The sequence below is a fragment of the Heloderma suspectum genome, chromosome 1, assembly GCF_057233095.1.
Source record: "Heloderma suspectum isolate Gila_16-S chromosome 1, 16-S_ref, whole genome shotgun sequence".
NCBI lineage: Eukaryota > Metazoa > Chordata > Lepidosauria > Squamata > Helodermatidae > Heloderma > Heloderma suspectum.
Window position 1 is genome coordinate 314,272,345 of NC_139458.1, and position 72,089 is coordinate 314,344,433.

Consider the following 72,089-nt stretch of genomic DNA (forward strand, 5'->3'; position numbering starts at 1 on the left):
TGGACAGCTGGAAGTCTAAAATGACCTCCAGGCTGCGGACCTGGTTTTTCAAAGGTAGCCGTACCCCATTCAACACCAGGTCAACATCCCCCACCCTCCTCTTGTCTCCCACCAAAAGTACCTCGGTCTTGTCAGGGTTCAGCTTCAGCTTATTCCTCCCCATCCAGCCACTCACTGTCTCCAGACATTTGGACAGGGATTCTACGGCCAACCTTGGTGAAGATTTGAATGAGAGGTACATATCATCCGCATATTGATGACACTGCACCCCAAACCTCCTGATGATAGCCCCTAGCAGCTTCACATAGATGTTAAATTAAACATCTTCACATAGATGTTAAACCTTGTGGCACTCACCACAAGTGAGTGGCCATGGGTCTGAAACCTCCTCTCCCAGTGTAACCCTCTGGTAGGGTTCTCTGTTCCTCAGCTTAGAGGGAACAGGGAAACCTGAGGGGTCTGGCTAGGGATGCATTCGCCCCCCCGAACTCTGTGGCGGAATGGCCTGCCACCCCCTGCCCCCCCCCCACGGATTCCCCGCGGGACGAGACTCACCTGGGGCGGATCTTCCGGGCGGCGGCAGTTCCGGTGGCAGCTCCGGCGGCGACAGCGGTAGCTGGTCTTCTGACCAGCTGCCGCCGCTGCCATTTCCAGGCTTGTGTAAAAAAAAAAAAAAAAGACGTGATAGGCTACGTAAAGATTTACGTAGCCTATCATGGCTAGGTTTAAAAAAAACACGACGTGATAGGCTACATAAATCTTTACGTAGCCTATCGTGGTTGGGTGGGTTTAAAAACAAACAAACCGCGTACGCAAATGGCGCCGGCTACGGCCGCCGCCATTTGCGTTCCTTCTTTTTGGCCGTCTTAATCTACGTAAATATTTACGTAGACTATGACGGCGAAAATAAAGGGGAACGCAAATAGCGAGCGGGCACTATTTGCGTCCCCTTTTAATTTGCTGTTTTAGCCTACGTAAATATTTACGTAGGCTAAAACGGTGAATGAAAAAGGGATGCAAATAGTGCCCACTATGCTATTTGCATTCCCCTTTATTTTCACCGTCATAGTCTACGTAAATATTTACGTAGATTAAGACGGCCAAAAAGAAGGAACGCAAATGGCAGCGGCCGTAGCCACCGCCATTTGCGTACGCAGTTTGTTTTTTATTTTATTTTACCCAGAGCCCTCTGCAGCCGGAAATCCGGCTGCGGACAGCTCTGGCCTGGCTGGGCCTGGCCGGCTGCTCCGCGGAGCTGCTGCAGAGCACAGCCAGCCGTTTGAGGATTCCGGGGGGAGGAACGGAGCGCCTTCCCCCCCATCATCAACATAATCCGCGAACAGGTAAGTCACTTTCGTTCATCCCTAGGTCTGGCAGACGATGTCAGCATCCCTGCTATTCAGAAAGTCCCAGCTTTTTAATCCTGCAGGGTTTGGCTCCACTGCTCCACTGGAGGCAACCTCTTTTAAATGGAATGCTGCAAATAGAATACCATATGGATACGTTCTTCTTGCTCACCCAGTGTCACATTTAATCAGACCACAGTCTCCATTTTTCTGGAAGATCAACAAATGGGGAAATAGCTAGGCATGTTCACAGTACGGCTGTGCATTGTTTAGGTGAAAATCCAAATCCTAAAGCAAATCAGGGTGCTTCTGGGTGCCTCAGTCTGATCCGAAGCTTATCATACCAGCACCGAGTGGCTCCAAAGCGACGCGGGTCACCGATGAAGCACCTCAGTCCACCTCAGAGATTTGGAACTCTTCTGATGCCTTCTGAAGCCCAGACAGCCTGTCACTAAAATGTATCAACTTGAGAAAGATCAGGGAGAGGAAGAGGAGGAGGGAGGGAGGGAAAGAGGGAGGGAGGAAGCTTTGGTGAATGGCAACTCTAGTTGCCAAATTAGGGCTGAACATAACCCAGATCTGGTGGTGTTATTGGAAAGAGCTCTGACGTTATTTGGCTAGATCGGGGCGGGGGGTGTTTTGGAATCTTTCTCACTCTTTGTAGTTTTCTGGCTAGATCCTTTTAAAAAACACAAAAAATATTTTAAGAAGTACTTTCCTTTCTTTGTTCTTAGCTCCCCCCACCCAATTCCTGTGATCCTTCCCTTCCCAGTTTTGAACTCTATATCTTTTCCCTAAGTATTTACCCTTTTCTTTGCTTCTAGGTAGTTCTGTATTTGCTTTTCTTTTGCTCTTGTGTGTCTGTGTGTGTGTCTGTGTGTGTGTGCTTGTGTTGTTGTCAAGCAAAGCACTACACACATCCACATTTCAAAATACAGTGGGCAAAGCACTATACAAATTATTTAAATAATACTCCACTGTGTGGCAAATGAAGCAAGCCCAATATGAGGCATCTTTGGGGTCTTGAATCTATTGCAGGTTTCTCCAACATCCCTACTGTTACAATCAGACTACTTGGGACAGAGTGAGAAGAACATCATATGGATTTCGAAAAGATCAAGCTAGGCACATTAAGTTGACCAGACTTTAGAAATCCAGCAAATTTTTACCACAGGGCAGTTGCATGAATCAACCATCATTTAAGTCCAGGATGGCAAATTAGCAGTCCACAGCCTGGATGCCAACTTTGTCTGGCCCCAGATTACTAAATTTAGTAGTACTAGGGGGGAGGAGGTTATTTGCACTTCAAAGAAACCTACAGCAGAGGTTAGGGATAATGACTCCTCCTAATCACTGCTTAAACACCTAACTTCTCCGATTATCCCTTTATTACCCTTGGTTTGAGTTTCTGAGAACAGCACATTTTATCTGTGCCTAGTACAAAAACTACCGGGCCAAACTGTCCGAAATGTGGCAGGTGGAATCCCTTCTATGGGGGCTGAGAAGCCCCCAAATTTCATGCACTTCTGTGGAAACAGTGAAAAATTATAGCTCTTTGTTTTGAGAGTTTTTGTTGAAAACATCAAATTTTAACTCTGCCTAGCACAAAACTACCAGGCCAAACTGTCCAAAGTTTGGCAGGTGGAATCCCCTCAATAGGGGCTGACAGGTCCTCAAATTTCATATGTTTATCATGAAAACTGAAAATGTTGTGGCCATTTCTATTTTCCAATACAAGTCAATGAGAAAACATCATATCAGAATGATTCAGATATCCAAATCTCACTTCGGATCCAAATCCAAAGTGAAGTGGATGGGGTCTGAATTGGTCCAAAGTGAGGCAGGGCTGCTTGGGAAGGTCTGAAGCAGCATCTGAAGCAAAGCAGGGGGGGTGTCTGTGCACAGGCCTAGTTCACAGCACAATTTTGAAGCAGGATAAACATTTTCACCTGTTGTGTACTAGAGACTGAACTGATTTCTTCAAATTCTGGAGAGAGAGAACATCCTTTTAAAATTGTATATTGGTATTGTTTAGGGATGTCAGAGAATTCTGCCACAGATCTCAGTGAGGCCGAATGCCAATCCGTGGCGGAACAAAGCCCCCTGCCCCCCCACCCCGCAAAAGGCGCGTGAAACGGGACACTTACCTGGCGCCGTTCGTGCTGCTTTGCAAATGGCAGCCGCGTCTGTGGCCGCCATTCGCATCTTCATTACTGCCGTGATAGGCTATGTAAATACTTAACCTATTTAAGTATAAGGGATGCCATTTGCGTCCCTGCGGAGGCCGTGATAGGCTACGTATATATTTACGTAGCCTATCACAGCAAAAACCAGGAATGCAAATGGCGGCCGCCGTGGCCGCCGCCATTTGCGTTCCCTTTTTTTTTTTTTTGCCATGATAGGCTATGTAAATATATACGTAGTCTATCACAGGAAAATACAGGGACGCAAATGGCGACAGCTATGGCGGCCGCCATTTGCGTCCCTGTTAGGAATGTTAGAGAATTCCGCCACGGATCTCGGTGAGGCTGAATGCCAGTGCATTCGGCCCCCCAAACTCTGTGGCGGAACGGCCTGCCAGCCCCCCCCACCCCACGGATCCCCCCCAGGACGAGACTTACCTGGGGCGGATCTTCCGGGCGGCGGTGGCTCCGGCTCCAGTGGTGGCTCCGGCGAAGGCGGCCGGTCTTCTGACCGGCTGCCGCCGCCACCATTTCCAGGCTTGGGGGGGGGGAAGATGTGATAGGCTACGTAAAGATTTACATAGCCTATCATGGTTGGAGGTGGGTTTAAAAAAAAACCACGCGTATGCAAATGGTGGCGGCTATGGCCGCCGCCATTTGCGTTCCTTTTTTTGGCCGTCTTAATCTACGTAAATATTTATGTAGACTATGACAGCGAAAATCAAGGGGAACATAAATAACATAGCGGGCACTATTTGTGTCCCTTTTTCATTCACCGTTTTAGCCTATGTAAATATTTACGTAGGCTAAAATGGGGGATCAAAAGGGGACGCAAATGGCGCCCGCTACGCTATTTGCGTTCCCCTTTATTTTTGCCGTCATAGTCTATGTAAATATTTATGTAGATTAAGAAGGCCAAAAAGAAGGAACGCAAATGGCGGCGGCCGTAGCCACGGCCATTTGCGTACGCATTTTGTTTTTGTTTTACCCAGAGCCCTCCGCGGCCAGAAATCCGGCTGCGGACGGCTCTGGCCTGGCCGGGCCGGGCCTGGCTGGCTGCTCCGCGGAGCTGCCGCAGAGCACAGCCGGCCGTTCAAGGATTCCGGGGGGAGGAACGGAGCGCCTTCCCCCCCGATCAACATAATCCGCGAAAGGTAAGTCACTTTCGTACATCCCTAGTCCCTGTACAGCCCAGTGGCCGGATATCCGGCTGCGGGCGGCCCCAGCCGGTGGCTCCACGGAGTCGCTGCGGAGCGGAGCCGGCCAGAGAGAATTTTGGGGGGAGGGACAGAGCGCCTCCCCCCCACCATGAATGTCACCCTTCGAAAAGGTAAGTGACTTTCGTATATCCCTAATATTGGTTGTCATTGCAGAAGCAGAAGGAATATAATAACAGATAGAGATTTAACGTCAGCTTTGCTGCATGCTGGCTTGGGATGATGGGACTTGTAATCCAACACACCTGGAGGTCACCAGGTTGAAGAAGGTTTGTTTGGAGGTCCTGCCCCCTGCCCCCCGCCCCCATGATGCCCTGCTATGTCATGCCATTGTCAGGTTTCCGAGCTCACATTGTCGTATCACACTAGCTTTCATCTTCTTTCCACACCTCACAATAAAGAGGACTGTTCTCTGGACATATGTCTGCTGGTCTGTTGCCCTGTTCACAATTACGAAGTAATTAGAGACCCGCTGCTCAGTAATGCTAACGTCTGTAAGAGTGCTTGCTTTGCCTTCACCTTTCCCTCTTCCCTTCATTTTAATTCATTTCTGACACATCTTCCTGAAATAGTTGCTGTGCATGCCAATCACAATAGTGTGTGTGCGCGCGTGTGTGTGCATGTGTGTGTGTAAAGACAATTTGAGATCTACCCCAACCCCCAAATATTAATGGAATTGGTATTTTTAAAATTGATCTGTAAGAGAAAGAGCTGTGGAAGAGGTACTGTGGCTAATAAGCACCAGACAGGCCACTTAACAAGATCAGCCTCGGATGGCCTTCTCTCTGTCCCATCAGCCAGGACAGCTAGACTGGTGGGGATGAGGGAGAGGGCCTTTTCTGTGGTGGTCCCCACTCTGTGGAACTCCCTCCCTAGGGAACTCCGTCATGCCCCCTTTTTAATGAGCTTCCGTCATGCATTAAAAACGTGGTTGTTCAGGCAGGCATTTGGGGTGGGTTAGGGTATTTTAGAAAATGTTCTTATTGTAGAATTTTATTGTTTTAAACTGTTTTTATTGTATGTTGTACATCGCCCAGAGTGGCTGGGTGACCAGCCAGATGGGCGATTAATAAATTTAATAATAAATAAATAAAATAAATACAAGGTCAGTGGTGTGGTGCAACTAAGTAATTTTAGACCCTGGACTTAATGATTTTGCAGGGGAGAGGGCTTTAGATGACCATGTGTACTATTACTTCAGTTGTGAAGCACACAACTCATACTTCTCTTTTACCCACCCACCTCTATCCCATGCTTTACAAGTGCATCTACATTCCTGATACGTTAGAGCAAAGCAAAGAAACAAAAAGACTGTTTTGTCAACCCTGATTTTTTTTTTAAAAAAAGAAATACTCTGAGCATGTGCAGTTTCCCATTTTAAATTCACTTAAATCATGGCGCCTTCATAACTATGGGAATAAAAGGGAGTTTGCTTCTGCTGCCCTGGTGCTAGACACATTTACTTGGGAATAAGCACCATTTTGTTGTAGAAAAGGATACTATATTTTTAGAGTAAAAATTGTAACATGAGCATCTGTAACCACATATACCTGGCTGGCCACACCTTGATGATAAATGTTTTTTAAGAAGAGGAAGAGGAAGAGGAGGAAGAGGAAGAGGAAGGAAGGAAGCCACAGTCAGCAGTGTCATCTTCAGGAGCCCCCTGTCAGTCCAGTTACTGATGCTGGGCCTGCTGCCACTGCCCCATTGCCTGCTGCTCTCTCGTGGTCATTTGGAGTCCCCTGTGTTGCAAGGTCCTGGACTTTGGCCCCAAGGTCCAACCCAGGTGCACCACTACCTGCCAGTACTACCAGAATCCTCACAATAATTCAGAATACCTTTTGGATTGCAACTCCCATCATCCCAAATCAGCATGCAGAAAAGCCAACATTAAATAGCTTAACTATGCAGTGTGTGAAGAAGTACTTCCTTTTATCTGTTCTGACTCTCCCACCAGTCAGCTGCATGGGATGACCCCGGCTTTTCGTATTATGAGAGAAGGAGAAAAAAGTCTCCCTATCCACATTCTCCACAATAGCAATGTGCTACCTACCTCCAGTATCAGAGGCAGTATGCCTATGTTCACCAGTTGCTGTTGCACTCTTGTCCTGCTTATAGGTTCCCCGTGGGCAGCTGGTTGGCCACTGTGTGAACAGAATGCTGGACTAGATGGACCCTTGGTCTGATCCAACGTGGCTCTTCTTATGTTCCTATGTTGTAGCCATTTGCCACAGGTTCACATCAGAGCATGATGACCATCTGTGATACACTCATCACTATTGTGTAGTAGAAAGGGAGTATATTTGGCTACCATCAGAGCATCCCAAGGATTCTAAAAGTGAATGCCTGACAGCCCTCTCAATTTATAATCAGTTAGGAGCATTGTTGTTTGTAACTTATGCAGGGAGCTGCCCTGATCACAAAAACCACAACAGGGATGAATTAATGGATCATGATTCCCACATTACAATTTCCCACACAAACTCTATCCCCTGAGATGGCTGGGAGGGCTTACATGGAGCCTTCCCAATGAGCCATCATCTTCACCAGTTTATTTGTATGTCACTTTTCCATGGTAAAACCATGCTCAAAGTGGCTTACAGCAACACCAGAGAAATATATGTAATAGAACAGCAATATTGAACCAGTCCTCATTTTCCTAGAGAACCTTTACAAATCTTTTACCGACAGAGTCACAACAGGAACCAATTGAGTATCCACAGAATAGACTGGTGTTGTTGCTCTGTTACTTAAGGCTTAGTGCAACATTTTGTGTTTTATCCGTAATGCATGTTGAGCCTTTGTAAAGTCTGCCCAGCATGATCTCTAACTACATTTCTGCAAAGCCTTTGACAAATATATAAAGTTTAATTCAATATTGCCGGTTTTCTGTTTTAACACTGCAATAATTCCAGCTTTATAAATCTCTTTGTTTATCTGTGTGTGCAGAGACAAAGAACCATGATGGATACATCTTAATGTTATCTTCCTTGTTGAAAAGAGATTTTCATTTAATTTTGGGGTTGGGTGGCATTTATTTTATCCGTTATGATTAAACGAATTCTTCAAGGGACACCAGAAAGGTGATTGAAGGTGACCCATCTAATCTCCTAGGAAGAAGATTTACATAGATGCCCCTTACCCAGCTAAGATGTGAAATGCCGTTGAATAAGATTATAGGGAGAGCATGGGCAGCATTGATGCTACTTCTGTAAGGAGAGGAGATGTGTGTATGGGTGTGTTTGTTTTTTAAAGCAAATAAAGGAAGAAGCATAATATAATTTGGAGAAACGAGGATTAAAGGTTCCCCGGTTCGTGCTGTTTTCACTGTATGTATTGAGTTAACCACATGTGATTGCACCGAACGAAAAATAGAGCCCACACAGGAGGCTAGAGTGGCGCAGATAAATCCCCACAGCTCCTTGTAATGAATACAGTTCTCGTGTCATGGAAGTGTGTGGCCGTAAATAGTTTTAGGTTTCAAGTTGGTATAATGAGGAGAGATTGTTGCTTGGCTCACTGTGGTGCGCAGATCGTCTCAGTCACAGAACAAAAGAACCCCAGAGATAGAGGAGCACCAAACAATATCGCGCTGCTTATCAACTTCTAATATGCGAATTGTCAAACTTCAGTGTGTGAGCCGCTTACCTGTGGTGCTGCCGGTTTTATTCTTTCAAAGATTACTTGGGCTTCGTGTAATTGGTAAGCATCAACCTTGCTGGCGCCATCGTGCAAATAAAAGAAAGCTGATGAAGTTGGGAAGCCCAGTGGACGGTAAGGTATGTATATAGGTGGCCTGGTGCTTTACCAAATAGACATGAGCAGACGCCTCCGTTCGGTTACATTCAGCAGAATCAAATGGCAAAGTTTGTCTGTTTGAGTTCAGGCTGCAGCGATGTTGGGGAAGAGATTGAATTGTGAATGTTCCAGAAAGAGAGAGAGAGAGAGAGAGAGAGAGAGAGAGAGAAAGAAAGAAAGAAAGAAAGAAAGAAAGAAAGAAAGAAAGAAAGAAAGAATTCCCTGCAATTTGAAAATTAGAGTGTCAGGGAGTAGGTTCAACTGAGCATTCTCCAGCACATGCTACCATTCTATGTGCTGGGCTTCCTTCAAGGTGAAGTATTCAGCATGCAACTTTGATGGAATACAGCCTAAGAAAGCTTACCATTTGATTTTGCTGACTGTATAAGACAGGCCTCAGGCTGGGACCAGTTTTCTTCCTTTCCATGCCTCCCTGATAAGAGCAAGATTTAAAACACACACGCGCGCGCGCGCGCGCGCACACACACACACACAGTTTTGCCCAATCCCTGAGTGTAAGCCAAAACTATCCACACTGAAATTCTGTTCTAGTTCTGGCATTCCAGATGTCACTCCCATATCCACTCCAGAGTCTCAAGGCACTGACCTATCCACATGTTGTGCGAACGCTCTGACAGCCCAGCTGTCTGCTAGTGCTGCGTATAAAACTGATGGGGGCGTATGTGGAATGTTTGCCTGCTTTGAACATCTCTTGCATCACTTATGTTTTGGCCCTTAGGGCACTGTTTGCAGGCTAGCCCATCCCAGGTCATAGACAGGACTAGCCGCACAGAGGACACTTTGGGAATGAGAATCAGAGGAACTAGATGGTCTAGTGTTTCTGAGGGATTCGTAGGGTATAGACATAACATTCTGGATAATCACAGCAATGGGCAAGAGGGAGGGAAAGGGGGGAAAGAATTATCTATGTCATTCAAAAACTTTCCATAAGAACTAAAGGGATCAAAATGTCAGTCTTGTACCCATTCCACAGACAGACACACTGTATAGAATGCTGAAAGCTCTTCTGGAGCCAGAGCAAGGCTTTCCCTGGCTCCTGCTTGGACAAAACTAAACCTACAAACAACAATTGAAAATGACACTGAAGAAGATCAGCTTGTTTTGCCCCTACCTAAGGGGCTTCAGGGGATTCTAGTACATTTCAGCAGGGCGAACTCACCAAATTTCCAGGACCAACAAAAAGACATTCCCTATGAAATAACACAATTCTTGGAGCAGTCAAAAGCAACCTGGTGCCACCATCCAGATCCTCCAAGTCAACGGCTTTGTGGCTTCTTCACTCTGCTGTTCTTTGCTAGGAATAATCAAAGGCAGCAGGGCAAGGCAGTTGTGGATTCTGCTGTATTTACTGCAAATGCTGCAGAGCCTGTGAATATTTATACCGCAATGAGCTGCTTCAGCATCCTGAATCACTCTAGACAGTCACAGCAAAATAACTGAAAGTAGAGTTACACAGGCAAGTAAAATATTTAAGAGTCACTGGTGTGATGGTGTTCGATGGGAAGCTCTTCAGAACTCAGGAGCACTGCAAAGCAAAAACCGTCAGCTTCTTCTGCAAAAAAACAACAACTAATCAGGAGGGTTAACAACCCTTTGATCCTGCAAGGCAAGACCTGAAGGTACAGAACAAACCACTTGAAATCTATAACTCACTACAATTAAAAAGTATTAAAAGCCCAGAGACTTCTTCCCTCTCCATTGCCATTCTTTTGCTAACAATGTCCTCATGTTATACCTAGCGTTGACTAGGTATGACAAGCAAGACATTTCTGAACCAGCAGAGTAACTCTGAACTAGTTTGACTCATCTTCAGCTAAACCTAGTCCACAGTTTGTAATCTGTGCAGACAGTGGAGTGGCAGAACCAATGTGTGGTATGTCTTCATTATGGCTAACTTACCTTACTTACCTGTCACGCCTAGATGAATAATCAATGTCATATTCTTAGCAGTGCACACAAATACTTTTTCAGAATCCCTTATCTCTTGCGCAGACTACTGCCCAGAGAAAAGCAAAGATAGATAGCTATTTAATACATTATCGATGCACAAAGCAGGGGGAAAAAAGAAAGTGGGATGGTATAGTTTCCAGTTAGGCCAAACTGAATTAGCTCCATTGGAAAGAAGTAGAACTCTTTTGCTGGATTGTGCTCAGTGTGTAGAACTAGTGTTTTGGCCAGGTAAGGCTATCAATAGCTACTAGTCAAGATGGCTATATATTACCTCCAATATCAGAAGCCCTGTGCCTCTCAGTATCAGTTGCTGGGAAACATGAGCTGGAGGATTCTACTGGGCTCATGTCTTGCTTACAGACTTCCCATAGGCCACTGTGAGGACAGGATGCTGGACTTTATAAGTCTTTGGTCTGATCCAGCATGGCTCTTCCTGTGTTCTTATGGGAATTCTCAACATATAAACTTAAATGTGAAGTGGCCTATACACTTTTTTGAATTGGAAGAGACTTCCAATTTCAGACTTCAGTGACTGTTGTTTGTCAAGGAAACCAGTAAATGCTACACTCTTCTTCTTCTTCTTCTTCTTCTTCTTCTTCTTCTTCTTCTTCTTCCTTGTTGTTGTTGTTGTTGTTGTTGTTGACATTTCTACCCCATCCTTCAAGGACGTTCCTAGGGTGACACGTACTTTAGGCCACTATGGGAGCCACTGTATGGGAAGTGTTTTGGAAGATGTGCATCTTTGAAAGATGCCCCCCTGACAATGGTTACTACAGAAGGAGTGGTTGTGGTGATGGAGGAGTGGGCACTTGGCCCAACTAGCAGCATCTCCTGGTGCCTGAAAGTATCACAAGGAAATCTTTCAGCGGACGGTAATCCTGGCCGTTGTAAGATTCGAAAGCCGAAATCTTGCTAGACTCATGAGTCTCATGAGAATGAGATTGAAAGCAGGCCAATATAAAGCCTTGCCCATGTGGCCTGGCCTCACTCCAACTGGATGGGTAGATGACCCACCCATCCCCCCTTGGTGTGCAGGGTTATCCCAGGCACGTGCTGGTCATCCTATTGGAGGCTGGAAAGGATTTTTTTCATGCTAACCAGATTAGCAAAAGGGTTGTCATTTTTTTTGGCTTCCCTGGAGTATCACCTTAGAGATGTACATATAAGCGTACAAATAATGTTATTGCATATAGTAGTCATAGCTTTGGCAGATATAGAATGAAAGGGGGATTGAATTGAGGCCCGTAGTTAATCTTGGGCAGTTATTGGGGGAAGATAGAACCATGCCAAATGTCAGGGGCTCCTTGGAGGCCTCTCTCAGTCTAATCCAGTAGCCAAGTCCAGACACAGACAAATGGATTCTTTTCAAAGCTTTATTCCTCTTTTACAACTTAACAACTCTACTGTTAGCAACTAGATATGAGCAGCAGAGTACCTATGCCCTACGTTGGAACAGTTGGTCCCCATTTGAAAGGGAATTACTGGCAGACCCTTGAACTTAAGGACTAGGGAGAGTCCCTCCCCTTTTCCCTTGGATCCTCTGGGTGCAGCTGTTGTTTGCGCACCAACCGGGCACAACGCCTCCTTTCTACGCCCTCCATTTGGCGCTGCTCTCTGCGTTGGCGTCGCGCGTCCATCAAGTCTGCTTCCTGCGCTCTGTCACTCCCAGGACTGCTATCTAAGCTAGGAATGCAGGTGGGAGGAATCTCCGTCAGCTGTTGGCCCTGGGAAAGAGCAGTGCGCTCCTCTCCCAGGAACGACTCCTCTTCCTCAGAATCAGAACTACTCTGGGATTCTATGGGCTCAGTGTCCACCCTGACACCAAACCTACTGAGGCTGCACCTAATAGCATAAGAGGCTCAGACATGGGTAGAGTGTCCAGAAGGCTAGGCAATGTGGTGTGGACAGCCAGGCCAGCTCACTGGACAAAGATGAGTCATTGGTTTCAGGCACAATCCTATTGAGATAGATGGTCGCCTCTGACTTCCTCTGAAGTCAGGGGCAACCATCTATCCAATGCAGGGCATGGAAGAGAGGATTCCCTCCATGCTCCAGCTGCCCTGTAGTTTGCCTTAGATGCCCAATTTTGGGCGTCTATGAGTGGCTTCGGGGAGAGGGCGGGAATGGGGCTGGAGACCACTGTCTAAAACAGCTTTCTCAGTCTCCTCCCCTCCCCGCCGCCCGGAACACCCTTTTTTCAGCCTGTCCATGCTCCGCGTTATGAGCACCGACAGGCATGAAGGGTCAGCCACTGTGGTTCTCTCCGCCCCTGCTATGAGGGGGCAGGGGTGGGGAGCACAGTTCCCTGGCTACCAGCTCATAGTGCTGTTTACGAGCTTGGTACTGGAAAACTGAAAAATCCTGTCTCCCCCAGACGCTGTCTAGGAAACATAGGATTGCTCTCTTCATGGCCTTCAGATCAAATCCATGCAGTGTTTAGTATGCTGTAGTTTATTATGTTGTTTATTATGTTGTATCTCAAGACCAGTGTCTTGAATGCAAGAAGGGCACAATCCACTGGGAAGTTCTTCTATGTAATCCCCATCAAAATGCATGGGAGAAATTCAACACTACAGTGGCTCCCATTCATTCAAATGGGACTTGCACAAGCTGCCAGAGAACCTCCTAGTGGATTGTGCCCAAAGTGTTAGCCACTTACCTGCAGTGAGACTCCACATACACACACACATACCACACATATGCACATGAACACACAAACTGGCTTCAAAAATCATGCAGCTTAAAAAATAGAAATAAAAAACCCCAAATCTCCACAGGAAAAGTCTGCATAATGAGCATTGACTGGGTCTGGATATATTTTTGGTTTTGCACACCTTGTGACTTATTCAGCACAAAATCATTCTGTCACATAGCAAGCATATGCAGATGGCACGTTAACTGAACGAACACTCCAAATAGCCATTTCCAGGGCTTTAGTTCACACTCATATGTAAAATATTATTATCAGAAGCAAGGTTTCTCTATGAAGTCTTGCTGACATATGTATGGAGATAGTAGAAGCGACATTCATTCAAAGGAATATAAATGGTTTTCAGTGTTTCAGCACTACTCATCCTGGCAATAGAGACTTACAGTGTGCTTTAGTCCATGCTGGTCCCTGCAGGTGATCAGCAGAAGACAGAGTCAGTATAGTTGGCATTCTGTCTTCAGCAAAAATATTTGCCTTTACCTGGGAGCTTTCTAGATGTGTACTGATTAAGGGCATGTCTACACCAGCCTAAAATCCTGCATTCAAATGGGGCTTTCTGCTGTCATTTTAAATGCAGGATCACAATGACTCCCTTTTTCACATGCTTCCCTTTTCCCTCTCCTTCTCCCCGTATCTGAGTCTTCCATTATCTTTCATTGATCTCTTCTTGCTGCTTTTCCTCTTTTCATGGAGGGAACTCAATCGGAACACAATGGGGTAATTTGATAGCTCATTATCTGCGATCTATTTAAAAATGGAACAAAGGGCATTTAGTGCAGGAGATGCCTTGGAGGTTCACGGTGTCATGTAAAGAGCCTGGAAACTTCTGTGAAGGCGCAATCTCAATCACAGGATAAAAGCTCTGTGTGAAGAAAGCCTAATTCAGGAACATTGGCAATGAACCCTCCCAGCAAGTTTACGCTACATATTTAAACCACTTTCAAGCCAGTTTATGTATCCCGGGGGTCTCAAACATGATACACATGGGCTCCAATGTGCCCATGCACACATCTCTTTGTGCCCACCAGACTCCTGCCGCCGCCTCCTCCTCCTCCTCCTGATTTTTATTTTATTTCTTAACTTTTAAAAAAAATTAACTGGGAGGCTGGCATGCTGAAAAGTGAAGTACTACCCTCCAACAACATTTTTATTTGGATTCAAAAGAATAGTTTTGTGTTTTGGTGCTCAGACCCCAGCTTTGCCATGCACTTAGGTTCTTGGGCAAGTTACTTTTCCGATAATCTCACCAGTTTGCCTTCTGGGGAAGGAGTATTTTGTGCCTGGCCGTGCCTATCATGACAGCCATTTTATGAATGGGTAACCCCCCCATAGCAGACATTTTGTGAGAGTGCCCGCAACACTCTCTCAAAATTCCAAATGTAGCCACCAGTCCAAAAAGTTTGAGGATCCTGTAACAGGACTTACTTTTCGAAAAAGCATTATAGAAGGAATTTAGCCACGGGGAAGAGCATTGCTGGATAATATAGTGCTGTAGTAAGTCCTGTGTGGAACCACCATTTTCATGATATTTCCAGCTCATTCTGGCAAAGCAATACCCTAGCACTGTGGAAGCCACTCTGCTTTTGAAAAATGCCTCCACACAGTATGAGGATCCCCCCTCCATCCCTCCCACCCCCACCATGGAAGATACATGATTCTAGAAAGCTTACAATCACCCATTCCCTATAGAATTCATAGGAAGCAATTTGTGGTATACACAAGTGAATAACACTGCAAAACACACACAGAGATATTTTGACATCTGTGTGGATATTATTGACTTGTTTGGGCTCAGGTGGTGGGACATCAAGCTACCAATACCATTTTTCCTGTGGTTAGTAGGACACTGGTGCGGGTTTTTTCTCCCTACAAGAAATCCACTGATTGTAAGGAACAGATGACAAACCAAAAGAAAGAGAAATGTAAACGCCTGTTACCTTGTTGCTTTCTATTTCTAAAGCAGTTAATGCAGTAGGAAAATACTTTAAAACATACTGTAGGCCAGCTAAACAAAGAACTCTACAGTCTTTATTTAGGCACTATTTTATTTAAAAGGATGTCATGATGTAAAACATTTGAAGGGAAATAAATAAATAAATAAAGCAATGCTACTGTGTTGTATCCAATCCTGTCTGCCTCCTGCGGACAGGTGTTCAGCTTCTGAATGATATAGGACTCAATCCTATTCATGTTTTGACAGAAAAAAGTCCTACAACTCCCAGCATTCCCCAGTCAGCCATGTCTGGTTGGGGAATGCTGAGAGTTGTAGGACCTTTTTTCTGCCTAAACTTGCATAGGATTGCACCCATATGCATGTAGGTACAGTGTCCATTATATTTAGGGGGAGAGGTGGACAGTATTGCCCCCTGTCGTTTTATATTAACTGAAAACCACTCAGATAATATGCTGCGGGGTGGCATACAGATGTTATGAAGAAGAAGAAGAAGAAGAAGAAGAAGAAGAAGAAGAAGAAGAAGAAGAAGAAGACGACAACGACATTTGGAAGTGTATGTGGAGACCATCTCATTAAAGGTGCTTACATCACCTTGAGACTTAGGGTTGGATCTAGGATCTGCCTTTCATGAGAGGGAGGGACCTTCCACAAGAAGAAGGGCTCTGCCCTAGAAAAGTCTCTCTGCCCAGTTTTGGGGATCTCCCACTCCACAGCTCACCCCACTCAGCAGGGTCTCCTGACTCTCTGTGTAGTCTTTTCAGGGGGCTTGAAGGGCTGCTGTGGGAAGGACGGGACAGGGAAGTCCACTTCCACCTGCACAGTTCCACCAGCATAAATCTAGGTTTGTTGCCTGAGATTGCTACAACAAGGAAGGAGAATTACTGTAATTTCTTTGGAACATAACTAATAAATGCCAAATCTTTTTGAAAACCAAAAGTGTTTCCGTTCACACATCTAGATTTGGGGGCAAGGAGTGCTGGGGCAATTTCTGGTTGGTTGGTTTTTAATGTGCCAACCAGTCAGGTTTTCTTCACTAATTCCCTGGCTTGTGGCACACTGATGAAAAATGTATCCGTTGCTATAGTTCATCTGGAGTCCTCTAAATGTAGAGTTGGTTTATCAAGTGCTAGACTTGAAGCTGCTGGGGCAACCTTATTTATGTCAGTATCATAACATAGGATGTTTTAGAATCACAGCCAGAATGTTATGCCGTACTTTGTGGGTTTGGCGAGCATATACTCCTTTATTGGGCACCTTTCACTGAATGGCACTAATTGTTCATTAATTGTAACATTCTTATATGGTATGATGTACTGTGGGAGAGTTTCACAGTTGGGCCAAAATGATCCCAAAAGCCGTTTTAGTATATTTTATGTGAACTGATAGTGATTATGAAAAAGACGGTGTTGCTGAATCAGAAGGAAGGTTTTCACCAGAGAAAATGTGTTTGTTTTTAAATGGGTTTGTAAGAGGTTCTGTAATCCTGTCAGGTAGTATTGACTCCTGATACCCTTTGTGATGATGTTAAGAAAGTGTGCAATTTGTGTATTTGAGGGTGGGGAACCCTCTTTACACTCCTTTGTCACATAAAATTGACAGAACAGGTTTTGGACTAATCATTAGTAGAGATTTACAAGTAACTAGTAACTTTATGCAATATTTGGTGGGGTTACTTTGACCCTTATGCACATGGTTTTTCAGTTGTTGTAGTCATTCCAAACCATAGGAGCCAAAATATCAATTTTTCATTTAATTAAAGGAGAGGGCCTAAACCCCACATGGCAATTCACACCTCATCATAGTTGAGGACTGCCTGGAACTCGGAATGGTACGAGACTGACACAAAAGCTTCATATGGTTTTTTTCCAGCATTGTCAGCGTTCATTTGACCCTTCTGTCAAAAGAGGCTTACTTCAGCTCTAAGCCTTCCAAGCAGATTATGCAAGACTTGGTTGGTTTGGGTTTTGGTATATTGATTCTGCACCACATATTCCAGCTATTTGATCCATAATAATTAACCACTACAACATCTTCACATGATTTAGCTGGGTTTAATTTATGCTGATTTGATTACATCATTTTTATGGCTATGATAGAAGCCTCTTTGCTCCCTCTTCCTTAATCATCCTTTACTTTGCCCTTTTAAAATTAAAATGGTTGCATATTCTAAATAACTATAAGATTTCTTTTGCTGCCATATTCTATGCTCTATCTTTATGGAACATGTCCACATTAACAATATGTGGTAAACTGACCAGCTGCCTCCTTCCCTTTGATCCTTAATCCTCTTTAATCTGGAATGCTGGAATGTTCCACTTTGGTTCGTCATCAAAGCTTCTTCCCCGAATAATTTGGAGTAGTTCATTTTTTAAAAAGTAAATGAAAAGGGGCTAGAGCCTCTAACTTTTACTGCTATTACGTTTCTTTTCCCATAAAAGGATTATTTGTAATGACAAGGCATAATGGGTGAAATGTATTCTTATTAACACCAAAGTTACCAAATGTTTCTCTGCACTATGTTCACATCATACCAAACTAGTATTATGGGTTAATATGATATGCAAATAATGACACACAACCGGTGTGCTGTTCATAACTTAGAGCCAAACTGGTTGGGACATCATTCACACACTTTGCAATTGTGTGGATGACTTTTAGAAAGTAAATACTAGGTATGGGACCCTGGTGGAGGGATATTGAGGAGCTTTAATCCTTTGCTCCCCAGTGCAGTCCCAATCCAGATCAAGGCTGTTTTCACTAGAAGTAAAGTTCCCATTGGTGTGAAAGGAAGCTTTTCTTCCAAAGCAAATAGCTGGTGTGGGAGCAGCTGAACTGGATCAAGCCCACAGTGGCAGCAAAGGGTTAAAAACACCTACCTCCCCTACCTGTGAATTAATGTAACAGGTTGGAGTATATGCCTGTAGAGGATGTTACCAAAAAGGCAATGATTAAGCTTGGGTTTAGGATTCTACATATAATCCTGATTGTGTTTTCCTCTCCGTGTCAGAAGAGCTCAGAGTCAGGGCAGTTTATACATCACATAAAGAAGAGGCATACATTTTGTTTGTATCCATCTCCTAAACATTTGGCCCTGATCCAGAAAAGTAATGCTTAAATCCTACTAGAATCCACAGGACAAGGTAGTTGTGAGCTGTGACTCACTTAAGCCCCATTGACTTCAATGAGATTTAAATGTAACTAGCTTTCCCTGGATCATGGCTTTAGTTTATTTTAGAATAGCATGCAGTTTTATTGTGTCAAGAAACAATTTATCTTGTGTTATGAAGTAAACTGTTGCCTAATGACGTTTATGAGTTCTTTTTATGTTCCATGCTAAAGCTAGAAAGTGTGGGGGGTGGGGGAAGGAAGAGAATATAATGCAAAGTATTCATAATGCCTATATTTCATTGTGATTCAATGCTGCAACCAATACTCTACACCCTTAACTAGTGGTGTGGACAGTTCCCCCCCCAATGGTATTGTACTCAAGAACCAGCCCTTAGCTTCCCCACTAACCCTTCTCCAACCCCCAAACAATTACTCCAAAGGCAGCACTTCTAAAATACTCGATGATGCCAATGCTTCAACAAACCTACAAGCTAAGCAGATGAGGGAAAACAGAAGAAGAGCATTCAGTGAAACAGGGAAGAAATCATACCTGGAGTGAAACAAAGCACTAGACATGCACACTTCAAGGGTGTGCAGATGTTGTGTGCCCCTCCTTGCATACACTAGGGGGGAAACAGGACTGTCCACACCCAGTGGCCTCACAATTAGTGCTGATGAGAAAGGACCTACATGCATGCAGGTATACATGGGGCACATTTTCATTAACCCTGTGTGCTGGTGGAGGTGTGTGGTTAGTGGGTACATTGGCATCAGGGCAGGGCTAGCAGGTGTGGTCCTACAGCCTTCTGCTGTGTGAGTGCATAGGAGGAGGGGTTGTCAGAGCAACCATGTTGTCAGCATATTATGTTTACATATCCATGAGTCCCAGGAATCTCTAAGGGACTAGAAGCATGCAAAGATTCAGAAGGAGGCTGTAGGCCTTTTCCTTCTTCCCCGAACATGTGCACCCAATGTCCTCTAGATCTTTCATTACAGAGAACTCAGCCCACAAACCATAATTCAGTGTTAGCTGGTTAATTGTGATCCTGTCTCCCAACTAGCACTTCCATTACAACGGAGATTGTAGTGAACTGTAGCCATGTGACTCTTGCAGGCACCTTTTGGATGGTGTCTATGACATAACTGATGACAAGAGGAAAAGGGATCTCCTGCTGCCTATGCTCATGCAATTTGAGGGCATTTCTAGATGCTTATTTTGTATTAAATATCTCAACTCTACCTCATGAGTATTCATGTAGCCCTTAAAAATAGGAAAAATACAATGAACATGATCAAAACTACATCTGCCATTGCCTATGTGGTTCTACATATGCACTTTGTCTCATAGGTCTCATGCTTCCAAGGTGTTTTAGGAGTTGTGTATCTCTGAATTTTGGAACTGGAATGTAAACTGACCTTTTCCAGTCTTGCGGCCATTGTTGAGTGTTCCAAATTTGTTGGCATATTGAAGGCAGCGCTTTAACAGCATCATCTTTTAGGATTTTAAATAGCTCAGCTGGAATACTGTCATCTCCACTAGCTTTGTTGTTAGTAATGCTTCCTAAGGCCCACTTGACTTCACTTTCTAGGATGTCCGGCTCAAGTTCAGTGACCACAATTGCGCTCATTTCACATGCCAGCAAGGTTATGCTCAAAATCCTACAAGCTAGGCTTCAGCAGTATGCAAACCGAGAACTACCGGAAGTACAAGCTGAGTTTCGAAGAGGCAGAGGAACTAGAGATCAAATCGCCAACATTCGCTGCATCATGGAGAAAGCAAGAGAATTCCAGAAAAACGTCTATTTCTGCTTCATTGACTACGCTAAAGCCTTTGATTGTGTGGATCACAACAAACTGTGGCAAATTCTTAAAGTGATGGGAGTACCAGACCACCTTACCTGTCTCCTGAGAAACCTGTACAAGGGTCAAGAAGCAACAGTAAGAACCAGACATGGAACAACCGATTGGTTCAAAATTGGGAAAGGAGTACGACAAGGCTGCATATTGTCACCCTGCTTATTTAACTTATATGCAGAGTACATCATGAGAAATGCTGGGTTGGATGAATCAGAGGTTGGAATTAAGATTGCTGGGAGAATTATCAACAACCTCTGATATGCAGACGATACCACCCTAAGTGAAGAGGATCTCAAGAGCTTCTTGTTGAGGGTGAAAGAGGAGAGTGCAAAAGCTGGTTTGAAACTCAACATTAAAAAAACTAAGATCATGGCATCTGGCCCCATTACTTCCTGGCATATAGAAGGGGAAGAAATGGAAGCAGTGACAGATTTTACTTTCTTGGGCTCCAAGATCACCGCAGACGGTGACTGTAGCTATGAAATTAAAAGACGCTTGCTCCTTGGGAGGAAAGCTATGGCCAACCTAGACAGCATAGTAAGAAGCAGAGACATCACCTTGCCAACAAAGGTCCGTCTAATCAAAGCTATGGTTTTCCCAGTAGTAATGTATGGCTGTGAGAGCTGGACTATAAGGAAGGCTGAGCGCCGAAGAATTGATGCTTTCGAACTGTGGTGCTGGAGAAGACTCTTACGAGTCCCCTGGACTGCAAGGAGGTCAAATCAGTCCATACTAAAGGAAATCAACCCTGAGTGCTCATTGGAAGGACAGATACTGAAGTTGAAGCTCCAATATTTTGGCCACCTAATGTGAAGAGAATACTCTCTGGAAAAGACCCTGATGCTGGGAAAGACTGAAGGCAAAAGGAGAAGGGGACGGCAGAGGATGAGATGGCTAGATAGCATCACCGATGCAATGAATATGAACTTGAGCACACTCCGGGAGAGAGCGCAGGACAGGAAGGCCTGGCATGCTATGGTCCATGGGGTCACGAAGAGTCGGACACGACTGAACAACAACAATCTCTGAATTTATAGTGTCAAAGGAAAGATCCTTTGTTTGAGTGTTTCTATCTCAGTTTAACTCAACCTTGGCTTCTTTCCTGTTTCATTCAGTTCCACTCAAGCTGAGGAGTTTGGATAATGCCTCTCCTTGCCCTTTGGGGTGGGGGGCAAACTATACATTATGTTAAATGTACATTCACATACACTGCCACAAACAAATATACATGCATGTACGCGCACACATGCACACACATACACACACCATTAAATATACTATTGCATGCTCCAGAACAGCTCAGAATTTCTTTATCTCTTTAGTTTGCCTCTTGACCTGGGTGCATAGCATTGAATGATGGCCCATAAGGAACCACAATTTGATGTAATGTGGTGGGTTAAATTTCTGAATTGGCAGCTTTACAGAATACCCTGGTGATTAAGTGTTATGTTCAAAATCTCAGTCCGTGCTGAATTTATGGAATTCTGATGAAACAAACTGGGACCCATTATCTGAACACACAGTGTCTGGTAGCCCTTATCATGAAAAGTATGCTTGTATCTTACATATGACTATTCTGGCAGAGATATCTGATAAGACAACTTACAAAAATTTGAAAAGTAATCTACAGTGATCATGTCTGCCCAGCTAAGCAAATCCACACTTACTTTTGTCCAAGTTCTCTCTGGAATGTCACTCTGTAAAAGTGTTTATTTGGGGTGGTGGTCTTCCCAGCATCTGCACACATCACATTTCCCCATGAATATATTCAGCTGCTAATTCATTCCTGCCAGTAAACTGCTTTCCTGGCCCGTTATAGACATCCTTCAGTTCCCAGATGTGATGAATGCACTCTTGAATGATTTATGTCCTTTGGTGCACTGACTAAGCATCTGGAACCTTACGTTAACCTTTGGAAGTTTATGGTAAGACAGGACAGACACTGTGTGTGCATATGTGTGCTGGTGAAATTTCTCCATTTCCAAAAGTATTGCAAGTAGTTCTTTTTCAATTTGGGCATGGCCCTTTTCTATTCCTGATAAGGCACTGCTTGCAAATGCAACTGGCTGTCCTACTTGCAGTATGCAAGTCCCTAGACCCATTTTTGATGCATAACACTGAAGCGTTAATGGCTCTTCTGGGTTGTAATACTTCAAGATGGCGGCCGTTGCAATGATCTCCTTTACCTTTTGGAAAGCATCTTCATGTTGCTCCATCCACTCCCACAGTGTCTCTCCATGTGTCAACTGCCTCAGGATCTCAGATTGGGTGTTGCCCTGAACCTACAGATGTCAGAGAATTCCGCCACGGATCTTGGTGAGGCCAAATGCCAGTGCATTCGGCTCCCCGAAATCTGTGGTGGAAAGAAGCCCCCTGCCCCCCCACCCCGCAAAATGGGCCCAGAATGGAGCACCTACCTGCTGCCATCCACGCTGCATTGTGAATGGCGGCCACATCTGCGGCCACCTTTCGCTTCTTCCATATAGCCATGATAGGCTAGGTAAATACTTACATAGCCTATCATGGCTAACGCCAAGTACTTCCGTAGCCTATCATGGCAAAACTAAGGGAACGCAAATGGCAGCGGCTATGGTGGCTGCCATTTGCATTCCCTTTTTTTTGCCGTGTGATAGGCTACGTAAATATTTACGTAGCCTATTATGACAAAAGAGAGGGGCGCAAATGTCGTAGTGGCCGCCATTTACGTTCCCTTTTTTTTTTTTTGCCATAATAGGCAAAATACAGGGATGCAAATGGCAGCGGCTATGGCAGCTGCCATTTGCGTCTCTGTGCAGGCTGCCCAGCGGCCGGATGTCCGGCTGCGGGCAGCCTTGTCTGACGGCTCCGTGGAATCTCCATGGAGTGGAGCCAGCCGGAGAGAATTTGGGGGGGGAGGGACGGAGCGCCTCCCCCCCACCACGAATGTCACCCTTTGAAAAGGTAAGTGACTTTCGTACATCCCTACCTGAACCACTTCCTGGTTCCTCCCAGGAAGTACAACCCACTCAAGCTGAATCTAGTACTTCTTTCATATTGTTACAGTGAAGGGAAAGGGTTAGCCACCCCCTGGCGTTAGAATACCCCCTGTTCACCATGGTCCTGATCCTGTTTGTCCCCTCTGCAGTTGTTAATTTAATTTGCTTTTTATGATACATTAAACATTGACTGAGTTCAGTTAACACGATAGCCCATGATGGGTTAAATAAGCCACCATGGCTTATTTAAACATCATTGGTTATTGTGTCATCTGTTGGGATTTTTTTTTAACCTATGATGACTTATTTGGCCAAAATAAGCCAGTCTGATAACCCATGGTCTGCAGTAAGGGTTATTTAACCAACATCGGGCTATCATGTTGTCTAGCACTCAGTGTGGCTTATTCTGATCGCCTACAACGTTGCCTGTCAAGAGCAGTCAAACCATTGTGGCTGCTCTCCTCCAGCCTGCACAGCTTTTTTTTTGGGGGGGGGGGGAGTGAGATCTTATAAGAAGCCAAGGGACAACCACAGCCAAACAAGCACAGCCTTCCCTGATACCATGCTACAGTTACAAAATGACAGCTTTCCCCGAGTACAACAACAGCATTGTGCTGTCATGCTACCTCGCTACAGTGAAGTTACACAATGACAGGATTCCCTGATCGCTACTTTGAAACTGCGCAACTTGGAAAATAGGAAAAAACTGGGGAATTGGGAAAGAACTGCTCACTTTTCCCTGACGAAATGCAGTTCCACAATAATCCACTGCAACATCCGGAGGCTTTGCATGAAGGTACTCCACCTGTGCAATTTAGCCCCATTCCAGCAAATTGTCAGGGAGTTATAGCTCCCACCCATTTCCTTCTCTGCTCACATTTCTATGACGAAGCAAAATGGCTATGCGGGGGGCATGCGCAATTGCACTTTTGTGCAATTTTGCCTTTGTGCAATTTCACTTTAGTGCTAAAGCACTATAGCGAACAGAAGCGGCTTTGCCAGCGATGTCTGGGGGAGAGGGTGAAATGCACAAGTCCACTGTATTGCTATAGCACTTTTGAGACACTAAGGCCTTCATGCCAGCAGTGGGTATGGGAGGGCTTTTGCACAATTTCGCTTTAGAGCTAAAGCACTATAGCTTTAGCACTATAACAGAAGCAGCTCTGCCAGTAATGTCTAGAAGGGGGAGAGAAATGTGCAACTCCACTTTATTGTCGTCGATTTTGGACAATGAAGACATCTATGCCAGCAATGGCTATGGGGGGAAACGCGCAATTGAGAGTTTTGCCCTGTTCCTGCAAACCCTCAAGGGGTTATTTGTGCTACCCCCTTTTTGTTGCACCCAGGATTTCCCCTCCTCTGGGGTAAATGCACAGGGTTTTGATGGTGCATCAGGTGCCTCCCAACTAGGGGAGGCTGTGTGTGAGGTTTGGTCCTGATCCTGCAAACTTCCAGCGCTTTAGAGCTGCCACCACCACCCTTGCCAGGGTAATGCCAGAAGCACTGAATTAAGCCCCTGTATCTCTCCCATACCTCTCTCCTCTCTTTGGGATATTGTGGAAGGTTAAAACAGGCTGCTGCAATGTTGCCAATGGATAAAACAGCACCACTGCTCATCCGGGAGAACTGCAGTGGGGTGGGGGCAGGGGGATGACTCAGATTAAACACAGTAGCTTAATAAGCTATGCACAGTAGCTTATTAGCCTGGTCCTGTGGTGGGGCATCATGGACTATTTCAAAAAATAAGCTACTGTGAGTAGCTTATTAAGCCACCATAGCTTAAAGTGACATCCGAATGCAGCCATTATAATACATTTACAGTACTGTGTGAGTCTTAAGAGAGAAAGAGATATAACTGCCCAAGATCAGCGCTGAGCTTTAATCAAGAATTGATGGAAGGAAAGAGTGTGTGTTTATTTTTATGGCTGTGGTTATTTTTTCATGTCACAAGTTTTTAGATCACTCACAACTTTGAATGGCTGTTTAATATGTTAGGTTCTTCTTAATGTGTGATCTGATGCTATATTTATCCAGGCATGACATACAAAATGTGCTTCGTTTTCCTCTTCCTGAAATTAGACCTCAATTTCTATCTCTAAAGGCAATACAATATACTGGCTTAAACAAAGTACTGTGTGGCATAATTGCAGAATCCACAGCTATTGGATTGGATCCAATGGCTTGTATTCAATGTTAGTCTAACTTAAGTCCCATTTATTTCAGTGGGTATACTCTAAGTAGGACTAACATTGGCTAGAACCCATATATTACATAGATATCCACACAAATATGTACAAACACAATGCAAAACAATAAATTAACATTGTCCCATACATCCATATATCTCTATGTGGATATGTACGTAGATATATATGTATATGTATGGGTGTATGTATGGAAGAATCTTATTTTATTGTTTTGCATTGTGTTTCTACATATGTATGTAGAAAGACACACACAGACACGTGCGTACCTTTTGTACTGTTATAGATCAATGTGGCTTTTCATGTTGCTTTTATCCTTTCCTGGACGAAAATAAGCTTTCACTCTATGTGAATGAGTGTGTGCATGTGTCTGTGCATGCCTGCGCATGTGTGTTTAAATTTGATCTTATTTAAATGAACCCCTTAGCAGGTTGGCTGAGTTCTTGAAAGCCTAGGCCAGCCTGCAGATGTCTGCCTGTTCAACCACATGGCAGAACCAGGCTCTGGGAATCCCTAGAGCCTATCTGAAGACCAAGAACTTCTTCATGCTGGATCCAAAAAGCCCTATCCCTTTCCAGTTCATTAGGAGCGCCTATTGTTTGTCATATTTATCTGCCATCACTGCTGTTTGTTAGCAAATGGAAAAAGATGTGCCAGGATTCCGATTTCAAGCCTGCCCTCTGAATACTGGAAAGGGACCATAGCCATTGAATGACAGATGGTTTTTGAATGATATACAGAGCCTCTGCCCTTGGGCCTGCTTTGGGGGAGCTGTTTTGGATTGTTGCTCATAAGAGTGGGGGCCTGTCGTGTGATATGTGATTATTCCATAATAATTTTAATTATTTTGCCGTTTTCAGACAATAGCTGCAGTTTGGGGGAAAAAAAGGGTACACTCACTGACTTGTGACACAAGCATTCTGTTTTCATTTTGTTTTTTAAAGGCAGAGAGAGAATGTTGTTTTCCTTTTATGTGAGAAAGGATTAAAAACCAAATGCTGTATCCCTTCCCATTTTTACAAATAATCCTTGTTCAAATAAATGGCTGCTGTCTGGAAAAAGTGAGTTAAAGGCCTTTCTCCTGGCATGTACAATGGAGAGTCAAAAAATAAAACATAAAAAGGACCTGAGAGAGGTGGGGGTCATATACGTGCGCGCGCGCACACACACACACACACACACACCTACACACATGTGTTTTTGTGGAAGATTGTCACAGTTGCAAGTCTCCCGAAGAAGCTGCTCTTTAACTCCTCTTCCTCGCCGCTGGGAATGTGGCTCCAGGAGCCTCATTTACATGCATATGGGCGTCTGATTGGATCTGTTCAAAGGTACAGTAGGAGTCAGTCAGATTGCATATGATGTGCATATAAATGAAGTTCCCCAAAGTGGAGCATGATGCTTCAGGAGAGACAGGGAAAATATGTTTGCTCTGGTTCATCCAAAGGTCCAATAGAAACTTGTGCTTATTTTTATTTTTTTTTTGTGCTTAGAAATAAGCATAAAGGACACGCTTTTATATATTTTTTTAGAAAACGGCCTTCAGAATTTAAATTTTATATCACATATAAGTGATTGCTGAAAGCTCAGAACTTGAGTTAGTGCTGCGTTGTCATTCCAAGACGACCTGTTTTTCACATGCAGGTGTACTCTGCACACCCCACTGCACGCACCGAGGACACAAGATTTCATTCCTTGACAGCATGCATGGTGTGTGAGACATACCAATGCTGCCATTTTTTGGTCACACCCAGACTCTGACAAACTGCACCATCAGCATAGATTATTTTATTGGTGGGATGCGAGCTGCAATAAATCCTAGGCAGAAGCTGCCATAGAAATGCATCAGTATTCCAGCTCCTATCGATGAGGGTGTGGGGCTTTTTCTTTTGTTCATTTTTCATCCCTGAAGTCCAGGGAAGGCTAGCAACTGGCATCTGGAAGAGGGCAAGCAAGAATGACAACTCACACTTAGTTCAGCTGTATCTACGGAAGCAGATTTTTTAATTAAAAACCATATTTGATCATATTTGGGACAACCATAGCTCAGCAACAGGGCACATGCCTTGCCTGCAGAAGGTTCTATGTTCAGTCCTTGACATCTTCAGTTAAGAGGAAGAAAGGGATTATGGGAGTTGTAGTCCAAAACATCCAGGTACTTCTCCAAGCTGGAGAAGGATGCCCTGCTCTCTCTCAGTGTTCCTGCCTCCTACTCCCTTCCCAGCCAAGTCAGTTAAACATGATGGCTCACTTAACCCACACAAAACATTTCCACAGAGAGAAAACACTTGCCAGCCATTTCTAAAGACAGATAGCCAACTAAACAAAAATTGCCCTTTATATAAAGAGGAGCCTCTATATCAGATGTGTTATACCTCAGAACCATGGGCCAAATCCAGCCCACCTGGATTTCTAATCCAGCCTTCTGGTGTTCCTCATAGGGCCCCATCCCTTCCCCTGATGGCCAATCATTTGGTGGTTTCCTGGCCTTTATGTGGTTTTTCCCCATTTTAAAAGGTTGAAATGCCTCTCCTAAGGTTTAGTTACTGGCACAAAGAGCTTCAAGCTACAATATGCTGGTGTCTGGTATTTTTGTCCACCCCTTTTTGGCCCTGCTGACCACTGGTATGCAGACCCCAAGAGCTTCTCCAAAACTGTATTTGGCCCTAAGGCTGAAAGAGGTTCAACACACACACACCCCGCCCCGTGCTGTAAATGTTACATCCTCTAAGCAACACCATCATTCTCAGTTCAATGCCATGTAGGAATTAAAAGCATCCTAGGCAGATTTGACTTCCCTATCTTCTTGGCCCCAAAGTGCAAACCTCTGTTTCACTTTTCATCTCAAGAGATAGGGTCAGCATAAAGTTGTAAAAGGGGGCACATGACTAGGAGGGGGTTATTTGAAACAAGGAAAAAACCAACTGTCATGCAATGTAGCTTATAGACAGGGGAATCCAACATTTTGTCCAAGAAGACATATTCTGTAACATCTGCAGTTTCAGTTTAATCAAATCTTGGGCTCTTTCTCCAAGGAGAAGTGCCTAACAGACAGTAGATAATACCCAAATGAAATTCTGATTACTCCTACATATCAGTGAAAAGAAGTGGAGAAAGGCGTGGGAAATTTTCTTTGCTTGTCCTGGGCTGAAATCTAGCCCATAACTGCAGGGCACATCTGCACCACCAGCATCAAGGAAACTTTATACAGGAGCTGTATGCAGGAGGGTGGGAATTCCTATATTCCCCAGAACTTGTCACTGGCTAGACTCAAAGGACTGGCAGAGGCATTTATAAGGATGCCCTTGCAAACTGCAACAGCCTTTGGAAGCTGCTTGCAGTATTTTTATTTTTAAAAAATACCTCTGACTATGGTGCAATCCCCCTCAAAATAAGTACAACATTTAAAATTAAACTTCAATATTTTCTACCTGCCAAGGCCTGCATGTTCAGGTCTCTGGATCATTCAGGAACTCCGATATTAACATTTCATGTCATTATTTATTTAACGACATCAAAAAGAGTGTTCAGTGTGGCTGACAGCAGGGGGGAGTAATATATCTGGTTTTTCTCTTGCCGAAAAAAAGATCTGCTTAAATGGGGCAGATTCATATCTATCTATACCCTTAAGCTGGAATAAATGCAGTATTGCCTCTCTTTCCCTTGCTGTTGGTGAAGAAGTGACACGTTGGATGAAGGATACTCCACAGTGGGCTAGCTCCATCAGATGCGTGGACAACCAGCAAGTTCATCCCAGTAAAATGCTTCTACCCTAGCAGGCACACCAGAGTGGGGAGAAGTGCCAAGTGCTCCTGGTCCACAGGTAGGGGCCCAGAGCCCTCTACACTCTTCCTTCCAAGATCCCTTGGGACTTCAGCATATAAAGAAGTCTGCCTGGCATTTCTCCTCTTCCATTCTGTCACAAGGGTGGGGAGCTTGTGTCCCTCCAGATGTTGTTGAATTCCAACTCCAATCAGCCCCTGACAGCATGGCCAATGGTCAGAAATGACAGGAACTATAGTCCAACAACATCTGGAAGGCCATAGTTTCTCCCACCCCTGCTCTATCCCTCCAGGGTACTCCAGGTATTTTATTTTGTAAAAGTATTTCTGGCCTTATTTTGACCTCCAAGGAAAAGAAGGTCACTCTAAGAACAAAAGGAGTTTCCTGTTCATCACATCTTCATCCAGTAAGTTCCTCATCCTGTGAGATCCTACTGCTGCTCCCAATCAGTTTAAATTTTAAAAACTGAGAACAAAAGTAGAGTCATCTCATGTGTGCTCAAGATTCCATAAATCCTCTCGGCAGCATCACACCCTATAATTGCGCAAAACAAATTGAACTCAGGTGTAGCTCTGAAGAGAGCTCTGTGCAGACCTTCCTATAAGGTAAAAGGACTAGTAGTATTCGCTTAAAAGGATCCAGAGAACAAAAACTACGATCAAGTAATATTCACTGGAGATTCCTTACCAAGATTAGAAGTTTTGGGACTGGAATGGATCAATGGCTGATAATGGGATACTGAACCTTTTACATCTAAATTTCTCTGGAATACGGTTGCCATCCACACCTATTGTGCAATTTCTGTTATAGAGATGGAAATCCATAAAGGCATCCATATGTCAAAAATGCACTGTCAGATTAGGCTATAATGGTCCCATATAAAAGCCAAAAGCTGAAGGAACCAAGAGAAAGCCTTAAATATCATGAGAGCTATTTGCCTCTGCCTAGTCAAAGATGAAAGACCACCCATATTTTAAAAGGGGGACTTTAATAAGAGCCTTTAAAAATGTCCATTGTAAGAGAAAAAAGTTCAATAAATAGATAAAGTAACAGTGTTAGAAATCATCACAAATTGCTCATCCGTTTATCAGCTTATTCTCACAGTATATACTGTAAAACATGGAATGTAGCGCTAACATTTTTGGAAAACAGTATTATAGTATTAGGTTTGAGAAGAACGGAGGGTAATAGTCATACTGCATTATATAGAATAGTGCTATGTACCATACCAGCTTCTTACCATATGTTTATATCAGAGAGAGAAATTGATAGCTGCTTGCCTTATAGAGAAGACTTATAGCTGAATTGTAAGACTTCTGTCAACAAATCAAATCTTAGGACAGGCTATACTGACTGGGTTGCAAGAGCAAGTCATGATGTCATGAGAGCGTGGCAGGAGCATTACAGACAGTAGAACTTTAAAATGATACAGCAGAGCTAATATTTGAAATTGGAGCATAATAATACAAGCTGCTAAGCATTGTCTCTCCCAACCTCCCATTAAAACCAATGGGGTTTGCACAAGCCCAGCACTCACTGGACCACAATGTAAAGTTACTTCCCCGTTTGAACCATTGTGTTTGCACTACTGCATTCAGGATGGTGGCACATGCAGTATTTTTAATATCTCACATTTCAAAATATGGTCTGTGAATGCTCTAGTGGCAGGACAGCAGTTCTCAGTTATTACTTCCCACAGTGGGACTAATCTGAGAGCAAGAGAGGAGCATTCTGCCACTCAGATGGCTTCAGATGGTTTGGTACAACAGGTTAAAAATACCATGCAACTACAGGGGGCTAGGCTCTCGCACGTGTGTGTTTTGCTTGGAAGAATGAAGATGGCTGGCCATTGAAGGATTAAAATATCGGGAGAATACCAATGGTTTGGCACCTCTCAAAAGTTGAAATATTGCAAGAATTCAAATTGTATGAGAATACATAACACTTGTTCATATAAGCAGATTCATTGAAAGCACGACTGATTGTGTAATGGCTGCCACAAATTTGAAAGTAACAGAACTACAACATACAATTTCTTTCCCCATTTTGGCAACCAGTGTCATTGCAACAGTTGCCCTCTTCCACTAGGATAGGGGCCACAGCAAAATGGAGCCCAGTTCATGGGTCAGATTTCCATTCTATCACTAATGAGTAACGGGGAGAGGGGGACATCTGCTCTCCCTTCAAGCCCTTTCCCATGATAGCTAACAAAAGCAATTATAATTTTATACAATATACCAGGTGGCCCAAAAGGAGGTATACAGTTGTTTAGAATGTTGATGGGAGGGGGAGAGAATGTGTGAGTAGAAGATGTGTGGGTGGAGTCAGAATGACAGTTGGGAAGAGTGAGTGACAGGGAGTGACAGTTAAATCAGTTAAGTGTAGAGAGTGAGGGGAGTGAGGCCCTTAAGTAGGTATACAGTTGTTAGTTGTTTAGTCATTTTTTTTACTGATATTGTGAATGATGGCAGAGAACTTGAGTCAAGAACAAAGAAAGTGGATTCTAAAGCAGTACTGGAAGACTGAAAATGCCGAGTGGGTGCGCACAGCGTGGCAAGAAGCATCTGACACTCCTCCACCAACATGTTTGACAATTTATCATCTTAGAGATAAATTTGAAGCAACAGGTGCAGTGGCTAATGCGCCGAAATCTGGACATCCTAGGACGTCTATGACAGAGGAAAATGAGATGGGAGTCACTCTGACATTTGTGAACAGTCCGAAAAAGTCCACACGATGTGCAGCTAAGCAGCTACCCATACCTAGAACATCCTTGCAACACTTAATGCGTAAACTGAAATTGAAGGTATACCATCCAAGACTGTTACATGGTCTTCTGGAGGATGACCCAGACGGTCGGTTGCGATTCTGTGAGATGACGCATAACCAAATCTCTAATGAACCAGACCTTCTTGATAAGATCATCTGGTCAGATGAGGCTTCTTTTAAGTTGTCAGGCCATGTGAACAGGCATAACTGTGTGTATTGGGCAGATGAAAATCCTCATTTGACTATCACATCTCAACTGAACCAGCCAGGCATCATACTATGGGGTGCACTGTCTAGCGAAGGTGTTGTAGGACCGGTTTTCTTCGATACAACTGTGGATAGTAACAATTACCTAAACATGTTACGCGATGTGGTAACTCAGAACCAGGGCTCTTCGCCAAACTGCTCTTCCAACAAGATGGGGCACCTCCTCATTATGCTTTTGCAGTAAGGGACCATCTTGACAACACCTTTCCATAGCGTTGGATCGGACAACATGGCAGCATTGAATGGCCGCCATGTTCACCTGACTTAACACCAATGGACTTCTTTTGGGGGGGCATAGTAAAGAATAAAGTTTTTGAGAGGAATCCCAAGACAGTGGACAAATTAAAAGAGTTCATCTCGGAAGCATTTATGGACATTGACGCAGACCGGAATTTGTGTCATACTGTGTGCCACAGTATTCTGGACAGGTTCGAGGAATGTTGCAATGTTGATGGAATACATTTCGAGCATTTATGAGATTAAACAGTGTTAAACAAATGTAAATGTAATAAACGGTGTAGTAAAATGCAAATAAACTATATTGTATACCTACTTTTGGGCCACTCTGTAGTTTTGACAGTGTTTGATATGGAATAATACCACTGAGATACTCTAAGCCAGCCTTCATCAACCTGGTGCCCTCCAGATGTTTTGGACTTCAACTCCCATCAGCCCCAGACAGCAAGGCCAATGGCCAGGAATGCTGGAAGTTGTCATCCAAAACATATGGAGAGTGCCAGGTTGGGGAAGGCTGCTCTAAACTTTAGAGTCTAAAGGGCAATTCACACAGCACTTTCTTGGACTTTGTTTATTAACCCAAATTCAGTTTGACTTTGCATATCATAACTGGTATTGTAATCAGGTTCACCATGCAATCCGATTATAACTTTCCCCAATACGCTGGGTGCATACAACTCTAAAATGGGTTTGTGTTAATTAAATATAGTGTCAAAGCTGCTCCTTCCAAGATAGGCATAAGAAAGAGATCAGTGCTGACTCCAGGTTTTTGAAGGGCCCTGGGCAAGACACCCTCAGTGGGCCACCTCCCCAATGTCACCAGCTGTCACCAGCTGCTATTGCTCCTTATCCTCTTTCTCATCATTGCTACCACTAGCTTGCTTGATAGGCAGAGAGCAAGCTGGTTGGCATGATCTGAGGATGGTTAATAAACCACAATGACTTGTGAACCACCCTGTGCATGCTAGTCGTGTGCCAGCCAGATTTACGTAATTACTCTTGCCGTGCAAAACTTCTCATGTCATCCAAACCCAATGAGGGTGGCTTGCTGTGGTGGTTAACAAACCATGGCCTGTTGTAGGTGTGCTGACCAGAACTACATGCAGTATCCTAAGTATGGTTGCACCATAAATTTGTATAAGGGCAGTGTGATCTTGGCAGTTTTATTTTCAGTTCCTTTCCTAATTATGTCTAACATGTAGTTTGCCTTTTTCACAGCAGCTGCACGCTGGGTTGACATTTTCATGGTGCTGTCCACCAGAACCCCAAGATTTCTTTCTTAGTCAGTCACAGTTAGCTCAACTTATACTTGAAGATGGGATTTTTTGCCCCAACATGCATCACTTTACACTTGCTTACACTGAACTGCATTTGCCATTTTGATGCCCATTCTCCCAGTTTGGAGAGTTACTTTCGGAGCTCCTCGCAATCCTGTTTTGTATTAACCACTCTAAATAATTTGGTGTCATCAGCAAACTTGGCCACTTCACTCCTCACTCTTAATTCCAGATCATTTATGAATAAGTTGAAAAGCATCTCCTTTTTGTTCAGACCAATATGCCACATGACACACTCTGGCCTATTGATTGCAAGACCTTGCTGGTTTCACTGTAGTTCCATCCTTTGGTGGAACCTGGGTGGTGATGGGCACACTAAATCCCTTTGGTACAGGACCCACCACGGAACCAGAGTATTAATAGAAAGCTATTTAAGAATTATAATTTCTTGTCCAATATTTTTGTCCAGTATTAGACTGAGAGTCGTTGGGAGACAGTCAGCATTACAACTTAGATTATTATAAGAAACTAAATAGGAAAAAGTCAAAAGAAAACCTATCACTATACTGTGAGGTTAGCTTGTATGCTCATCTCATTTGATGTAGTTGCTAATTAAATGTTTTGGCCCCCGGTTAGTTAAGACAGCTGCTTGGTGATCCTACAGTCTCTCCCTTGAACCTAAGATTCATGAACAAGTTCATTGTTGCTCAATCTGTTTAGTTCATCCACTTCATCATGCTGGGATGGTTGTTTTCATGTCAATGATTGTGTGTGTGTGTGTGTGTGTGTGAGAGAGAGAGAGAGAGAGAGAGAGAGAGAGAGAGAGAGGTCTTGAGGAGTGTTTTTAAAGAACTGTAAGGCCAGAGATCTACTGTTTCATACAGAACGGATTGTTTTTCCAGGTTTTGGAGAATAGTTTTACAGCATGCAGAAGGCAGGAAGTCAGTTGATTAGCTTAAAGAAATCCCAGTGCAATAGATGCTGCATTAAGCAGGCATGATTTTAGTACTTTTAGTACAACCCTGTGTGGCTTGTGTTTGCTGGTTTGTATAGAAAAGTTCTTAGGTTTGGCAAGAATGATGTAACAGAGCAGAGGAGCTGGAAGGATGCCACCTACAGGAAAAATATTATGTGATGAGTGCTGCTTGTGGCTCTGATCCTGAAGAAGTAAACAGTTACCGTTGCCTGTATAAAAATGCTAGGGTCAATCCCTTTTGATGTTTAGGACATGGACCCTATTGTATGTGCTAGAACAGCAGCAGCATGCACTGAACACTGAACTAGTTACTATTACAAGTCACTGGGAAGACCCAAGGCAGAAAACATAGAATGCAGAAAGGAATAAATAAGGACAACTTAACTGAGAATTGTCCCTGGTTACTGATCCATCTAGATCTAGGCTTGTTGTGACCCCTGATGCAGGCCTGAGCATTCATACAGACAGTGCCAGCCCAAGACAATTTGCTGCCTGAGGCAAAGGACACAATTGTACCCCCCCGCCCCACTCCATTCCACATATAGAAGCTGACTGGACTGACACTTGAATCTTTCCTCAACATTAGCAACAGGGCAATGCCATCACACCTGAAGATAGCAGGCTAGTTTAGGGAGTGCAGGACAGACTGTCTTCCAAGGAAAGGGAAAGGCTGAGCTGCTCAGGAGGAATGGCAGAGGGGCTGCATCTGCTGCCCGCCCCCCAGCATCTTCCATCTACCTCACTTAGCCTAACGGTAGGGCCAGCCCTGCATACAGGCTGCAAAAATAAAGCTGTTTCTTCCAGTTTACTAACATGACCTGCTGATGCTATCCCATGTGAGACTGAAGACAACAGAACCTAGTGCTCAGATTCGCTCAAAGCCATACCCACAGTTTTCAAGGTGAGCCACAGGGACTAGTCTACACAATGCCCTCAGTAAATCTCATGGGTCCACTGTAAATTCTGGGCCAAACTACCATGTCTTGGAATGGAGACTGAATCAATGAGATTTACTCAACATGTTGCTAACTTCCCATTGGGCAGCCTTGGGGATCACCAAGGAAGTAGTATTGTTGGCAGATAGGCATTCGTTTGTATGTTTTTTCTTATGAGTCCACGGATCACAGAATATCCCGGATCACAGATTATCCCTGTTTAAAACAAAAGACATATTACTGGGGCTATGTAGGAATTTTGCCAGTGCTTATTAACTTGCAGGGTCAGCTTGACCAAGATTTGTTGTCCTATTTTATACTACCACTAGCATAAAACATACATAGGACCACTACGACCAGCTGAAGATATAGGAATGACATCTTTAAAGGCACCTTCCCATCTGCTCTTGTGAACAGTGGGACCAGTGTTATAGAGCTACAGTTGTCCTGATGGGCGCTGTACCACCCACTCTTAGCACATTCCTGTGGCTAGGGTCACTCGTTTTAATGCTGCAACTTCAAATCCAAGAGTAAATAGCTGCTGCCACCACCCACCTCTTATGTAGAGCCAGAAATATTTGGAAATTGGCTGAAATCCTATTTGCCCTCACTTAACTTGGCACAAGGTCTGTTATACTTCCCCAGTCAACCCCTTTGAAGTGTTTACTAATACAGTCGCTCAAGGCCATTGATTTCTAAAAAGCCTGCGCACGCATAACCCACACACACAACACACCCTTATATGTGGACAGGTTAGGGACATCCACAAATTTTAAAAGTGTGTCAAGACAAGCAGGGGACACAAAGTGTCTCTAGGCACACAGCAATGACGAACATACACAGCATGCAGGGAACAAAGAAGCTTCTGAGTTCCAGAGGTTTGCGTATGACTTTGATGCATAATACAAAACACAAAACCGCCCACAACATCCAGCTGTTGCTTCTGGTGCACATAGACTGAATGAAACACAGCGTCTCTGGTGCACATATGTCACAAGGCAAACATTCTGCTTGAAGAATCAGTTTAGGCATTTCAAAGATTAACCAAAGCAATGGTGATAAAATAGGTGTGTATGGGTGTGGGTGTGTTTAAAATGATAATGGAGACTTTTTGACCACTGCTTCTTCCCCAGTTAAGTAGTATAGCTATAGGCAAGAAACAAGAAGAGTGTTTCTTGTTAGGGAATGCAAAGGTACTGCAAACGTGAGGGTCCCACACATTAGAAGCAAAACCGTGTCAGGAGATCCAAATAGAGCTTTTCTACATGAGGCATTTATTGTGTGCTCGTCATTCCTTACTCATGGATGTTACGGATGTTTATGTTTCTTTAGACAACATTGTAACCCTCTAGTTTCACTTCTGCTTTTTAAGAGCACTTTTAGGGGTTGGTTTAGAGCAATGGAGTATTATTTGTGAAAGCGAAAGAAAATGTATCTTCCTAGTTGTATAATTTCATTATACTGCTATAACATTGCCGCTTAGAGGTTATGTGGTGGAAAAGGAGGAAAGGAAAAGCTCTTCATGAAGATCTTGGGAGCTTTTCTACACTTTTCTTAACTGCTGAGAGATTTTGTAATATTCAGTGGTATATAAACGCCACAAATATAGTGAGTGAATGAATGAATGAATGAATGAATGAATCCACTGTATCTGCTTTCAGTTTCCTCACAGAACTGAGATCCAAGCTCTACACTAGACGAGTGCACAATAAATGCCTCATGTAGAAAAGCTCATAGTGCCCCTTAAGGTTTTATAATGGGGTAGTCATATAGGAAAGCCACATCCCCGTACACACTAGCAGGGCTTGGGCAATGTTTTGGCCTCCAACTCCCATCAGCCCTCACCATTGGCTATGCTGGCTAGGGCTGATGGGAGTTGGAGGCCAAAACAACTGGGGAGTCACAAGTCATTCACCACTGTGACTCAAGCTGGATTTCATATACTCTGCACAACAGAAACCATATCACCATACCAACCTGCCTGCACCTTGAAGTCATCTGGAGAGGCTTTCTTCTAAGTCCCTCTTGTCAGAAGTGGCATGAGTAGCAAAGAGGGAGAGTGCCTTTTTGGAATTCCCTCCCAGCAAAGGCGCAACAGACATCTTTTAGATCAGAGTTCCCCAACTTGGTGCCCGTGGGCCTCTCAAGCAGTGTCCATGAAGCTCTCCACTCTCTGCCCACTTCAAAATAAATTCTTAAATAAAAACCTTGGGAAAATGTTAGAGCAGCCTTCTTTCTCTCCCTTTCACCTTGCTCTTTCTCTGCCTTGCTCTTTCCCCTTCCCTCCCAGCCTCCAGCTGCATTACTTCCCCCCTCCCCACTCTTTAGTTCACCGTTTCTTCCCCTCCTAGCCTGTAGCCTCGCTCTTTCTCTCCCATTCCTTTGCCTTGGCATTTCCCCCTCCCTCCCAGCCTCACTATTTCTCTCCCCACCCACCACCTCTTTAGCTCACTTTTGATGAGCCAACCCCCCATGGCAGCCATTATGTGACTAGCCACATCCTCCGTGGGGGGAGCCATTTTGTGGTAGTGCCCACAGCAATTTCTCAATTCCCAAAGGTGCCCACAGGTCCAAAAAGGTTGTACACTCCTGTTGTAGATGCTAGGCAACAACTGTTATTTCCCCCCCCCCGCTTTTTTAGCACTTGATGAAGTGTTTTTAATCTTCCATTTTAAATAGTTGTTACTTTTATGCATTTCACCTTTTACATGTATAAGCTATCCCAGAATCCATTTTTGATAAAGGGATGTAGAAAAATATCTTAAACACACACACATAGAAACAAACAAATTCATACATAAATCACCAGGAAAGATCCAGCCTGTTGTGGCCTTTGCCTAGTCCATGTGGCCTCACACTGTGGCTATGTAGCAATGTGCCCACAATGAGCAGGTTATTCTGAAGGAGAAGAGGACAAGCTTAACTACTATGGTATGGATGAGTTCATGCTTATTGTTTTTAATTGAACTCAGTATGCGAAACACTCAGATGATTATGCTGAATCCTGAAGCTTGGTGCAGAGCCTTTCCCAGAAAGATTGCTGTTGCATCTTCCAAAGGAATAATCTGTTGATCACACAAAGAGTTCCCTACATGCCTATAGCAGAAGGTATGTAGGATCAGAATAAACTGAATGCATGGACAGATGGTGGGCATTATTCTCCTCCCTCCAAGCTTTTACAATAACATCTAAAAACTGCCTGACCAATCTAATACATGTCTCCTCAGCAATAAATCTCATTGAGTTCTATAGGGCTTAGTCCCAGGAATATGGAGATAGGACTGCACATATCACAGGAAGGGAAGTAAACAAGACTGCCCATAGCTCCTTTAGGAGTCATCCTTGTGGCACTAGGAAGCAGAGAGAAGCCAGCAAAACCCTGAACCAGTCTCAGCTAAAAGAGAGAGAGAGAGCTGTAGGGGATTAGCATTACAGGGAGAACATATTGCTCGGTTTTCCTTCCAAGTCATGGGATACAGTGGTGGCTGCAGCAGGTGGCAACAATTCTTCTGCAGAGAAATGTAGAGGGTCAGACCATAGGTTGGAATTCACCCTGAACTACGACTAGGAATTGAAGCAAAAGTAGATAGAACTGCATTAGCACTTCCAGATCAAGATGTAGAAGGCTGGTTTAAAATACAATCCATGGTTATTCCATAGCTCTAAAACTGGGGTGGGGAATCCATGGCCCTCCAGATGTTGTTGGACTTCAACTCCCATCATCCCTTACCATTAGCCATGCTGGCTGTGGCTGATGGGAGTTGGAATCCAGCAACATCTGGACAGCTACAAGTTCCCTCTCCTGGCTCTAAAGTAAGAGTCACAAACTTATATCTAGAAATGAATTGGAAAGGTGTGTGTGTGTGTGTGTATACACACACACACACACAGCAAAGAATTTCACACAACTGTAATTCTATTTAGATTGCTGTCAGTGACAGACAGAATTTACTTAAAGATATTTGTGTGCTTTCCAGTGACTCATTCATGCAAATAAAGATAGCCCTTGAAGCACTGCCCTTGCAATCATCCACCTTGCCCTTTGTAGCTGTGGAGAGAATGCTAAATTAAAATCTGGCTGCACTGGCAGAGGTGAGCTTTTTTACAGAAAGCCAAAATAATTATTCAAACACATGTTTACAGCTGCAAGGTTATATTTCTGAGGATTTTTTGAAAGTGAAAATTGCAAACCACTGGTGAATAGGTTTTCTGCTTATATCACCAGAGCGTTCAGTAATGTTTCCCACTATTTCCACCATCTTAGCCCTATGCCGCCTTCTGCATCTCCTCATGTAAGAAGTGTTTAAAGTTGCAGGAGCAAAGGGGGGGAATCAATCACCTGTTACAGGGGTGAACAACATGTGGATCCCGCTGCCCCCGGTGCCCCTATTTATTTTCATTTTCTCAATAGTTGCGGTTTGCCACCAAAATTCAGCAGCAAACTACTACGGGGGCTCAGAATGGATGAATTTCGCTTGAAAACGAGTTAAATGTGTCCATTCTAATCCTCCATAGTGGCTACAGAGACTTAGTATGGTCTTCCCCCCCTTTTTTGCTTCTGCATCAGCAGCAAGAATGCAGCCCACAGTGGGTCCTGGACTCCTGGGTGGGAAATGGAAGCCAGGGTGTTGAACCAAATCCAGACCATCTGGGGTTCTACTCCAGTCCTCTGGGGTTCCCCCAGATGACCACGCCCCCTTCCCCACATCACCAGGTGGTTCCCCCTCCCCCCTCTCAATCATCTATCTTTTGGTGGTTTCATGGCATTTGCACAATTGCTTCCCCATTCTAAAAGGTTGAAATGCGTCTGCTAAGGCTTCCTTGCTAGTGGTAAGAGCGTTAAGCTAAAATAGGATGGCATTTTTGGTATTTTGGTCCTTTTTGCCCTTGGCCCAACCCCTTTATCTTCAGTCCCACCCACCCCTGGGATGCAGGCCCCAAAAGTTTTTCGGTTGTTGAATTTGGCCACTGGGCTAAAAGAGATTCGACACCCCTGGCTGAAAGGCCTACCAATGCAAATCTGACTTCAGAAATGCCTTACAATCCACTTTCTTAAGGGGTGGAATCCATTCTTTAATCTTTGAACTGTGAAGCACCCAGAAGCGGAGAGAGAAAAGTACCCCCCAAATTACAAAAAAGAAATACTCATTTTTTTTATTGTGATATCGCATGTTCCTCGCAGTGACTGGTAACAACAACATAGCATCCGGTGTGGGTGAGGAGACTGCTCTCAGCACCAAACTCTTGAGCAGTGATGCATCGAAAGATATCACAATAATGAGCCACACTGATGAGGCACTTGAAAGGTCTCCAAACATTGTCCCATTTTTCATTTAGTCACCCTTTAGCCTCCAATAATGAACTGCTCTGAAAGAGACGTGTCTGTAAGTATGGGGAAATTATTCACTTCCACTCAAGCAGCCAAAAGATAAGAGCGGTAAAGAAGATCAGCAAAGCGCCAGCTCTCTAAATGCAATAACTAGTAAACCTTCCAAGAAAATGAATGAGATAAGGAACTGTAGTGTGGCTTACTGTTTCTGTAGCACTTTTAGTATGCAAAGTGTCATAATCGATAATTTAAAAAATCAGATAGTGCCGCGGGGTGGGAGCTGTCAACATTTTATGTACAACAACATGGTAAAACTAAGGCAAAGGCAGTAGTACATTTCTGAATGGAGAGGTTTTGGAGCTCAAGCCTGCCTTGAAGTCATGCACTCTCTCCCAGAATCCAGAATATGTTACCTGGAATCCAGAGTATGTCCGGACAATTTGTGGTTATACAGCAGCAAAGGAGGTTAATTCAGTACATTCTCAAAGAAACTCCCTCATGTTCATCTAAAGCAGGCGTGCATAATATGTAGCCTTCAGGACGCATGCAACCCCAAGTGGTTTTGTGCAGCCCCCCATGACGGCTCCCTCATTGCCGCTGCCACAGCTGCTGAACTCACCACCAATTTGCTGCCAGGGTCGCTGCTTTGCTGCCAAAAATGCGTGCATGTGTGTGCTTGCATGCACACACGCCGCATGTGTAGTACCCAGTCCTCCAGCCAACACCTGATGTGGCCCTCAAGTATGGAAATAGTACACACACCGGCCCTAAAGTACTCAGGGAAGAAGAAATAAGCTATCCCATTTTATCCACATGACAACCCTGTGAGGAATAGGCCTAGTGTACTGTGACTTCCCCAAGGCCACCCCATGTCTTTCACAGCTGGACAGGATTTGAACACATGATTCCCTACTCCAACGCTAGCACTCTACTCCCTGCACCCCATTCATACGTTCTCCCTAGGGTTGAGCCTTGGAACACGGGAAGCTGCCTTTTACTGAGTCTAACTATTGGTCCATTTAACTCAGTACTGTCAACATGGGCTGGCTGCAATGGTTCTCCAGGGTTTCAGGTGAGAGTTTTTCCAGTCCTACCTGGAGATGCTGGGGATTGAAACTGGGTCCTTCTGCATGCAAAGCAGGATCGGTACCACTGAGCTATGGCCCCTCCCTTGGCACTGAAGGCACATGCTGGACTTAAGTACTGGTGAACACTGGCTAAAATTAGGCCTGGTGGACACTATGGAATGACATGTGGAAAGTGCTGAAGTGGTAGAATGGGTTGTACCACTTCTGGTGTGGATTTACATTTATGCATGTTTCCCTACATTTAAACACACACACACACACACCCCTTACAAGTAGAAAAGGGAACATGGTGGGCTAGAACCTTTGTTTTTGAAGTGCTAGGGTTTTGCTTTGTACTTGCACAAAGATTTGTATGGTTCAGAGCATTTAAAAATGGTGCGTTCATCTGCTGTTTGAAGCAGTGTGGTCATCTCTACCACCTCAGGCTTCTACCATCTCGTTCTACTGCAGGAAGTAAGCCTAAATGGCTTGAGGATACCAAAAGTAGTGGTGGTCATAGGCATCGGGCTATGAGAAAACCCAAACGAGCCTGAGGAAAGGGGCTTCATAAAACCCAGAGCCAGATTACCATTAACCCAAGTATGCTAAAGATACAAGATTCAGCCAACCTGGAGCTTCAGCTATAATCTGAGAGCTGATCTACAGAAAAGGCAGATGGGGGCAGATTTTCAGGGGCTGTACCATTTCAGAACGCAGGTGGTCAATTAACACATTGAATGTATCTCCCTCCCCCCCTCCCCCTTCCCCTCCCCCAATCAAAAATTATCTGCTTTAGAAAGTGATCTTGCCTGGAAGACTCTTTTTGCAGGGGGTCTTTTTACATGGAGGAGGATTCAGCAAACATTCTCCCACCTGTAGTCTGAAGCTGTATAATCCCCCAAAGTTGTACTGTGTGCTTTTGTTTAATGCATAGGTTGAATCTTGAGTGACTAACTCAAGATATTCTGGGTATACCTTTTTTTTTTTGCTACACATTTGCTAAATGTTTGCATCTATTCTCATCTTTACTTTGTACATGAATGATGCATACAAATAACATAGCAGACCTGGATTATGTTCATGTTGGGTCAGGCTGCCATTCATTTGAGAACAGAAACTCCTACGTTAGGAGGAAGTGTTGAAAAATCCCAGTATCACACTATAGGTGTGCCTACTGGGATATTCACTCACCCTGCTAAGAATGATACACTGAAAGTAGTTAGTCACAGTGAGTCCCATCGCAGTCAGTTGGGCTGAGGTTATTCATACCTAACTCCTGTTCCACTGGAGATAAAGTGTGGCTGATACTAGGCTGGATTGTGCCCATTGACTTCTTCATGAAATGTCCCCCACCTTCCGAAGCAGAGGGAGGGTGGCTTTCTCCATTCGGGGCTTTTTCTTCTTCATACATCCCAACACTATTGCTCAGGTTGCTTTCAGAATCTGAAAATCCAAGAAATATATTCACAGATGTTCCCTTGTTTATTTGTTGACTCTGTGTAATTTGTTTGCCCTAATTTGTTTTTGTCTGTCAAGGGACTTCCCTTTTTAATTTCCCTTTCTCTGTTTACCACTCTTTGTGGAGCAGCGGTCTGTTAAGCTGTGAGAGGCACATGCCAAATTAAAAAAAAAAAAGGCCTTGCAGATTGTTTTAAGCATAGGCTGCCCCTTTGGGCCTGCAGGCCTTGCTTGAAGCCTGCACCTGCTCCTCCCCCAGAGACCCAGGGCTCCTGATCTTTATCCCCTGCCTTTAAGCTGCCTGATTCCTATTATCCAAAGTCAAACAGCGTTCTCTACATTCACGCCTCCAGCACTTGGCATGAAATTAATAAGCCTGGCTGATATATTTCCCTGGAAGCCTGCCACTCTTTAACAGTGGTGTTAGATTAAAAATTTTGGCATGGTTAATGAACAGGGAAAAGCCGGAGCCAAAAGTTTCATGCAGCAATGCAAAGATTGGGGGGGGGGGGTCTGAAAAGAATACCAACTTTGTTCACATTTTCTGAATGCCATCCTAATTACAGAGCTAGACAACACACACACACAACAGAATAGATGGAGCTGGAAGAAAGGGTACGTTCTCATCCTGCCCTCGCATTTAGATTTTTATCGTTAGTCTTTTCAATCGCACACTATTCTGCTACATTATCTCAAAAAGCAATAATAGCTGTTTGTGCTTTAAAAAAAGGAAAGGAAAGAAAAAAGGCTGTCTTGCTGTTTATCTGCAATCTGCAAAAGGCCCATGCCAAAAAACTGAGATTCGCATTTGAACTGCAAGCAAGATGCTCACAAACTTTGTGGACATGGTGACATCAGAGTTCCTGAACCAAAGAAGGGTTTCAAGCTTAGGGTGTGACCAGAAGCATCCATAAATGCAAGCATTGGCTGTGGTAATCAAGGACAGTTAACTGTCAAACAAATTCAGGCCTGGGGACCTGACTGGGACACAAATTTTCTCAGAATACAAAATATTTGGAGCCCTTGTTTATGCAATGAACAAAGCAGCATTAAAATGGACACGTACCTGCGCTGTATTCAGGTGCAGAGACTTAACTGCACTGTCCCATTAAGGACGGACCAGCCTCCAGACCATCTATTCCGCTTCTTCCAAGTAAGAGAAACTCTGCTGCAGGCCTGTATTTTAAAGCCATGCTAGGAAGCTGTATGTAACCTTCCATATTCATCGGTTAGGTTATCAAAACCTGTACAGAACTTCCAATCATCAAAGTTCAACAGACATTGTATATTTCTTTGAAAGAAGATACATCCCAGTCAGGACTTCTTGGAAAAGCCGTGGTTTCTTCCTGTGTCTCAACCTCTCTATATCAGCCTTTTCAACCTGGTGTCTGCCGATGTGTTAGATTACAGCTCCGGTAATCCTCCAGCCAGCTATGATGCAAATTGTAGTCCAACACATCTGGAAGACACCAGGGTAGGAAACACTGCTCTAGACATTGCATGTATCAAGTGAGGACATATAGAGGTAAATGAGCTGCCACCATCAGAAATTTGACACTACAGACAGAACTCACTAGTCATACAAACCTCAGGGAAAACTAGACATTAATTGGGTGATGAGCAAATTTTATAAAAATGTAATTTCAGGTGAGGGAAAAATTTCATCAGGACTGCAGCATGGCAGGAGGTTTAACTCTTCCCTCCCCAGCCATAATCCCATTGAAAATCCTCCTCAGTGTGGCAATTAGCCTTAGGAAAAAAGCTCCCACTGGCACCAATAAGAACTTCCCCACTCCACTAAGGATAACTGCCACATGGGGAGGGAGCAGTGATTTCCTTCAAGAGTGTGGCTGTGGCAAAAAGGGTTAAGCCTCTCCTTAACCTATGCATTGAGGTCCCAATAAAACTCAACCCTGCCTGGCCTAGTATTACATTTTTTTAAAGCCCAATCTGGTTGCCAACCACACAATTAAAAGAATGTTTCATTTGACCCACAGATTCTTCCCTGGAATCAGTCCACATATTCCGTTGCCAGTCAAGTCATCAAGAGACAGACAGACGTGTGTGAACTACCTCTCAGTTTATCAGTACAGCTCCTTCTTCTCCTCAAAGCCCCTTCCCAAAGCCCAGTTTTTCATCAAAGTCTTTGCGGTTCAGCTCTGACTCCATCATTGTCATCTGACTCTCCCAATGGATTATGGGAACTGTAGCCCAAAACATCTGGAGGGTGCCAGGTTGCCTACCGCTTCCCTAAGGCCATTGGGGATGCCTTGAACCATTCTGCCTGGGAGGGTACCTGCTGTACTAGGCACCAGAACCAATTACCTGAGCCTCCTACACCTTCATATCAGTAAACTAGAAGAATGCTCAGCTTGTGGGTAGTAAGTGGCTTAAGTTAAATCCAGTGAGAAACAGGCATATTTTTAAAACAGGTTGTTTGCTTGACTGACTGTCTGTCTAACTTGGTTGATCAATTAATCCTTGGGCTTCTTAATGCCATAGAAATAAAAGCAAAAACATGTCATGCCTCAGGAGTCACACAGAGTGTGCTGTCAGGTGACAGGTGTGTTTACACAGAGAATGGGGAAGACCAGTGACATGAACCCAGAAAGAGCCTCTGAAGTTGACACCTCACCAGAGACACCGTGGGGAGGGGAGCCCTAGGAGCAAGCAATACCTTCAGCCTGAGGAAGTAGCCCTGCCCACCTCCCCCTCCTCCCCTTCCCCAGAACCTCAGAGGGAGGGTACCCTTCAAATGCCACACCACATCCAGAGGCAGCAGGAACTCCTCCAGCTCTACCAGAACCAGCACTGAAGAAACCAGGTCTTGACGTAAACCCAAACACCTCAGAGGAGATGGAGCTTGGAACACCAGTTTGATTGCAAGACTACTTAGGGCACAATTGTATGAATGTTTAGGCAGGAGAAAATCCCACAGCTCCCAGTATTCCTCAAGCAGCCATGCTGGCTGGGGAATGCTGGGAATTGTAGGACATTTTTCTGTCTAAACATGCATAGGACTGCACCATTTAATCTCTCAATTGACTCCACTCTATCGTTGCAGCAACATTCCAAGGTTGCTGCTTTCGGGAGCCTTGGATCCACTTACAACAACAACAACAGGTGGCCATATTGATCAAAAGACAAATGCCAAAATCCATATTGGTGTATTACCTTTGATAGGTCAACCAAAAGATCACAAAAATTTGCAGGTTTTCGAGACCCACAGATCTATTCATCAGGGAAGATATTACAAAAAGCAAGCTCCTAGGTGACCTGCAATGCCTAATTTTAATATCTGCAGAGCCCCCGCCCCCCCCCATCATGGGACTCTGAACATGCTGACACTCTGACTTCACCATCAAGCCAGATTTTTCCCCTCCCCTATTTCCCACCCCCACCTCAAACCTGCTTTTTGTAATATCTTGGCTGATGAAGGAGTTCTGGAGATCTCAAAAGCTTGCACAATCTTCGAGATCTTTTGGCTGACCTAATAAAGAAATTGTACTAATGTGGATTTTGGAATTGTATCCATCTTGACTTTCTGGCCCAGTTCTGCAGTGAACTGACCATGGTCCTGATCTCATGCAAACTAGCCTGGACTTCTGTTGAGCTTTGCCAGTTCCCCCTGAGTCCCCACCAGACTGGAACAGGATAAAACATTCATAACTGAGGCCTACATATTGCGCCTCTATATAGAACAGAGGTTGGCCTTACCAGAGGTGGATAAGCTTATTTAAATTCAAGAAGTTACAGGTTGCATGAGACCAAAAAATCCATGCAGGTTTTTGTCCCAGCTTCACCTTCTCACCTAGACTTTCAGTTTATCTAGCCAAGTGCCCCAAACTGAAAAGCTCATGATCTGCCTTTATGGGAAAATCTTTATCAGCCAGCAATACCTTTGTTTCAAAGGATGAGCAAACTTCATAAAATGAAGTGTTTGCTATTTAAAAAAAATTAAAATGCAAGAGTGACAAGAAACAGAACAAAGAAGATACTCTATGTTTCCAAATAAGGAAGAACTCCCATTTTTAGACCAGGGAGGAAATCATACAACAATAAGTTAGATATTCCTAACTTATTTAGACAGGCCTAGGGATGGCGGAGAATTCTGCCACGGATTTCAGTGAGGCCAAATGCCAGTGCATTCGGCCCCCCAAAATCCGTGGCGAAACGGTCTCCTCCCCCCCTGCCCCCCCGCCCCCCCGCAGAATCCCCCCAGGATGGCACTTACCTGGAGCGGATGTGGCGGATTCAGCGGCGGTGGCGGCGGTGGTTCCGGTGGCAGCGGCTGGTCTCCTGGCCAGCCATGGCTGGGCTGCTGCCGCCACCACTGCCATCCTTGCAGCTGTGATAGGCTACGTAAGAATTTACATAGCCTATCATGGCTACCCCCCAAAAAAAACCCAAGCGTACGCAAATGGCGGCAGCTACGGCGGCTAGAACGGCAAAAAATAAAGGAACGCAAATAGCGCCCACTACGCTATTTGCGTTCCCCCTTTTTTCGCCATTTTATCTTACGTAAATATTTACATAAGATAAATCGGCAAAAAATAGGGCACGCAAATGGTGGCCGCCGTAGCCTCCGCCATTTGTGTACGCTGGGTTTTTTGAGGGGGGTAGCCATGATAGGCTATGTAAGAATTTACATATTACTATCACAGCTGCCTGGCTGGACGCAAATGGCAGCCACTACGGCGGCCGCCATTTGCGTCTGCAGCAGCCCATCCGCGGCCAGAAATCCAGCTGCGGGTGGCCCTGGCCGGCTGCTCCGTGGCTTGGCTGCGGAGCAGAGCCAGCCATCAAGGATTCCGGGGGGGGGGGACTGGATCGCCTCCCCCCAACCGCAAAAGATTCCGCGAAAAGGTAAGTGGGTTTCATACATCCCTAGACAGGCCTCTGTGGAAATTGTGCACCTGACCAAACCAGGAAATCATTGCTCTCTCAAGGAAGGTTTTATCTCTAAGGAGTATTAAATACATAGAACAAGTGGGACCCGCAACAAAATATTGCCATGTGTAGTGCTCCTATTCAGGGAGCCAGCCATACCCTCTGTCACAATATACCATTCCATTCCCCCACCCCACATTTCCAGTTCTTTCCCCCTCCAACAGGCAGCCAACATTCTGTCACTGAGCATGCTCAGTCCTCATTTGGGTGCCCCTCCCATATTTAGGCTGCAACACACATGGGAGTAAGTCCCAGTGAGCTCAATGGAGGCAAGTTCCAAATAGACATGTACAGGATTGTACTCTCCACCCCACCCCCTCTTTTTCTAAAGCTTTTTTGCAAATCTTGTGGTTTTCTCAAGCCCTCGGATACCTCCCTCTTGCATGTGGGTGGTATAGAAGGATCCACACTCAGAGAATGGATCTGCTATGAGCATACAGAATGATAAGAATGTAAAGCCTGCCCCTTTTTGATGGCTATATTTGTGTTAAAGAGAAATCTAACATCCTATTCCAGCCCAGCAAATAAAATCAAGAAGCCCCTTTACAATACACAACAAATACAACAAACTGAAACTGCTTTTAAGTCTTTGGTCATGTCTTCCCCTCAGAACTACATGTTTATGATAGTGTTAATTAGGGTTAATCTACCTCCTTCAGTGGTTTGCACTCACATCCTGCCTGTGAACTTCCCACAGACAGCTGGTTGGCCACTGTGTGAACAGAATGCTGGACTAGGTGGACCCTTGGTCTGATCCGGCAGGGCTCCTCTTATGTTCTTATACACAGTACCCAGGATTCCTTGCTTGGAATCCCTGGGAGATAAGTCAGTTTTGAAACTGGCTTAAATGTGTACTGTGTACGTGCAGCTTAGTACCTGATTTCAAAGGGTACTAAATTTCATCACAGTGCCACTCGTGTCTTCATGAAGGACAATGTTCTCATCATACTGGCTGTCTGAAACTGGTGCACTTACTCATTAACTTGGGAAGCAGAACCTCTTTCAGCCCTAGGACCGAAGCTCTCGGGTGCCACATTTCAGTGGTGGAAGGGACTGAAGGCAAAAGGGGTGGGGCCAAAAATACTAGGATATTTTAGCTTGAAGTCCTTACTGCCATCAACTAAGCCTTAGAAGAAGCAATTCAGCCTGTTAGAATGGTGAACATTTTGCACTAAAGCCAGGAAACCACCAAACAATTGGGGGTTGGGGAAAAGAGGGCTGGGGGAGGGAAATGGGTGTATCCATCTGTGGAACCCCTGAGGGCCAGATTGGGACCCCAGGTGGCCCAGATTTGGCCCTCGAGCCTGGGGTTCTACACCCCTGCATGAACATATACTGTACATTGTTCTAATTTCACCCTCATTCTCTCTTCTAGTCCCTTGTTTCACGTCTTTGGAAACAGCAGTTCAGGGATAACTCAGGCATGAGAAACAAAACCAAAATGGACTGTTACAAGAGCGGCCTTGGGAGAAGATACACCCTGAGTGCAGTAATTGTCAAACTTGACTTTAGTCAACCTCTCAAAGTACAGCTTCCAATTTGGGGGGGTACCGTAGTACTCCTGCAGCAATGAGACACAGACATACATAACTGAGCATGCACAGCCCATTACTGGGCACAACATTAGCAGGGTATGTACTATTTGTAAATGAATCTCACATCCAACAATGAAACACCTGGGCAAGATAGTGGATTTCCCCTTGTGCTGAAAAATACATGGTGGCTGATAGAGGGATGCAGAAAATGAATTTCTGCAGCTGAATCTCCAACAGAAATTTGGCAGGAATTTTTGCCTTCCTGTATTCAGGAAAAATATCCCAATTTACATGGTTGTCTAGGAAACATTCTCTTCCATTCCCTCTCATTTATCTCCCAAATCCTTGACAGTATTGCCTTCTATTTCTACCTAGACTTCCCCTCTCTCATCTTTCCTCTGATCCCGTTAAATGTAGATTTCTCTGTCTCTGTACAATGCATTAAAAGATACCTCAGGGATCAGCCACTATAACCAGAACTGGCCAAATTTTTATATTGACAGTATTCTTTAATTGTTGTTGTTGCTGTTGTTGTTTTAACAGACACAACTTCATTCACAAACTGTTTGGAGATTCTTTTTATCCCTTTTTTCTTCTTGCACCAACCACTTCTCTTTTGTTTGAAATATATTATTTTCCTCTTTTTTCCGTGCATTTTTTTTAACAAATAGAATGATTCATCTTCCTCTTTCTTTCTGCACATTGTCTCCAAGTTAAGCTGTGTTCAAATGATGTGAGAAAAGGAAGGGCAGCCTTAATAAAATCCACGAGCTCCACCCCCAACTCCCTCCAATTTTAGCTAAATCATGCCTCTCCACCCCCACTGCCCCCATAGCCTTATAAAAACAGTAACTAGGGGGTCCACCATGAAAAGTAAGGAGCCTGTGGACCCTCTGAGACCCCTATAAGTCAAGCACTGTTTTGGCATTTGCAGACGGATAGTAAAACACAATGAAAATGAAGATAGTGAGGAAATATTAACTCTGTACCACTGGGGTACAGTTTATGGGGTTGGATCCGATAACGGCTTGTGCAACAGGACTTTTCCTCTCCTCCTCCCTCCAGTCCCCCACCTCCCCAAATCTGCCCCAGAGAGTCCCCTAACCTGCTAGAGCAGATTTGTGGTGCATGCAGGGAGCTGCAGGGGGAGGGGAAATCCAGCGGTTTCCTTTCTGCTGGTGGAATGACACCATTGGATACAACCCTATATAACAGGGGTCCTCCAATGTGATGCTTCACTATTTCTCACACACACACACACACACGCACACCTCTTTTCCTTCCTGTTTCTCCCCCTCCTAGCCTCTAGCCTTGCTCTCTCCCTCTCCCCTTTATCTCACTATTTCTTTCTTCTCCCAGCCCCTAGCCTTAGAATCATAGAATCATAGAATAGTAGGGTTGGAAGGGGCCTACAAAGCTATCTTCTTTTTCTCCCCCTTTCCAGCCGCTTCTGTCATTCTTCACACTCACACACACACACACCCCACCACCACCCCACCACCACCTTCCTAGATGACGGCTCTGATGGCAGAGGATGAGGTAGAGTGCCAGGTGTGGAACTGGGGTTGAGGAAGGGAAAATGTTTTCTTTCCTTTGGGGCTTGGGTACGTTTTCCTTTTCTTTGGGGCTGGGGAAAGGTGTGTGCATGGACAGCAGAGCAATCCTATATAGGCCTGTTCAAAAGTAATCCCCAGTGTGTTCCATGCAAGCATGCATAGGACTGGATCCTTAAATGGGTATTTTGTTGTGCTTCTGTGGGGTTAAATATGTGGATTGGCTTTGGAGTTCAGGCCATTCATCTCCTTGTTTCTTGGGTGAATTCCTTTTCTTTTGATTGGCAGGCCCCCATGGCAGCCATTATGTGGCTAGTCACATCCTCTGTGGGATCCATTTTGTGGTGGCACCCACAGTGGTTTTTCAATTTCCCAAATGTGCCCACAGGTCCAAAAAGGTTGAAGCCCCCTTCCACATATGCTATTTAAAACACACACACACACACACACACAGAGCAGTGCTACACTGTGGCCACAGCCACATGGATTAAGGACCATATGAACTGACAGGCCCACACAGCTTCCCTGTAGTGATTGTAGTGGGTAAAAAAAATAATGTGCCACTGCATTCACATGAATCACTGCCAGGAAGTGATCTCATTGCATTTCAGTGGTCAAGAGAGCCAGAGAGAGGAGGTGGAGGGAGTAGAGAAATTCAGGACAAATGATGAAGATAAAGAATGAGAAATTCAAATGTTTCGAAAATTGTTTTCTGAGATAATACCTTTTTGAATACATTGATACCAATCAAGGCAGATTTAAGCACTTTTAAGTCCTACTGATTTGAATGAGTGAATTAAAAACATGCTCCATTCTCTCCCATTCAAATCAATGGGGTTATTAAAAGTGCTCAATTTTAGCTTTGCTCTCAAGCCAAATATGGAAAAGCAGAGGAACTGGCTTTATTCTGTCTTCCTCGAGGATTCCCCCACACACACTTTTGATTTTAACAACGACCTAGGGAAAATGACAGTTTCCCATCTACTCTGCTTTTATTTGGGATGGGTGGTGTTGACCAAACATGCATGCCACCAGCCCCTTTCCTCTGTTTTATTGTTGCTTTTGGGAAGCAGGCTCATTCTGGGCTCAATTGCTAAACATTGACCTTTTGGTAACAACATGATTAATCTCCTCAGAGCCTAGAAGTATAATTCAACATCTACCTTCAGTGTTGTTGTTTTTTAAATCTATTTGCAAACACACCAGAAATGCCTGATTCAAACAGCCTCACCTTGTCTCTTCACCCTTGCTAGAACATGAAGATACCACGCTCCATCCTTTGGGCCTCCCTGACACCCAGCCAGGATTCTGATTGGCCTTAGCTCCCAGGGCAAATGCTTGGCTGGATCTCTCAGCAGGAACCATGAAGCTGAGTGGTGTCTGCCTATCAGGGAGACAAGGAAGGGCAGAAATCACAGTGTGCTGCAAAAGGCACAGTCATGATACGTGTGCCAAATACTCTTCACAAGTGTAATACTACCATCTCCGAGTAATTTAGCACCCAGGCTTGAAATCAATTGTTTTAATTTTGCAATTATTTCCATCAACAGTTCTAACTGGGGATAGGGAAAAATTGGTCCAGTTTCATTTTCATAGAATCATAGAATGGTAGGGTTGGAAGGGGCCTACAAGGCCATCGAATCCAACCCCCTGCTCAATGCAGGAATCCAAGTCAGAGCATCCCTGACAGATGGCTGTCCAGCCTCGTCTTGAACACCTCCAGTGTGGGAGAGCCCACCACCTCCCTAGGGAATTGGTTCCATTGTCGTATTGCTCTAGCAGTCAGGAAGTTTTTCCTGATGTTCAGCCGGAATTTGGCTTCCTCTAACTTGAGCCCATTATTCTGTGTCCTGCACTCTGGGATGATCGAGAAGAGATCCTGGCCTTCCTCTCTGTGACAGCCTTTCAAGTACTTGAACAGCACTATCATATCTCCCCTCAGTCTTCTCTTCTCAAGGCTAAACATGCCCAGTTCTTTCAGTCTCTCCTCATAGGGCTTTGTTTCCAGTCCCCTGATCATCTTTGTTGCCCTCCTCTGAAGCCTCTCCAGTTTGTCTGCATCCTTCTTAAAGTGTGGCACCCAGAACTGGACACAGTACTCCAGATGAGGACTAACCAGTGCTGAGTAGAGGGGAACTAGTACTTCCCAGGATTTGGAAGCTATGCTTCTATTAATGCAGCCCAAAAGAGCATTTGCCTTTTTTGCAGCCACATCACATTGTTGGCTCATATTCAGCTTGCTATAGGCAACAATGCCAAGATCCTTTCGCTTGTAGTGTTGTTGAGCCACGTATCCCCCATCTTGTAACTGTGCATTTGGTTTCTTTTTCCTAGCTGCAGAACTTGGCATTTATCCCTATTAAATGTCATTCTGTTGTTTTCTGCCCAGCACTCCAGTCTATCCAGATGACTTTGAATTTTGTTTCTGTCTTCCAAAGTATTAGCTATCCCGCCCAATTTTGTGTCATCTGAAATTTGATCAGCATTCCCTGCACCTCCTCCTCCAAGTCATTAATAAAAATGTTGAAGAGCACTGGGCCCAGGACTGAACCCTGCGGTACCCCACTTGTTACCTCGCCCCAGTTTGAGAAGGTCCCATTGATAAGCACTCTTTGAGTCCGATTCTGTAGCCAACTGTGGATTCACCAGATCGTTGTTTCATCTAACTTTTAGCTAGTTTGCTCATCAGGATATCATGGGGCACTTTGTCAAAAGCTTTGCTGAAGTTGAGGTATATTATCTCTACAGCATTCCCATGGTCCACAAGGGAGGTTACTTGATCAAAAAATGAGATCAGGTTCGTCTGGCAGGATTTGTTCTTGACAAATCCATGTTGGCTTCAAGTAATCACTGCATTGTTTTCAAGGTGCTTCCAGATGGATTGCTTTATCATCTGCTCCAGAATTTTCCCAGGGATTGGGAAATGTGGCTGTACCTAATTTTAATGTGGCATTACCTAATTTCTCACTTTAAAAGCACTATGCCAACCGAAATGCAATTATCCTTCAAAATTTGCACTTCTCTGAATTTTGCAATGGATTTTTCCAATTTAAAAAACTGCATAGAAAAATGCAGGGGGATACCAAGTCATCTTGTCTGCCTCCTGAGGAATCTGTATAATGACCAAGTAGCAATGGTAAGAACATGGAACAACAGACTGGTTTAAGATTGGGAAAGGAGTACGGCAGGGTTGTATACTCTCACCCTACCTATTCAACCTGTATACAGAACACATCATGCGATGTGCTGGGCTTGATGAAGCCAAGGCTGGAGTTAAAATTGCTGGAAGAAACATTAACAATCTCAGATATGCAGATGATTCCACTTCAATGGCTTAAAGCGAGGAGGAGCTGAGGAACCTTATGACGAAGGTGAAAGAAGAAAGTGCAAAAGCTGGGTTGCAGTTCAACCTCAAACAAACCAAGATTATGGCAACCAGCTTGATTGATAACTGGCAAATAGAGGGAGAAAACGTGGAGGCAGTGACAGACTTTGTCTTTCTAGGCGCAAAGATTACTGCAGACGCTGACTGCAGCCAGGAAATCAGAAGACGTTTACTTCTTGGGAGGACAGCAATGACAAATCTTGATAAAATAGTTAAGAGCAGAGACATCACACTGACAACAAAGGTTCACATAGTTAAAGCAATGGTATTCCCCATAGTAACCTATGGCTGCAAGAGCTGGACCATAAGGAAGGCTGAGCAAAGGAAGATAGATGCTTTTGAACTGTGGTGCTGGAGGAAAATTCTGGGAGTGCCTTGGACTGCAAGAAGATCAAACCAGTCCATACTCCAGGAAATAAAGCCAGACTGCTCACTTGAGGGAATGATCTTAAAGGCAAAACTGAAGTACTTTGGCCACATCATGAGAAGACAGGATACCCTGGAGAAGATGCTGATGCTAGGGAAAGTGGAAGGCAAAAGGAAGAGGGGCCGATCAACGGCAAGATGGATGAATGATATTCTGGAGGTGACAGACTCGACCTTGGGGGAGCTGGGGGTGGCGATGGCCGACAGGAAGCTCTAGCGTGGGCTGGTCCATCAAGTCACGAAGAGTCAGAAGCGACTGACCGAATAAACAACAACAATAGAAAAATGTAGAGAAAATAATGTTAAAAATAATTAGGGAAAATAATGTAAAAAATGTATTATATTGGGAAAATTGCTTGCAAAAACATGTATATTTGGCAAAAATGCATGTTTTAGGAGAAGTATGGACAAAAATGCTTATGAACTTTTATGTGAATTTTTTAAAAAACCCTCAACATTTGGGATGAACCAAACTTAATACTGGAGAAATTCTCAAAGTTTGAGACAAATGTAACTTCAAGTTGGAAAACTGAGAAAATTAGAGAAATGAAATTGACGTTGCCTAGATATGGCCTGCTTGCACTGGCTGCCTATATGCTTCCAAGCCCAATTCAAAGTGCTGGTTTTCACCTATAAAACCCTACATCGCCTGGAACCACAGTACCTGACAGAACACCTCTCCCAGCATGAACCGACCCATACACTACGCTCTACATCTAAGGCCCTCCTCCAGGAGCATCCTCCAAGGGAGACTCAGAGAGTGGCAACAAGGGAGAGGGCCTTTTCAGTGGAGGCTTCCCATTTCTGGCCTCCCTGACGAGGCCCTCCTGGAACCAACATTGTCATCTTTTCAGCACCAGGTTAAAACTGCCCTCTTCTCTCAGGCATTTGTCAGTGTATGGTGAGTCTCTTGATTGTCTTTGGCTGATGGTTTTTAAATTGTTTTTAAATTGTTTTAGATATATGTAGTTACTGCGTGTGTTAGTTGTTTTATGTCATCATGCGAATGGTTTTTATACTTTATATAATGTATTTTAATGGTTTTTAATTTTTGTGAACCTCCCAAAGGGCTTTGGCTATGGGGCGGTATAGAAAGATAATGAATTAACTAATGTGAAATCAACTGTGCAAAGCAGCATTTCTGATAGGCTTCGAGATAAGCGCAAATCGGCCTTGAGTTGATTTAACCAGTGGCAAACAGCCTCCATTCTGTAATAAAACCACCTTAGAATCTGTTAACATCTTATTTGCTGGTGTTGCATAGTGGTCAAGAGATAGAGCTGCAAAGAAGTCCCTCATTCGAATCTCACCTCTGCCCTGAACTCATGAGTTGGCTTTCACCAAGCTACTCTTTCTCGGCCTCAACCCCCTATCTTTAGTATGGGAAATAATAACACTGCTTCCTTATAACTAGATAATGCTTGTGAAATACTTGGAATACTTGAAAGGGCCATGCAAATGTTAAGGGTGATTATTTGGGCCAGCGTCTACAGGCACGTTTTAATGCCATATTTGTGAGAAAAGGGAAGGTTCCATTTTATCTGTGATGAAATACTTAACTTTATTCCAGTACTAACTGTAAAGTTTTAAAGTGTCTCATTCATTCCACAGCTGAAACAACCATGTTCTATCTTAGAACATTCAATGAACAACACAGAAAGACTATGCAGTGCTAAATCTGGACTTGAATTTCATTATCCTGTCTCCCTTTGCATACATATGTGTAAGAGGCTTCACATACACAAAATATTGCAGAGAGGTGATTGCCACAAATATGATCAGGTTTTTTTAAGGATAAACAGAAGCTTGCCGGATTCCCTTACACTCCAGCTCTGCTTTCCCACTACAGCCCGGAAAGCCAGATTTTTCAAATCCCTGACTGGGAGCAAAGATCCCAGCTTCCAATCCTCCTGATTTTCAGGAAGCAACTGAGGTGTGAATAGTTGTGTGGAGGGGAACAAAATGCATGTATTCTTTGGATGTACTTTGCTGTACCAACAATGCTCTGTTCTGTGAGTGGAAGGGAAAACAGGCAAAATAGTCTGTTTCACTGCTTTTTGCTTTTCCTTTTCTCTGGCATTTTCTGCTGTTGCCAGGTGGAAGTCTTTAATTCTATGGCTGTCTCCACCAAACCAGACTCAAGCTCTCTAGATCTCAGGTATCCACTTTAGGTAGTGTGGTTTTGCCAATTGGACATAGGATTGGTAGCTACCCAAAGAAAAAGAGACCACAAAATTTCAAATAGCAAAGTGTAAAGCTTATGTAGAAAAATGTCAGTAGGAAAAGGTATTTAAAATCTAAATGGATACACACACATACAAAGAAAAACCATATGAGCAAGAGGGTAATAAAACAATCAGAGATAAATGCATCCAGTTAACCTGACTAGACTGTGCCTCTATTTTATTCAAGTTGCTTATCCAAACAAAATCTTACTGTCATTGGTCCATCTCCTTTAGTCAGTTCTCCAGTTCCAGCAGCTCTGAAACTTCATTTCCTCCAGCTTTTTGGCCTTCGTTTTTCCTCCTCTGTCTCCCTTTCCCTCTCACTTTCTGGCTCTCTGCCTCTAGATTTTCTCATCTAAAATTATTTTTTCTCTCCCCGACTCCAACCAATCAGGAGAGTAGTTCCTTGTTCATGTCTGCTAACTAAGTTTCTATTTCCTGAGTTAAACCTCTTTCTTCTTCTGACTTCCTGTTGAACTTTTCACCGACCTGCTTCCTGAGCTAAACTCTCTGACATTTATATCCTAAAGATCTTTGAAGGCTTGAGGCCTACAGATGAAATGGGGGGGAAAGTCAGGCTTAGAGGCCTGGAGTTTTCTGTTGGGAGGGGGTAACCCTAAGAGAAGTAGTTTCATTTCTCTGGTTATGTGTCAGTTTCATTTCTTGACTTTAGTTTCATTTCTTCAGGTTTGAAGCAGTACTTTCAGTTTTGAGGGAGGAAGATATATAAAGAGAGGCAGAGAGCCTGAAAGAGAAAAAGACCAGGCTGCTGCTAGAGTCAAGGAGAGCAGAGACAGCCAGAGCCTGAAGTGAGAGCAGGAGGAATCAGCACAGAAAAGTCTAGGGACAGTTAGGGTAAAGGAACTTGCATTTTGCAACTTTTATGTTCTTTTAATGCCTTTTGTATCACTCAGCTCTCTTGTGTAAAATACCTTTAGTTGTAATTTGTTGCTTTAAATCTACTAGCAAACTGTTGTGGTTAAACCCTGTGTCTAGAGTGTTATTCACCCCATGCCTGCAGCCTAAACCCCATATTACTGGGAAGGGGAAGTTTAAAAGGAGAATGGTGGGACTCTTAAGGAGGCAAGATATCCTAAAGGAGTTGCTCAGGGGGTCCAGGTCATAAGTAGAACCTGGATAAGATCTTATGGCTGAAACTGACTAGCACCACCACAAACAAAGATTTAACCCCATAAATCATAGAACCAAACCAAATGTTAAAATATGGGGGGCAGTTTTGTTTCTCCACACTGGCAATGTTAGTGTGGCCAGTCCTTGATTTCTAAAAAGAAGGTTCCTGGGGCCTTAGTGTTTGTAGGGAATGTGCTGCAGTTCAGGGCTGGCCCTGCTGTTAGGCAGAGTGAGGCTAAAAGGCACAGCTCCTCACCTATTCCTCCTAAGCCCCCCAGCCAATCCTATCTTTTAGAAGACAGAGCTGTGTGTTCCACACAGCCTGTCCTGCACGCACGCATGCACACGCGCACACACACACTAGCCTGCTGCCCTCAGATGCAGTGGAGTACACTATCCCATCACCAGCATTGAAATAAGATTCAATTGGCAGTCCAGTCAAATTCATGTGGAATGGGGCAGGGTGCCATTTTGTCCTTTGCTTCAGGCAGCAAAATGTCTTGGGCCTGCCTTGCTGCAGTTCCACAGGTGTGAAGGAAAAGCACTCTGGTTGGGGGCACTCTCAATTATTACTTAACCATTATCTCAGCTTAAGAATTTTGTGCCATGGTTTCACTGACTGACCATGTCCTGGTCACTTATTGCTTCACCTCAGTATTCTTCAGCTGTAAAATGGGACTGGTGCCCTATAAATTGTATAAATGCAATACAGTGCATATATGTCTGTTATATGTTTTTGATTTGCCATGTAGTGTGCGGGTCTCTCCACACCAGGCTTTTTATCCCACAACTTTACCAGGACTTCTGCTTCCAGATTCTTTGTGGGATTAAGATCAGCTCCTTCACATGCACTTCCTCTTCACATGCACAGTCCGGGGATTATCTTTATCTGCAAGTTCTATAAGTTTCATTATAGAGCCACTAGATGGTGCTGCTGTTATAGCACAACTTCCTCTTTACACAGACAAATTCAAATCACGATTTTTTTATTAGCGTTTTATTTCCATTTCCAGTAAAGCCACAGAAATGGTCAGAAGCATGGGAGAGACCCTAGAAGGTGACAACATCATGTACAGGGCCTGCAAACGTCTGTGAGTAACCAATCTTGATCACAGGATAAAAGCCCTGTGTGGAGAAAGAAGCCCTGTGTCTTTCCTCACTGCTTTTGTCATCAGAAGAGATCTCCTGCACACACTTCTTGTTCTGCTTTCTACTTGTCACACACTTGAATCTGGATTCTATTGGCTCTGACATTGTCTGCCAGTACATCACCAGGCTGACAAACTCTGCCCCTAGCTCCACTCAGTCAGGATTGTCCCAGTTTCATTTGTGAAATCTTGGAAGGTTTGACCCAGTCCAGACTGTGAAGACACCAATCCATTTGTTTAAAAAAAAACTACAAAAATTGGTTAGGGCAGCTTTAGAATTCTGCTACACTTAAATAATAACAAAATCTGGAGTGAACTTCTAAACTTTATAATACCTTCACATTCTGTCATGCTTTACATTGGTAAAGAAACATGCTTCTGGAACCACACAAAGTGAAAAGCAGGTGAAGGGAGGGAATTTCCTCTTCCAGTAGGCATTTAATTTCTAATCTGTTGGGCTAGCTCTACACTACTGCTTTACAGCAGTATTTAAGTGCACTGATAACTGTTGGGGCACATTACACATTCGATATACTGCTTTTGTAGTGCTATTTGCTGCTTTTTATTCTACATTGTCCAAAATACTGCAACAAATGCCTTTGTGTGTCCTATGAGGTATAAATGTGCAAGGTGAATATAGCATTACCATGATGGGATCGTAATGATGTGACACAAGGTGTAGATCTGGCCTTGCTCTGATTATTAACTTTACTGTTGGTTCTTTAATATTTTGATATTTTAACATTTTAATTGTACTTATTGCTTTAGTTCTTATTTTATTGTTGTTTTCTTTTCTATGATTATAAACCACCCCGAAGGCATCTGCCAGTTGGCAGTATATACATTTAATAAAGAAATGGAACTGCCAGTGGAAAGGGGTTAAGCACGCATACTCTGCTGCAGCCCCACTCCAAACTGCAGCTGTCCAAGGCCGCTTTTCATTTTTAAAAAATTGCATTCATTACACACATTTGTATATAACCTTCTGGTTGTTCATACAAACACCCTCATGTGTGAAGATGAAGGGGAACAGGAAAGCATCTCCTAGCCATGTCCCTGCAAACTGATCCATGTGTTGGCTATGTATGTACACACACACACACAGAGGAATAACTGAACATTTCACAACAGTGTGAATGGGGCCTATTTTCTCACAGATGCATGAGTGTAAGGGCTTCTCCACACAAGCAGGAACTCTAGCTGATCAGGGATCCTACCCACATGGAGAAGCCCCATATGTATATGTACACACGTAGGATCCCTTCATATGATGCTGATGGCATAGCTGCCAGGGGTGTGGCTGGCATGTGTCTCATTGTCTGGGGGCAGGACTAGCCTGGCACACCATGTGGGCCAGTGAGCCAGTGTGGTGTAGTGGTCAGAGGGTTGGACTGGGACTCAGGAGATCAACTCAGCCATGAAGCTCACCGGGTGACTTTGGGCCAGTCATTGACTCTTAGCCTAACCTACCTGACAAGGTTGCTGTGAGGATAAAATGCAGAGGAGGGGGACTATGTAAGCTACCATGGATTCCTTGCAAGAGGAAAAAAAGGTGGGATAGAAATATAATAATAAATAAATAAATACATAATTTTTGACTATGATTAGACTACTGTAATGCACCCTGTGTGAGGCTGCCCTTGTGCCTGCCTGGTTCAGAAGCTGCAGCTAGTGCAGAATGCAGCAGCCAGGATGCTCATTGGGACACCCAGCTGTGCTCACATAACATCTGTGTTAAAAGAACTGCACTGGCTGCCTATTAGCGGTTATGTGTAGGGATGTACGAAACACCTACCTGGCTCCGCGCCAGGCAATCCGCGGTGGGGGGAGGCGCTCCGTCCCTCCCCCGGAATCCTCGATGGGGGGGGAGGTGATCCGGTCCTCCCCCCCCCCGGAATCCTGCCTAGCCAGCTCTGCTCCGCAGCCAAGCCGCGGAGCCGCCAGCCAGCTCCAGCCACCCGCCGCCGGACATCCGGCCGCTGGGCAGCCCTGCAGGGACGCAAATGGAAGCTGTCATAGCCGCCGCCATTTGCGTCCCTGTATTGAGCTGTGGTAGGTTACATAAATATGTACGTAGCCTATCACGGCAGGGGGAAAAACCCCAGCATACGCAAATGGCAGCAGCCGCCGCCATTTGCGTACGCTGGGTTTTTTTTCCCCTGCCATGATAGGCTACGTAAATACTTACATAGCCTATCACGGCGGGGGGGGGAACCCAGCGTACGCAAATGGCGGTAGCCGCCGCCATTTGCGTACGCTGGGTTCCCCCCCCCCCGCCGTGATAGGCTACGTAAATACTTACGTAGCCTATCACAGCCTCCGCAGGGACGCAAATGGCGTCCCTGTGTTAGCCGTGATAGGCTACGTAAGTATTTATGAAGAGGAGGTTATCTATGAAGAGGAGGAAGCGAATGGCGGCCGCAGGACGGCAGCCATTTGCAAAGCAGCGCGGACGGGAGCAGGTAAGTGCTCCGTTTCGCATGCCTTTCGTGGGGTGGGGGCAGCAGGGACTTTGTCCTGCATGCCTTTCGTGGGGGGGGGGCGGGGGCTTAGTTCCGCAACGTATTTCGGGGGGCCGAATGCACTGGCATTTGGCCTCACTGAGATCCGTCGCGGAATTCTCTGACATCCCTATGTTATTGTCATGCAAAACCCTACACAACTTGGGACCAGGATACCTAGCAGAATGCCTTCCCTTACATATATCCAGCTGACCTTTAAGATCGTCAGAGGAGATCTTGCTGGTCAATCCAAAATGAACAGAATGTCGCCACATAATACCTTGATGGTAGGCCTTCTCAGTGGTGGCACCCACCCTCTGGAAAACCCTCCTCCATGCAGTTCGGGAGGCAGAAAATGTGGCATCTTTCAAATGCCTCCTAAAAACACACTTGATCACCTAGGCTTTCCCAGGCTTGTAATTAAATTAAACATGTCACTCCATCTTACTGCTCCTTCAATTGGTTTTATTTTTATTGGAGTTGTTTTTAATACTGTATTTTAAATGTGATTTTAATATTTATATGTAAAACTGCGTAAAGATTTTATTATATTTAAAGGCACATAAATATCTAAATAAATAAATAAATAAAGTTGGGACTGTGCCTAGAGGCACAGTCCACTGCCCTTTCCAGATGTAAATGCATCACCTGGAGGGGACTCAAGTGAACTCCCCTTTCTTAGTTTGCCTCTTAGAAACCATCTAATCCAATTTACCTTCCCCCACCCCACTCCATCCCCGATTTTATTCATACTTTTAAAAAAAATGTTGTTTGGAAACATTGCCTAATAAAAATGTGTCTCACCTTTTTTAAAAACCAAAAAAATAAATTGTTGGAAGGGAGGGTTGGTCTGGATATCCTTGTAGATGTGGCTGGCAAATTTCAGCACTAAATCATATGTTAACTGCTTTTGTCTTCTGTCAGCCATTCTTGCCCGATGCTAAGGTGCAGCGGGTCCCTCCCCTCAAATGGGTCAGATCTGTTTAACATTGCTGCTGCTTGCTCAAACGGACCCCTCCGGATTAGCTTCCTAGCGATGCCCGACTGGAATGTCTCCGAGGGCAGGAGTTGTTGTTTTAGTTCGAGTCCACTTTGTGTTTTCAGCCCCGAGCGGAACCTCCAGCCACTCGCACTTGTGTAAGAGGATCATTTGCTACTAGTGTTTGCTTCTAGCATCAGCACAATACGACGGTGCTGGAAAACAAAGTTAATGGCCAGGCAGGGGGCCAGTCGGGATTACTGGTAGCATTAATATTCCTTGCTTGTTCAGATCTGTTCGGAAGCCTGACATTAATTGCAGGCACAGCTCCCATCACTGCACACAATCCTGAATCCAGCCAGGCTCTCATAAGTCCTATCCAAGCCCATGGGACTTCTGTGGGAATCAGTGGAAGCTGATGGCTCCAATGTCAGTGGGGCTGTGAGTCCAGTCTGGGTTTCAGTCAGAACCAGCCAGAACTCTAAACCATACCCCCAAGGCAGGTTCAGCACCTTGGATAGCTTTTTTAGAGGTGTGGATGGTTCTGACTGAAACCCAGAGTGGATGCACAGTCCCACCAAAATCGGGGCCACCAGCCTCCACTAGTGGGAATTAGACGTTTGTCCGTAGTCTCAGGAGTCCAGGCAGATGCTGTGATGGGCAGAGCACATTCTGCTCCTGACCCTGTAAACCGAACTCTCCACCCGTTTTGGTTGTTTCCAGATACTACACACATTTTATCTACTTTTCAGTTGGATGGGGCCCAGACTCTTTCTAAAATAATTGTTTACTTCACAGCACCTGAGGTAACAGGGTGTTATGTACTGGAACCGACTTCTTGAAGCACATATATAAGTTACAGGAGGCCTGTACACAAGTTGAACTTACGATGCTGCCTTGTACCAAGGCACCTTGGATAGCTCTTTTAGAGTTCTGACTAGTTCTGACTGAAACCTGCAACGGATTCACTGCCCCACTGACATCAGAGCCACCAGCATCCACTGGGTCTGTCTGGCCTAGTATTGGCTACTCTGACTGGCAAACACTCTCTAGGGTCTCGGGCAGAGAGAGGTCTTTATATTCATTTTATTTTATCTTAATCCATTTCTTAGCCAGCTTTCAAGGCCATACTTTTCCCAAGGTGACGTACAGCACAAAGGCAATGTAAACATATTAATAAAGCCAGATTAAATATGAACAATTTCAAATAAAACCAGTTTCAATCAAAACAATGCAACCATATTAATAAAAAACAGGGATTTTTTTAAACCATCTTAAAGCAGCCACAGAAGGGTATCTCTCTTGGGAAGGAGTTCCCTAACAAAGGGGACACCGTTGAGAAAGCCCTATCTAATGAACTGTAGTGATCTCGGTAGCAGGCCTCTGAAAATTATTTTTTCTTTCATCTTTTCCTTTTTACTGGTGATTGAACCTGGACTCTTTGGCATTTTACCACTGACCTCTCCCCTACTAAGCCACACACAGTTTCATAGGGTTTTGATCAACCAGGTTTTGCAAAATTGACAGGATGGTTAAGCAATTGGCAGGCCACAGCACCTGACTGGGGCTGCGTTCATCCTGGTGGGTCATACATTGTGCAGTCCTAAATTAGGGCAGGATGACATGGGATGCTTGGCAGGGGGCTGTCCATGAAAATGGCAGCCCCATTTCAATTCTCCCCCTTTTCCGTAACGTTTAGTGGGATTTATCTATGTTGTTTCCAACAGGCAATAATGTGGAGTAGGGGCAGTGAAATGCCCAGGTAAGCCTGACTGAGGGAGGAGGGAGACTAAAGGTGGAGCTGCTGGGGCATTGTCATGGTCCCTGGCCTTGAACTCCACCCATCCCTGCACCCAGCTCCAAGGTAGAGGAGGCATCATCCAGTGACACATCATCTGTTACCCCAGGATCTTTCAAGCCAGAGGACATTGCTTTACTACTGCTTTATTGCTGTTTGGACTCAGAGAGCACCCTCCTCCTATGTAGTCCTCACCACCCCGATACCAGAGAAGCAGAATCAGGCAATGGTCCTTTAAGCAAGAGACAGCTCCTCAAAGGGGTGGGGTTAACAGCAGGCCCAGATCAGCCAGCCTACATAAAGCCTCAGAAGACCTCTGCATGTTGCTGAGACAACAGCTCTTCTTGAGTAAGTTCCAAACAGCATAGTTCTGTCCTGGCAGACCTTGGCATCCTGCTTCATTGGACTTATCTAAGCCTCCCCATTCTAGTAAGTGCAACAGCTTCAGATTGGCTCCACTGGGAACCTTGAGTGAGCTAGACAGGAGAGGTATCATGTAAAATGCCACCTTCAGAGATATTGTAATGCAAAACATGTGTGGAAAACAGTGTACATTTTCTTGAGATGGAGGTGTTCCTCCATATTTTGCAGTTAATATGCATAGTGCATTGTTAATCTCATAATTTTAACCTGGAGCACTCTTCTCTCACAGTATCAATTCTTTTTTCTGCTTATAGGAAAATAATCATGCCTACTTCAAGTTACTTGACTTTTGCTCCATTTGTATTATATTCAAAGGTTTATCACGAGAGTTTGGCCTCTTAGGTCACAGACAGGGTAGCCATGTACACATTGCTGTCCTTTTTGTCCTCTTTTTTGGCAATGTGCATAACATGTGCATATGCTAATTTATATGCTCTATGCTGCTTCCAGTACCAGAGGCAGATTCTGGCTGAACATCAGGAAAAACTTCCTGACTGTTAGAGCAATACAACAATGGAACCAATTCCCTAGGGAGGTGGTGGGCTTTCCCACACTGGAGGTGTTCAAGACGAGGCTGGACAGCCATCTGTCAGGGATGCTCTGACTTGGATTCCTGCATTGAGCAGGGGGTTGGACTCGATGGCCTTGAAGGCCCCTTCCAACCCTACCATTCTATGATTCTATGAAAATGGACCAATTTTTTATTGGTTAGAGGAATCGGGCTTCCTCTAACTTGAGCCCATTATTCTGTGTCCTGCACTCTGGGATGATCGAGAAGAGATCCTGGCCTTCCTCTCTGGGACAGCCTTTCAAGTACTTGAACAGCGCTATCATATCTCCCCTCAGTCTTCTCTTCTCAAGGCTAAACATGCCCAGTTCTTTCAGTCTCTCCTCATAGGGCAGTCAGCTAATGTGCACCAGTTGCTGGTGAACATGGGTGGGATGGTACTGTTGCACTCATGTCTTGCTTATGGGTTTCCTGTGGGCAGCTGGTTGGCCACTGTGTGAACAGAAAGCTGGACTAGATGGACCCTTGGTCTGCTCCAGCAGGGCTCTTCTTATGTATAGATGCAAATTTAGAAACCATTAACTCTAATTTAAATAGGAATACAACAGATCTCACCATAGCGAGATGCCCCACTCTTATGCCCCACCAATTCTGTTGCGCAAGCGGCTGCCACCACCTGTGCAACAGAGATTTAGTGCTTCCAGGGCAGCCCAAAAGGAGGGCAAACACTCATTTCTGGAAGAAGTTTCAAAACCCAAAATGAGGGCAAACACTCATTTCAGGTCAGTGGAGCTCGCATAAGAGAGTTCTGCCAACCTGCCTCCTTCCAGAAATGAGCATTTCCACTCATTTCAGGGATTCCCCTGGGAAGTGCTAAATTTCCATTGTGTAAGTGCTTGTGCAACAGAATTGGCAGGACCCACTGCTTGTGGAAGGGAATAGGTGGGGTGGAAAGGAATGGGGGGGGGGAATGCTGCATTGGATTTTGCCCTCTGTCTGCACTCCAGGTGCTAACTGTTCAAGGTCACCTTCAAGCTCCCTGTTCTCCCTTATGGTTCTTTTAAAACCAGACTATAAGACCGGAAAGCCCCTCACATAGAGAACACCTTCAAATAGGGGCCTGTCCTCTGTAAAGCAGGCCATCTGGCCAGCCTAGCAGAACTGCACAGAGGGTAGATCTGGATCTACTGGTATATCTCTAGGTGGTTTGCAGTATTTATTTATTTATTTCATTTATATCCTGCCTTTTTTCCTCCAAGGAACTCAAGGCAGCATACATAATCCTCCTCCTTCTTCCATTTTATCCTCACAACAATAACCCTGTGAGGTAGGTTGGGTTGAGAGTCTGTGACTGGCCCAAAGTCACCCAATGGGCTTCCATGGCTGAGTGGGGACTAGAACCCCGGATCTCCCGACTCCCAGTCCAGTACTCTAGCCACTACACCACACTGGCTCTCTTGTAGGCCCCTTCCAACCCTACCACTCTATGATTCTATGAAAATGGAAACTGGACCAATTTTTTATTGGTTAGAGGAATCTGGCTTCCTCTAACTTGAGCCCATTATTCTCAAGTAGGTCAGCAAAGATTTCGAACTCCCAATTATTCCACAACAGTGGCTACAAAATGATCCCACTCCCTCCCTGGTCCTAAATCATACTGCTGAATTGACTTGGGGTAAACCAGGAGTGAATTTTGGTGTCAAGGGGCTGTGAACTCTGTTCAGGGCCAAATTAAACATTCTGGCAATCAAGCATCGTTTAGCTATGTGTGATAAGTTTCCTTACTCTGGTGTAAGTGTGCATTGCCCCAATTTGGATCAGGACCATGGTGATCTGGGAGAGGGTTAAACCTTTCCTCCCCCACCTATTTTCCCTTAAATCTCCCCCCCCCATATGGTGGGAATTTAAAAATGGGAGGACTCCATTGGAGTCAACAGAAGGTTTTTTCTTTTACCCCCTCCCTGGTGGGGGGCTCAAATTTGGGGGGGAGGAAATGGGTAGGTAAAATGTTTACTCCCCCCCCCCCCAGATCACCATGGCCCTCATCTGGATCAGGGCTCTACACACTTACACAAGTGTAAAGAAACTAATCACACATAGGGCTCTACACACTTACACAAGTGTAAAGAAACTAATCACACATAGCTGAACTATTTGGGATTCCCAGAACTTTTAGTTTGGCCCTCAGTTCTGGTACTCAGAACAAATTCCTGGACTCAGAATCCTTTAATTCTCAGTTCGTCTTTTGCTGGTACTTTTCAGGGTTCTAGTAAAAACAAGTAGATCCAATAATCATGAGATTTGTTGACTTAGGACACGTAATACAAAGTTTTCACAAAAGCTCCATGTACCCAGAATCAGTACAATAAAATCTGCAGTTTCGATACATTCAGAAACAAAAGTATTTGGTGGCTGCCTTTCAGTATCTTTGTTTTGTTGCTATAAAGCATCAGTAGTAAAAGTTGGAGTAAACAGGCCTAGCAATCGCCATTCACTATGAGCGCTAAAAAATAAAACCACTGTGCTTGGAGGCAGTAGCCAGCTTAAACATTCTGGGGGAGGGGGGTGCCAAAAAAGTAGTTGTGGGGGCAGTTCATGTGGTTTGCAGACCTTTTAATTATTAATTAAATTAAATAATTAAAAGGCCTGCAAATTACAATTAAGCCAAAATTGTAAAATGTTTAATTATTTGTTAAAAAAAAATAGGGGGGCAGAGAAAATGTAGGGGGGCAGACACACACACACACACACGGCTAAAGGCCTGATCAGATTCTAGAGAGAAATTATACTGAAGTGGTTCTTTCATCATGCCTGGCTTGTAAGCATCCCAGGACAATTAGTCTGGTAGCCATTTGTTAGAGACAGAATGGTAAAGTAGATGCACCTCTGGTCTAATCTTGCAAGGTATGTTATTATGGGAAATGGTTGCTTCTAGAATTAGTAGCATCGACACATGCTACTAATATCAGCATATGAATCCTCATATGTGTCCTTGGGTACAATAAGGTAAGCCATACTTCCCCAACTTGGTGCCCTGCAGATGTTTTGAATGACAACTCCCACTAGTGGAGGCTGGTGGTTCTGATTTCGGTGGGGCTGTGCATCCATTCTGAGTTTCCGTCAGAATCAGCCAGAACTCTAAAGAAGCTATCCAAGGTGCTGAACCTATTTTGGGGATAGGTCCTTTAGAGTTCTGGCTGGTCCTGAAACCACGTTGTCTGAATCCAGAATGGATTCACAGCCCCACCGAAATCAGAGCCAGAAGTCTCCACTGACTCCCACAATCCCTGACCACTGGCCATTCTGGGGCTTATGAGAGTTGGAGTCCAAAAACAATGGGGGAAGGCACCATGTTGCTTACACCTGCTCTAAAGTGCTAGTCAATTCTCAGAGGAAACATAAAAACAAAAGAGGACTGATACAGGTTGGTGGAGCAAAGGCAGGACTAGAGACATGGTGATAAATAAACACAGCAGAGGTGTAACAGGCAGTACAAAAGCAGCAAACCAAAGTTTTGAAGGAGGAAGGGGAACTTTCTAGGAGGAAAGGAGGAAAAGGCTTAGGACCAGTGTACCTGCAAGAGTGTCTTCTCCCATATGCTCCTGTCTGGCTGCTACAATCATCTTCAGAGGCTTTTCTCTGGGTGCTGCTGCCAGAACTCTAAAGAAGCCATTTTAAATACGCAACCCCTGATTGGGGGTCATCATTTCGTCTGAACCTGGCCATTGGGGGTTATGTGAGGATTGTTTAACCCTCACATTACTCTGATGTCCATGTTCAGACTACACGATAACCGACAATCGGGGGTTGCCTATGCAAAATGGCACCCATGGGTGGTGCAGATCATCGTGAGTTAAATAACCCATGATGAGCCGCAACATGTCAGGTCAATGGGTTGGATCCAAGGTCTGCCTTCCAGAAGTAGAAGGGCTCCACTTCTAGAAGTTCCCTCAACTGGTAATTAGGGACACCCCTCCCCTACCACCATCATAGCTCAACCCATTCAGCAGAATCTCCTGACTCCCTGGGCCTGTTCACATAATCACAGAGTGGGAAATAAGTCACAGTGGCATATTTCCCCCACCATGCACTAGAGGGATTTGCATAATTACCCCACTAGCATAGCTTGCCATGTCAAGCAAACCCAGTGAGGGTGGCTTGTTGCCATGGTTAACAAGCCACCCTGAACCCATGCACTGTTTTCAGGTTCTGGGGTGGCTTGTTAACCATGGCAAAAACCCACCTTCAGCAGATTCGCATGACACAGCAAGCTGTGCCGGTGAGGGTAATATGCAAATCCCACCAGCATACGTAGGCAGGGGAAATAAGCCACCGTGGCTTATTTCCCCCTCCATGATCATGTGAACCTGGTCTCTGTGTAGCATTTTCAGGGGGCTGGAGGGGCTACCATAGGAAGGAGGGGACAAGGAAGTCCACTTCCATCAGCACAGTTGATCAGCGTAAATCTGGATCCAGCTGAATATAACTAGATAAGGTTGGCATAGAAGCAGTGACTGGAGAAATAAATGATGGCTGTGGTTTGGTCACATATGCAAAACGTCACAAGACCCTTCTGAAATGTAGCTTTAAAGGTAGAAACATTCATAGGGAAGGAAAACAAGGGACTGGAAAAACTGGGAAGAACCATTGAAAAAGGAACAGGAGAATGTTTGCTTTATATGGCTGGATCTATATTATGAGAGCTGATCACAAGCATGTTAGAACACAAGAGGTCACACTGAAGCATTATGCACCATAATCCGGAAATAGGGTTACTCACACTGGTGCCCTGACTAAGCCAGCCACTTTTGCGATTTTATTATGGAGGATAAGCAGGGTTGTTGGTCTGCTGTTGTTTAATTAACGTCCCCCACCCCACCTTCAGCCACCACTGGCCTTGCCACACTAAAAAGAAATGGATGCAATAGGACACAATGACACTGCAAGGAGAAAAACAAATATAGCTTGTTCTGTGTAGCTGAGATGCTTTCTAGCCACTTTGTTCTTTAAGGAGCCCCTTCTGACCTTGAACACTTTGTACCAATTGTTTCCCTGCACGGATTTTCGGCTTTAGGTACTGAATAGCTCGGGGGATGGGATTGGTAACATTCATTTGCCATGCACTAGTGGTAAGCTAAACCAACGAAAGTATGAAGAAAAAGCATGAAGCACCACACAGCAGTGACAACCAAATCCCCTTTCTGCATCAGTGTCAGATTTTTACTTCCTGACATGATCGGAGTTCAGTGGGAGGGATGCCAACTGGTTAAAAACGCAGATAGGATCACTGGAACGAACGATATCACCTAAACCAAATCTTCTACTGCCCTCCTGTGGTTCCTGTTAGAATAGCATGGAACAGTTTCTCTTTGTTATTTAAAAAAAAGAGAAAGAAAAGCACCTGATATTATTATGCACTATATTCAGGCAGTGATCTGAATTCACTGTCACATTATATGGGATTTTTTTTGCATCCTAACGGTCATGCTCACTGTGATTCTCTAAGCAGCCCACATGGAAATCGCTCTGCTCATTAAAATTTGGGGATTAGCAACAAATTGTTGAACTCCATTTTGGGAAAACATGGCAAAAGGTGTCAGAAAGAGACTGAAAACAAGAACAGCTCAAGACCTTGTGACACCTGCAGTGACACACTCAAGTGCTGTAGTGGTAAATATGCAATAATGAATCTTCAACCTAAAGCAGCCTCCCGCAACCTGGTGCCCTCTAGATGTTTTGGGCTACAAAACATTCCCGGCATCACCATTGGCCATCCTGGCTGGGGATGATGGGAGCTGAAGTTCAAAACATCTGGAGGGGAAGCCTGGCCTGAAGTCACTTTCACAGTCGTATGCTGAGATGAGACTGATCTAGCCTATTGTTCTTAACTGGTGGCTCACAGACCACAACTGGGCCATACCTCAGTGGTAGAACACACACTTTGCATGCAGAGGGTCCCTGGTTCAAGCCATGGCATCTCCAGGTAGGGCCGGGAAAGGCTTCTGTTTAAAACCCTGGTGACCTGCTGCCAGTCACTGACACAGTTCTCATGACTGTTCTGCGGGGGGTTGCAGCACATGCTGGACGCCATTGTGAATATCCAAGC

General features: G+C 44.5%; 1 long non-coding RNA gene across 2 annotated transcripts; it reads right to left on the reverse strand.

The window, feature by feature from the left end:
- Nucleotides 1-41,170: 41,170 nt before the first annotated feature.
- On the reverse strand, nucleotides 41,171-58,009 carry LOC146359363 (uncharacterized). Of its 2 annotated transcripts, XR_014786633.1 has the most exons (4): nucleotides 57,707-58,009; nucleotides 52,691-52,843; nucleotides 44,488-44,880; nucleotides 41,171-43,406 (listed from the first exon to the last, which is right to left on the reverse strand). It is a non-coding gene; the product is annotated as an uncharacterized LOC146359363 (long non-coding RNA). The 2 variants fall into 2 exon arrangements; XR_014786632.1 differs by having other exon boundaries at nucleotides 41,171-44,880.
- Nucleotides 58,010-72,089: the final 14,080 nt, after the last annotated feature.